The following is a 72089-nucleotide window of genomic DNA, read 5'->3' on the forward strand; positions in this document are numbered from 1 at the left end:
GATATATACATGTCTAGGATTGGATCTAAAGAGAGCTTGGTACTTAAGCAATCAAATTGGCTCACCTCCTCTTTTCTATAATTTTACCTGGTGTTTAGTATCTATTCACTTTTAACAATGAGGACATTGTTCATCTTAAGTAGGGGGACTGAAAAATTGAAATCATTTCCACTCAGAATAAATTTTTCTTTCAGTTATGAGTAGGTTATATTTTGTTCAAAAATTTAAAAATTTGTTATGCTAGGTTCGTGATAAAGGTATGAAACCCAGTTCACAGATCCTGCTTGTTAGAAAACATATAAGATTGAAACTAGTTTCGCGTATACTTACTGAAAAACATACTTAAAAACTTAGCTTGTACTTGTTTCAAAATAGATCTTTAAATAGCATGAAACATGCTCACACACTTGTTTTAAATCAAAATCTGTTGGATAGGCAGATCTCCTTATAATGCCTCAAAATGACATAAAGAGTCCTTAACAAGTCTCATAAGTGCATCGCGAATCAATGCACTCTCCTATACACAATAAAATCTAAATTACATAGGTTTTTTTAGTAGTTTACGACACCTTTTTACTTAAAAATAATATTAATCTTGACTATTTGATAGTTAAAAGGGTGAATTTTGTTCATATTAACATACAGGCATGATTTAATGAAGAATGTAATTTTATGCTATTTTACATTAAATTTTTGCATAATTTAATTATTTTATGTGACATATATTAACTTTGATTTAAGTTTTGCAGTTAGACCAAGGAATTATGAATGGTTTGTTTGTTAATACCACATGAACATCAACCTATTTTCACTCCACATGGATGTCAACATCAAGCAAATTTGGGCCACGAAGAAATTAATTCGATCCAATTTATTTTGGTGTAATTAAAGAACAAGTCTGGCAAGCAATTAGGTCAAAAAACCACCCAAGAAAAGGGGAGTAAAGCCCAATTCGACAATGGCATCTGAGCAGTCTAATATTGACTTTTAGGATATTTATTCAGAGGCCCTCACACTTCCAAAACATTCAAAAATCAGCCCTTAGCAATTACCCTTGAAGCCGTCCACCACCTTGCTTGATTCAAGCATGATTTCATGCATGAATCAAGCAACCAAAAACCACTCCCTTCCACAATATATGGCCGGCCTAGCATGAAAGCATATAATGGGATTGAAAATGCTATTTTTAGCAAACCTACTAGCCATCCCTCTAGCATAAATAGACCCTCTCATTCTACTATTCAATCATTCCTAAATCATTATTCATTTCATCCTTTAACACAAATTCATCCATCCTCTCATTTTTCTCTAACTTTCATTCTTTTCCACCCATCCTATTTCCATATTTAGCTAAGTAGTTCCTAGAGAGATAACTTTCTCTTGGCCAGCCACCTGAAGGAGTAGTTGTAAGAATTGGAGGAAGCCTCCACGGCTAGTGATCATACTATCAAAGAGTTTTCTCTTCCTTTTTGCTCTTCCTTAATTATTCATTATGTTTGCAAATTGCTTCGTTGTTTTTTTATCGACAATGGTAGCTTAATTCTATTTAGCTATGATGGTTGCATTAATTTAATAAAGTTCATTTAAACTGTGTTTATGATACTCTGTGCCTCAATCGTTCATATTTTCAGTTAAACTCAAGTATACATTTCATTAATATATGATTGAATGCATTAGAATTAGTCGAGTGATCCTAACCAGACGATTAATAATGGATGCAATAATTGAAAAGTGCATGCTTAATTTATATTCAAACCAGAATAAATTAAGGTCCATAATAACTTGACTGAGCTATATTACCTTGCATAGATTTTGTGTTTATGTGATTAAATTGTTTCAAACCGACCTAGTCCCTGTTACTACACATGAATTCTAAGAAACCCTAAAGATTCCAAAAGGACTTAATATTGGTTTTAAGCTTATGAAAGATCTAGTTGCCATGAAATATTTTTCTGGAGCAATATTAACATGATGAGAATGAACTAAGTTAATTGATGTGATTATTCTAGCCTATTCATGTTATTATTGTTGAAATCTTATGAATTCTATTGCTAAATCTATCACATCCATTTTTAGCTATTCATTTCATTTGAATTTAGGTTAACTTACATTAGGGATCACTTTGCATCTAGACATTTATTTTTTCCAACACTCAAAATTATTGTGTTTTTCTTACCAAATTGTTAATATTAATCTTGAAAAATGTTTATTAACATATACAGTCCCTGTGCGGACGATAACTATTATACTTACTTATTACTTGATAACAACTATGTAGGCTTGCACAAACCACGTGCTACAAGTTTTTGGCGCTATTACCGGGGACTGTTGCCTTAATCATTTTTGTGAAATTATTCATTCCAATTTGGTTTTTTATTTTATTTTTTTTATTTTTCTAACTTTACTAATTAATTTTTTTATTTTTGGATCCATTTTATTTTCAGGTGTTCATGAGCATAGATCGAATAATCGATTTACTCTTTGTAGAACTTGAAATCGAGTGGGCATTTAAACAGAGAAGACGAGAAAGATTAGCCTAGAGACAAGTCGCAGAAATGGACTGGTACGGAATGAACAGAGGAAGCAAAAGAAGGATCGAATTCAAGTTGTTTGACTCGAAAATGAAAGATTTGGATCTAATCTGAAAAAAAGAAATAAACAAATTTAGTAATAAAGAAGTCGAAAACAATAAAAGAAGAAATTTGAGAACAAATAAAAAATAAAAATACAAAATTTAAAGTGGAAGATGGATTGAATAAATCGATGGTTATGATGGATATAATGATAAATGTCCAATTGAACCCTTTGAGATATAAACCCTAACAAGCTCAATTAATGGCTCTAATCAACCTTACAAGAAATAATCCTTGGAAAATTGAAGGGTGAAGAATAAATTCCCACGACTCTTTGAAGAAAATCGAGAAGAAAACTACTTCTAAACACCACAAGAAATCTTGAACAAGAAACAAACTCCAAGAGTTGAAAACTTTATTAATGAAAACAATTGTCTCTTTAATAAAGAATGAATAAGTCTTTATATAGGCTAACTAAGTACATCCAAATAAAACTCTAAAGTATACTAAAACTCTAATTAATCGAAATAAGATGTAGTTTTAAACAAAACTTTCTTGTTAACATAAAACTCCTAAATAACTTAAAATACTTAATAATTATAAAAAAATTGTAATAATAAAATAATAAGAGATGATAAATATAATATTGGGCTCATATATAATAAAAATTAAGCCTAAAACCCAAATCCGATATGATTTAAACTCGAATTAAAAGCCCGAAACTCGTAATTCTCGTCATAATCCCATCCAAAAATTTTGCTTTTGTAGTCTTCACTAAAACGATCATAACTTGAGCTCTCAATCTTAAAATCGAGTGATTGAAAGTACGTTTTGAAGCTTAGAGATAGAAATTTGAACGCCATGAAGACATCTTAACCAAGAAATGTCTGGATCTCAACCAAAAAGTCATCACTAGTATGATGATTTCCCAAACTTGAAAATTTGTAGCTTTGGTGAATTAAATTTAATAAATTTCACTCCATCCATGTATGTATCATTCCCCCTTTTCTCAAAAAGATTCGTTCTCAAATCTTGTATTTGGTTGAATAAGAAAGAATCTTTATCATAGGTGGAATAATTTAATAGAGCTCCTAGCAATGGATCAACAAATTCTTGAAAGAATGAAACAAGTCCACTAGACAAATTCAAGTTAAGGTTAGTGAAAACATAATCATTCCTAGCTTTTGCCTGGATATTTTCTTGCTTTTAATTTTCTTTTCCAATTTTAGAACTCTCCAATTTTACCTCATATTTCTTTTCACTCGCCAAAAGTGGACCATCAAGTAGATTTTTATCACTCAATGTCTCTTTTCTCTCTGTCTTTTCAATTTTTTCTTTCCCCTTAACCATCTCACAGAATTTCATCATTTTCAATCAGTCCTTATACACATCTTTGGGCTCCAAAGGGGCTAAAGTGTATCTTTTTTCTTTAAACAAAAGGGAGTAACGGTTCAATTTTCCATGGTGTACCACATCAAGATCATATTGCCATGATATTCTAAGAAGTAAATGAGCAGCATGCATGGGAACTACATCACACCAAACTTTATCAGAATAATTCCCAATTTTGAAAAAAATTAAAGACTATTTAACTACTTTAACCTTTGAACTTTCGTCAAGCCATTGTAAGTGATATGGCTTAGGATGATTTTGACAAGGTAAAGATAAATTATCCACTAAAAAACTACTCACAATATTGGCATAACTACCACGGTCAACAATAAAAGAACACAACTTTCCTTGAATCAAACACCTCGAGTGGAAGATGTTAATCCTTTGCACTTCATCAGAACCATCCCTTACTTGAATGCTAGAGGACTGTCGCACTACAAGACAATGGGATTCAAGTAAATCATCCCCATCAGTAGGAGATTCCAAAACCTCATCATCCCCATCAGTAGGAGATTCCAAAACCCCTTCCACACTATGTTTGTGTATCATTATTAGAGGTTGAAATAAAAATACTCAAAAAAAAGTTGATCAGAGAAAATTAAAAATCACCGTTATACACTCGCAAAAAAAAACTCTAAGAGAAAAAGAAAAGAAATTAAGATTTTCTCGCTTGTAAATTTTAAAGAGTAATCAAACTCAATAATATTCAAAAAAAATATGGGATCACTCTCTAACAAAGTCGACCTAAGGCTCTAAGAAGCTAAAAAAACTCGACTCCAAAGGAAGTAAGTTACACGGAGAAAGGAGAGACAACTCTTTCGTACCTATTAACATAAGAAACAAATGTGTTAGAATGCGTAATAGAATAAGAAAAGCTAAACAAAAGAAAACCTAATGCTAGAATAAAAAAATTTAAACTACCTAACCAAAAACTCAAAACAATGGAAAACAAATTGAATTTTTTTCGTTCAAAGTGTTCCCGGTTTCTAGAAATCATGAAATTTAACCTGGAGTCTCCTCAAATAATGTAGATCTGGTCTGGAAATTTTTGGCACCAAATTCAACCCATAGAATATTTTCTTATTTTCTTATTCTTTTTTGTATTTTTTGATCACTTTTTTGTGGAAAATATTTTTTATACTCTAAAATAGTGCCAAGAAATAGTATGTAAAATTTCAAATCGTTTGAAAAGCATTTACCCACTGAAAAATATTTTTTTCTAAAAAATTTTTTGGTAAAAAGAAAAATTTTTATTTTGAGGTTGTTTACTAGAAATCAATTTATAAGAATACAAAGAACACCTAAAATACCCGAATTTGATACCAAATGATATGGAATGAACAGAGGAAGTGAAAGAATGATCGAATTCAAGTTGGTTGACTTGAAAAGTAAAGATTTGGATCTGATATAAAAAAAAGAAATAAACAAATTTAGTAATAAAGAAGTCAAAAATAGTAAAAGAAGAAATTCGAGAACAAAAAAATAAATATAAAAATATAAAAATAAATAAATATAGAAAATTAAAGTGGAAGATGGATTGAATAAACCGATGGTTATGATGGATAGAAGGATAAATGTTTAATTGAACCCCAACAAACTCAATTAATGGCTCTAGTCAACCCTCCAAGAAATAATCCTTTGCAAATTGAAGGGTGAAGAATAAATTCCCACGACTCCTTGAAGAAAATCGAGAAGAAAACTAATAAACAATGAATAAGCCTTTATATAGGCTAACTAAGTACATCCAAATAAAACTCTAATTAATCTAAACAAGAAGTAGTTTTAAGCAAAACTTTCTTGTTAACATAAAACTCCTAAATAACTTAAAATACTTATTAATTATAAGATATTTGTAATAATAAAATAATAAGAGCTGATAAATATAATATTGGGCTCATATATAATAAAAATTAAGCCTAAAATCCAAACCCAATATGATTCAAACCCAAATTAAAAATCTGAAACTCGTAATTCTCGTCATAATCCCATCCAGAAATTCTGCTCGCGTAGTCTTCACTAAAATGGTCATAACTTGAGCTCTCAAACTTAAAATCGAGTGATTGAAAGTTCATTTCAAAGCTAAGAGATAGATATTCAAATTCCATAAAGACATCTTAACCAAAAATGTATGGATCCCATCCAAATAGTCGTCACGAATTTAATGATTTCTGAAACTTAAAAATTGGGAGCGTTGGTGAATTCAATTTAATAAATTTCACCCATCTGTGCATGTATGATGGACCTTGAGAATGAAAATGATGTTCAAGGGAGTGGAACCGCTAATGTTCATATTCTAATCCTTATTGATGATGATAGTGATCGTGCTATAAAGCAGTATGCTATGACACTTTTTAATGAATTAAATCTGGGAATTAAAAGGCTGAGGATCGAGGTATCGCAGTTTGAATTGAAGCTTGTGATGCTTCATATGCTTCAAACAATAGGCCAATTCAGTGGAATGCCCACAAAAAATCCACATATTCACCTTCGATTGTTTAAGAAGGTGAGCGATTCCTTTAAGATTGTCGGCGTAACTGATTAAAGTTGTTTTCGTACTCATTGCAAGATCGAGCACGAGCATGGCTTAATTCGTTGCCACCCAATTCAATTTGAACTTGGCAAAAATTAGCTGAACACTTTCTAGTAAAGCATTTCTCACCTATCAAAAATGCTAAGTTGAAGAATGAGATCACCATCTTTCAGCAGAGAGATGATGAGTCCCTATACGAGGCATGGGAAAGATTCAAAGAGCTACTACGTAAATGCCCTTACCACAGGATTCCGCATTGCATCTAGTTAGAAACATTTTATAATGGTCTCAACGTACACAAAAGGTTGGTGGTAGATGCTTCTACAAATGGTGCTCTCTTATCGAAGACTTATAATAAGGCTTTCGAGATCATCGAGAGAATAATCAGTAACAATTGCCAGTGGCCGATAAATTGAACAACTAATGGGTTAAATCATGTTGTAGCTCAGCCATTAAGTCACTTTGATGTTATTTCCTACATATTATGGGCGCGGTCATTCTTTCAAGAATTGTCCATCAAATCCCGAGTCAGATGATTATGTAGGGAATCAACACTAAAATAGAAATGGACAAGGACCACAGTCCAATTTCTATAATCTTTCATGGCGAAACCATCCAAACTTCTCTTGAAGTAACCAAGGAGCTGGACCGAACAATAATTATATGCAACATAGATCAAATCAACCTCTTGGTTTCAATCAACAAGTTCAGAAACCACCACAAGTTGAACCTTCCAATAATTTGGAGACTTTGTTGAAGGCATACATTGCTAAAATGATGCCTTGATTCAAGGCTAAGCAACAACATTGAAGAATCTAAAAAATCAAGTGGGACAGTTAGCTAATAAGTTTAGAAGCAAACCCCAAGGTGTTGTACCAAGCAACATAGAAAATCCTCTACCAATCTAGTCTTCTAATAATCTTAAGAACTCATTAAAAGCATACATGGCAAAGAATGGTGCAACTTTGAGAAATTTGGAGAACTAGATGGGGTAGTTAGCCAATGAAATTTGCAGTAGACCACAAGGAGCTTTGCCCAGTGACATAGAGAACCTAAGAAAATCGGGCAAGGAGAATTGCAAAGCAATCACTTTACAAAGCGGAAGGACTTTGAAACCTAAGGAAGTTTAGGATGAAGATGAACCTCCCAAGAAAAAGGAAAATCAACCAATAGTTGGATTTCCTGTACTAGAGAAGCCAGTTTCTGCAAAGTCTGAAGAGGTAAAATTTAAACTAGTGAATTCTAATAAGCTAACCCCTTCATTAGATGCAGATGATATATTACCTTGGAAGAGCTGTCCAGTCCAAGCCAAAGTTCCACAACCTCCATATCCTCAAAGACTCTAACAAGAATAGGATACTCAATTTAAGAGAATGTTGGATGTGTTGAAACAACTACATATCAACATTCTGTTGGTGAAAGCTTTGGAGCAAATGTCGAACTATACGAAAGCTATGAAGGAATTTCTATCTAAGAAGAAAAGTTTTGGAGAATTTGAAACTATAACCTTGAATACAGAATGTAGCCTATTCTTTCAGAACAAGTTGCCTCCTAAGTTGAAGGATCCAAGAAGTTTCACCATACCTTGCAATATTGGAGAATCCTATTGTGGTAAGGCTTTGTGCGATCTGTGATCGATTATCAACTTGATGCTTATGTCTGTGTTTAGACTATTAGGCATTGGTAAGGCCAGACCAACTATAGTTGCACTCTAATTGGCGGATCGATCTTTGGCATACCTAGAAGCAAATATCGAAGATATCTTGGTATGTGTTGAAAAATTCATATTTCCTGCGCACTTTATTATATTAGATTTTGAAGTAGATAAAAAAGTACCAATCATCCTAGGAAGGCATTTCTTGGCAACTGGTAAGACGATAATTGATGTACAAAAAGGTGAACTCACCATACGAGTTCAAGATGAAAAAGTGACCTTTAATATACTCAAGGCTATAAGATCTCTTGACGAGGTTAAAGATTGTTTGTAACACCCCTAACCCGTATCTGTCACCGGAATAGGGTTATAGAGGATTACTGTAAAATCATAACATAAAAGCATTCATTTCCAAACATTACAATAAACATAGCATATTCTATTCACACACATGCATATCTTCCTTTAATCGAGCCCTCGAGGCCTTAGAAACATTTTAGAAACGATTCAGGACTAAATCAGTAACATTTGAAACATTGAAAAAAAGTTAGAAAATTTAAAACTGCAGTGACTCACACGGCTGAGACACACGCCCGTATCCCAGCCCTTGTAACTCTCTAACTTAGGTCACACGGTCAAGCCACACGCCCTTGTGCTAGGCCGTGTAACACTCGAAATGGCCTTACACGCCCGTGTGCCAGGCCATGTGCTAGGCTGTTAACTACCTAAATTGAATGCCCTTGAAACTTACAGGGGACACACGGCAATGTCGCATGGCCGTGTGTGACACACAGTAGAGACACATACCCGTGTCTTAGGTCGTGTGGACAACAAATTGGCCGCAATCAAGCCATTTCTTTCACCAATTCAAAACATGCACCTACAAGCCATTTGCATCTTTGACCAAGGCATCAAAACATACTAAAACATGCATAACAAAACCAATTCAATAAACCATTATTCCATCCAACCAATATGCCATATAGGCACCTCAATCCCAATCAAGCAAATATACCTAAACTTGTGCATAATTGACCATAACTAATTCATACACATCTAGCTCAATTCCCTATCAAAACAGACCATAATTGACCAAATTGCAAACATACCATCACTTACCATTTTGGTCAAAAAATCATGCATCAACTTGACCATATTCACACCGAACCACATAGTACCAAAATTACTAAAATACCACAAATTTAAAGCAACATTTACATTCCATAAACATCAACTAGCCATTAAACATAAGTCCACCTATACAATCAATTATAACCTTGACCGAAACATCAAGATCTACCGATATAATCGCTAGATAGTGTGATAGATCTCCGACGAGCTTTCAAACTGGTCGAGCTTCCGAATATCTATAAAAAATTGGAAAGAAAACTATGTAAGCACATAATGCTTAGAAAGTTCGTAGAACATGAACATAACTTACCATTTTAATACATAACATTAAGTTTAAGCAATAATCCAACCACAAGCTTGGCACAAGCCTAAGCACCAACAACAACACATGTTAGCATATTCAAACATAATCCACATGAATTTAACATAGGTAAGCCATTACACATGAACATAATTCATTTAAATTCATCATTTACCTTAACATATCATACTTTCAATGAAACTTACCATTTCAGCCCTTTTCATAAACACATGAATAGTTCCTTTTGAACACTTACCATTCCTTTCCTTTTCATTCCCGTTGAATCATTTAGAATATCATCGGATACGCAAGATAGCTCACACGAAGTGTGCTAAACATATAACCGTAACCTTTCCTTTCCTTTACATCATTGCTCACATGAGTTTTGGGTCAGAATGTAAGCTACACGATGCTGCTCACACGAGCTGTGGAGTATCCGCAACAAATGCATGACCTCAACCATCAGTAGGACATTCAAGACCAGCACCCGAAACATGAAAACCCTAATGACATGTCATTTCTATCCTATGAATTCCTAAGATTAAAATAGGGTTCGATAATCATCGTGAAATTGTTGGATTTACAACATACAGTTACATAGAAATCATCATATTAACTTATAGATCAATACATAGCATTAAAACAATATATAATCATATGAACTTACCTCGACAACACATATGTATAAACGATATCAACAATCCGAGGCTTTCGCATTTCCTTGATCTAACTCCGTACGAGGTCTATCTTGATCTAAATATACAAATTCAATCTGTTTAATAACTCTATTATTCAATTCGGTACACAATTCATATTATTACAAAATTACAATTTTGCCCCTAGCATTTTAACCTTTTATAATTTAGTCTTTAAGTTCAAAAATTGAAATTTAAATATTTTCATCCCTAAACCATGCTAGCCAAATTTATTATGAACCCATATCAACTTATACAAATCATCATTTCACAATTTTACCAAGTACTTTTACTTTTTTTACAAATAAGTTCTTAAATGATAATTTCATCAAAAATCACTTTACAAAACTTGTCTATTTAAAAAAAAGACTAATAATATTTCATTAAAATTAAAAAATAATGTAGATATGTTCATGGAAAAACCTTAATCTTTTAACAGTTTTACAAATTAGTCCCTGGGCTAGCTATATTAAGCTACAATGATCCCTAAAACATAAAAAATCATTAAAAAGGGGATAAAATTGCATACCATGCAAGTAGAATCAAGCTTAGCCAAGCCTAGCATGCTCCCATGGTGTTTTCTCTTTTAAATTTCGATGGAAGATAGAAATTAGGAAGATGACACTTTTGTTTTTATTATTTATACTTTAACTTATTAATTGAATTACTAATTTAACCTTTATTTAACACCAAAATTTCATTAATACATAGCCATATACATCCACTAAATTCATTAATGGTCTAGCAACCATCTAAGTCCTTCCACATTAAAGTTTCATAGCTATTTGACACCTTTAACTAATAGAACTCTACTTTTGCACCTTTTACGATTTAGTTCTTTTTTACTTAATTAAACATGCAAACATCAAAATTTCTTGACGAAATTTTTATACAACACTACTAACACACCATAGACATTGAAATAATAATAAAATAAATATTTTCACTTTGGATTTGTGGTCTCAGAACCACTGTTCTAATTTCACTAAAAAGGGCAATTACATTGTTCTACTATCTCTAAGGAAGATTTGTCGGTTCCTACAAAATTAGAATACAATGATCCATAGGAAAGTATTTCATCTAACCCTCCACACCAAGATGAGGATGAAACATGCTTGGAAGCTAACTCAGAAGGATTTACTTCAAAAGCTCAATTCGAATCATTAGAGCTATGATCACATGAGTACAAGAAACCCAACCCATCAAGAAAAGAGTCACTCGAGTTAGACTTAACTTTTTGAAAAGACCATTAGTTACTGGAAAGAGTTATATTGAGGAACAGAAGAGATTGATTCAATCTCAAGTATTTGGTCCTAGGAAACTCAAGCCTAAATGGTTAAAAGCAAGGATCATGGGTCCCATTTATGGCATTCAGTGGGTGGGACTTGTACGAAAGAAAGAATGTATAATGGAAAATGAGATGATTTCATTAAGGATCATTACGAGTAGGAAATTTTGTATGAATGACAGAAAGTCAAGCAAAGTAAAATAGAAAGACCATTTCCTGCTACTATTCTTTGATCAAATATTGAATTTAGTTGTTGGGCAACATTGTCTCTTCTTCCTAGATGGATACAATTGGTATGATAAATGACCGTTTGACATCACCTTTGTCAGTGACAATAACATTGAGGGAGTTCTCCTCACTCTCTCCGTCATTAATTTACTTTTCAATTCTTTTCTCTCTCATTTGAATAAATGACATGCTTAGAAATTATTTTTCTTGAATTAGTACTTTGAATTAATTCTGTCTAAGGAGATTGGAACTTAAGCAGGATCATTTTCGACCCCTCTAACCTTTCTTGGGAATTTAATTTGATGTAATTTTTCGAGAAGAAATTTTCTAAGTAGCCTAAAATGAATTTTAATCTTTTTTTTAATTTTGAATTTATTTTCAATTTTATTTTTATGTTCAATAAGAAGGTCAAGTTGGCCCAAGGTTTAATCAATTTATTTCTGTCAAGTTTTATTTTAGTGTAGGTAATAAAATTTTTACAGTTTTGGGCTCGAGGCACAGAATAGTGATGAGGAGAAAAATATCCAACACTCGCTACCCCTTCCCTTTGCCGCAGCATCACTTCCATATGTTGTAGCAATCTCAAAAAAAAAGAGGATGACACAAATTAATAAAAGGGCAGGAATTTTTTTTTCTTAGTCTTACTTTTAAGATATTTTTATTTACTTAGGATTATTTTGTTTTATGTATAAAATGAATTGAATAATTTCCAAACATGAATAAATTAAGCTCAATGCCTCTTCTATAATAAAAAGCAAAGTAGTGTTGTAATGTGAATTAACATGTCTAGGATTGGATTGTTAAGAAAGACTTAGTACTTAAGCAGTCTTCATGACTCACCTCGCTTTTTTTGCTATCTTACCTAGTGCTCAGTTCTCATTCATTACTTTGTTTACACAATGAGAACATTGCTTCTTTTTAAAGGGGGTAAGGAAAAATTTTCATGAATTTTAAATTTTTTCTTAAGTATGATTGAATGTTTACACATAAATATGCTAAAACAAAATGATGTTCAGAAAAAAAAAACTTGTTCATAAGTTAGCTCAAATGCAAACATGATTTCTAATTTTATCTGAGTTTTTTTTATGTTATCTTAGGTTATAGAATGCTTATATGTTCTTTGGTCTTATGTAGTCTTTTGCCATGAAAATTTAATTTTCTTAGAAATAAATATGCATGAAGGTTTAAGTCCTTAGGATTGACTTAATAACTTTCTTAAGGCGAAATCCTATGAGGCATATGAATCTAAACATGATATAGGCACATTTTCTTTGGATCGTTTGAGCCTTTCAAGCCTACCATATGAATTTAACCCTTGAAACCTTAGTTTGAGCCTTCAAGCTTATTTTATTGTTATTCACCTACATCATAAGCCATATTACCATCATTTTAAGTTTTATCATATTTTTGCACCTATCTTAACTATACTTGTCTTGGTGAGCAAAGATCAAGGAAAAATTCAAAAAGATGTATATGTTCTATGTACGTTCAAAGAAAAAAAAAGAGAAACATCTCTGTTCAAATGTCAAGCAAAAAGAGTAAAATAAATACTCAAGTATTGAGGAGTATTGTTGGACATAAAGCTTCAAATTAAGTTTGAGGGTGGTAAAACTCGTTAGTAGGAAGGATGCACCTTGAAAGGATCCAAGGCAAAGTTAGGGTTAAGATTATTGAACTTAAAAATTCACTTCTCTTTATCCCTACCTTGAGCCTAACCCCATTCGAACCCTATAAAAGACCTAATGATTTTTTATAAAAATGGCAACTATATTAGTGGAGAGGAATTGCTAAGTTCAACATATGAGGACCATTAATTAAATCTTGTGATTGTTCTTTTTAATTGATAAGGAAGCTTTGATTGAATGGTGAATGTTATGTATGACCTTGAAAAGCATGCACTCTATGAATTATGTTAGCATTTCTCTCACTTGGTATAAAATTATGAAATTAAGTTTGCATGTGAGCGACTTATCAATAAAAAGAGTTTTTGAGCATGATTTGTTGATGTATGTTTATGTGCAAAAGTTGATTCTACTTAGGAATTCTATTTAAACTTCTTGCAAGATTGCTTTACCTAAATTTTTTCTTTGCATTACTTGGGACGAAAAATGGATTAAGCTCAGGGTGTCAAAACTCTAAAGTATATAGTTTTTTTAGTAGTTTATGGCATCTTTATACTTAAAAATAATATTAATCCTGAGTTTTTGATAGTTAAAAGGGTGAATTTTGTTCATATTAAGGAAAGGGGCACGATTTAATAAAGAATGTAATTCTATGCTATTTTTCATTAAATATGTGCATTATTTAATTACTTTATCTGACATGTTAACTTTGATTTAATTTTTATAGTTGGACCAAGGAATTATGAATGGTTTGTTTGTTAAAACCACATGAACATCAACCTATTTTCACTCCACATGGACAACAACATCAAGGGAATTTGGGTCATAAAGAAATTAATTTGATCCCAATATATTTTGTTGTAATTAAAGAACAAGTTTGGCAAGCAGTTGGGTCAGCAAACTGTCTAAGAAAAGGGAGTAAATGTAACACCCCTAACCCGTATATGTAGCCGGATTAAGGTTACGGAGCATTATCGTACCAACAGAACATTTAAACATAAATTTTATTCACTATCAAGAACATATCATAAGCTAATCATGCATACACATTCCGTCCCTAAATCGATCCCTTGAGGCCCTAGAAATGCCTTAGAAACAATTTGAGACTAAATTGAAACATCTAAAAACTCTAAGCAAAGTTCATAAAATTTTGGAAGTAGGGGTCACACGGCCGTGGGGCCAGGCCGTGTGCCTCACACAACTGAGACACACGTTTGTGTCTCAGGCCGTGTAACATTTGAACTAGGGACACACGACCATGTCCCTGCTCGTGTCCTTACCCGTGTAACTCTAGAAGTAGGGTCACATGCCCACGTGCTAAGCCATGTGTTAGGCCATGTAACTTACTAACTACCATAAAAAGGAACCCTTAAATGACACAACCGTGTCACCAAGCCGTGTGCCACACACGGCTGAGTCACACGCCCGTGTCTCAGGCCGTGTAACATTTGAACTAGGGACACACGACCATGTCCCTGCTCGTGTCCTCACCCGTGTAACTCTAAAAGTAGGGTCACATGCCCGCGTGCTAAGCCATGTGTTAGGCCATGTAACTTACTAACTACCATAAAAAGGAACCCTTAAATGACACAACCGTGTCACCAAGTCGTGTGCCACACACGACTGAGTCACACGTCCGTGTCTCAGGCCGTGTGGACCTAAATTTGCCTAAAAACAAGCCATTTTCCATGCAAATTCATGCATAAACATTTGGACCATTTGTGCACCACTTTAAGGCATCAAACCCTACCTAAACATACATATGTATATGTAGTTCCAATACCCTAAATCAATTACCCATATGCCATTCAAAGGAACCTCAAATGCATTCAATATCCCTTACCTAAACATGTAAATTTTACCACATTTCAATCATTAAAGTCTAGTTCAAAACTTTCCAAACATGCCACACCTTGACAATTATCATACCATTTCAAATATACCACAGAAGCCATTCCAAACATGCATCGCAAGTTAACCAAAATGACACAATCTAGCAAGGTATCAAATGGTACCAAGCCAAGATAACATCCATAACTTATACAAGCCAATTCACCAACTAACTATTTAACAAAATGACACCATTTAGCAAGGTATCAAATGGTACTAAACCAAGATAACATCTATAACTTATACAAGCCAATTCACCAACTAACCATTTAACAAAATGACATTACAATTCAACCTATACATGCCATTATAACCTTGGCCAAAATATTCAAAAACTACTGATATTTATGTTGGATAGTGTGACATATCTCCGACAAGCTTCCAAACCAATCGAGCTTCCGGTAATCTATAACTCATAGGAAAGAAAGTACGTAAGCAATTAATGCTTAGTAAGCTCGTATAACATAAACACGACTTACCATTTCATTTGCATAATGTAAATAGCAGAAGTGTAATACCAACTAAACCATAAGCTTGGCATCATGTCTTTACAACATCATCAAATGAACAAGTTAGTGCATTTATACATGGCTCAAATGAATTCATCTGTAACAAGTAATTTACACATTTATTCACATCATTTAGATCACCATTTCCTTCTCATAAGTTCATGATACATCCCACTTGAGAACTTACTGTTTCATTTTCTTTTCATACCCCGTTGAACCGTCTAGAATTACATCAGATACTCGGGAAAGCTCACACAAAGTGTGCCTTTACATAACCATAACATTTCCTTTACATCATTGCTCACACAAGCTATGGAATGGGCCTACTCACATTTGCTATGGGTCAGAATATAAGGTACATGATGCTACTCACACGAGCTGTGCAGTATTTGCAACAAATGCAAGATCTCAGCCATCGGTAGGACATTCAAGACCAGCACCTGAAACATGAAATCCTTAATGACATGTCATTCGTATCCTACGAATTCCTAAAGTTCAACCGGGACTCAATATCCGTCAATTCATCATAGCATTGATATGTTGATATATTGATCCATTTATATAAAAAAAACATAATAAAAATTCAATTTAGACAACATTTAAGTGATTGCAGTTCATATGAACTTACCTCGACTATTAGGGACGTGATGGTAAACCGAGTTAATCCGAAGCTTTTACTTTGCCTCGATATAGGTCCGTACGTGGGTTCTCTTGATCTAAATAGATAATTTCAATCCATTTAATACTTATAGTATTCAATTTAGTCCACATTTCATATTTATGCAAAATTACTATATGCCCTTAACATTTTAATTTTTCACAATTTAGTCCTCAAGCTCATAAATTGAATTCTAATAATATTAATCCCTCTTATAGGCTAACCGAATTATTTAGGGACTTAAACCAACCCAAATAAATCATTATTTCATAAATTTAACTTGAATTTTTTCCATTTTTACAAATCAATCTTTAAATGCAAATTTCATCAAAAATCACTTTACAAAACTTGTTTATTTATCAACAAAGATTTATAATCTAGCATTTAACATCAATAACAATTCAAAATATACATGGAATAACCCTCAACCTTTAACATGTTTACAAATTGACCCACGGGCTAGTTAGATTAATCTAAAACGATCATAAAAACATAAAAATCACTAAAAACTAACCTAAAAAATGACCGCATGCAAGAACAATGCTAGTCGAATCTTCAAAGCACAAAAAATGGTGTTTCTCTTCAATATTTCAGTGGAGAAAGACTATTTAGAAAGATGATACCATCTTTTCTTTGTTTTAGTTTACTTTTATTTATTAAATTACTAATTTAACCCTTTTTATTAACATAAGAATTCACTTAAATTATGTTCATATTTGTCCACTAACCTTAAGAATGGTACAATTACAATCTAAGTCCATTTAATTTCAAGTTTCATATCCATTTGAACCTTTTACCTAATAGAACTCCACTTTTACACTTTTTACGATTTAGTCCTTTTCACTTAATTAACCATGCAAACATCAAAATTTCTTAACGAATTTTTAATATAACCTTAATAATATCCCATAGATGTTAAAATAATAATAAAATAAAAATTAACCATTCAAATTTGTGGTCCAAAAAATACTATTTTGATTTCACTAGAAACGGGATATTACAACTCTCCCCCTGAAGGAATTTTCGTCCCCGAAAACCTTACCAGAAAATAGGTTTGAGTATTGCACTTTCATAACTTGTTTCGGTACCCAGGTAGCCTTTTCTATTCCGTGTCGTTTCTAAAGAAATTTAACTAAAGTTATACTTTTATTTCTCAATTCATTAACTTTCCGAACTAGAATTTTGATTGACTCTTCACTGTACGTCATATTTGACTGAATCTCAACATCTACCAAGGATATCACGTGTGAAGGGTCTGATAGATACCGTCGTAACTCCGATACATGGAATACATTATGAATGCTTTCTACCTCTAACGGCAAAGCCAATTGGTAAGCTACTAGCCCAATCCTTTCAATGATCTTGTACGGCCCAATGAATCGTGAACTAGCTTTCCTTTGCAGCCAAAACAGAGGACTTTCCTTCAAGGTGATACTTTCAGAAATACTTTGTCGCGAACTTGAAACTCTATATCTTTTCTTTTTCAAATCTGCGTAAGATTTCTAACGATTAGAAGCCGCTTTCAAACTGTCACGTATCACTTTGACATTTTCTTCGATTTCTCGAATCAAATCAACACTGAAAAACCTTTTCTTGCTCAGCTCAGTCCAGTATAACGGAGTTCGATATTTTTGACCATATAACGCCTGATAATTGTTATTTTTTGAAAATTCAACCAACAACAAAAATTTCTCTTAGTTACCTTTGAACACTAAAACCCAACATCAAAGCATATCTTCAAGTATCTGAATTACTCACTCAGACTAACCATCTGTCTGTGGATGAAATGCTGTGCTAAAATACAGTCGAGTACCTAGAGCTTCATGCAACTTACTCCAAAATCGAGACATAAACCATGGATCCCTATCAGATATTATTGAAACTAGCACCCCATGAAATCTAACAATCTCCAAAATATACAATTCGACCAATTTCTCAAGTGAAAAATCTTTATGCATAGGAATGAAATGCGCAAATTTCATCAAAAAATCTACAATAACCCACACAACATCTTTCTTTCTCAAAGATAGAGGCAATCCCGATACAAAATCCATCGTGACACGTTCTCATTTCCACTTTGGAATCATCAAAGGTTGTAATAAGCATTTTGATACAAACTCTGAAATCTCTCGTTTCATACCTGGCCACCAATACATCTGTTTCAAATTATCATACATTTTATTTCTTCCTGGATGAATCGATAAGCTACTATAGTGATCTTGTAAAATTTTCTAAATGAGATCAGTGTAATAGCTCGTTTTCAGTGAAATCAGAACAGTGATTTTGGAACCACAAATCTGAAGTCAAAAAATTTATTTTATCATTATTTTATAGTCTACACTATGATAGTACTACCGTATAAAAATTGCGTTAAGAAATTTTACCGTTTACATGATTAATTTGATATGAAGGACTAAATCGCGTAAAGTGCAAAAGTTGAGCACTAATAGCTAAAGGTATTAAATAGCTATATAACTTTAAAATGGATGTCCTTATATGGTAATTAGACCATAATAAGTGATAGTGAATGTACATGGCTTGGCAATTGTGTAATTTGTAAAGTTTTTAAGGTTAATGAAGTAAAAAAGTAATTATATGATAAAAATAATCAAATAAAACAAAACCATTTCCTTTTATTCATCTTTTACAACCAAAATTAAGAAATAATGGAAGCTATGGAAACCCTATTTTCTTCAATTAGGTATGCATTTTGTCCTATTTTTGATTATTTTTATATTTTCGAGATCGTTGTAGCTCAATCTAGCTAGCTCGAGGACTAATTTGCAAAATTGTTAAACTATTAGGGTTTTACCATTGATGAATATATGTGATTTTTGAAGTTTGATGATAGAAAATTAATGGTTGTTGTTAGATAAACAACTTTTCTAAAGGAATTTTTAGTGAAATTATCAAATAGGGACTAAATTGAATAATAGGAAATATTACATGGTGAAATTGTGAAATAATTGAAGTATAGTGCATGCTAAGGACCTATTTGATATTCAGCCATTGTTAGTTACACGGGTGAGGACAGGGGCTAGGACACGGCCGTGTGTCCTTCGTTCGAATGTTACACGGCATAGGGTGTTTTCACACGGCCGCGTGACCCCTGTTTCCAATTTTTACAACTTTTTCTTAAAATTTCTGTTTTTTTTAAATTAATCCCAGGTGTTACTACTCAATTACATATGTAGCTCACTCAATTATGCAAATTCACATTCAATTGGTATACATTTAATTACATAAGTGTAAATAAATTCATTATGTATACCAATTGAGTTCTTATATTATTCACACTTATGTATTTATCAGAGAAAATTTATTTACAACTATGATTGAATTGATGTCCTAGTCTGTTATAATTATTCGGTGTAAAAGACTTCTACAAAACAACTCAGACTCGAATATGCAAAAAAACTTGTTTTGTATGCATAATAGCTCGATACGCAACTCATTTGGCGTAGCCCTGGCATCATCTCTCCTAGTGTAAACCCAAATCAATCTACATGTAATATAACACACAAAAGTAAGTTCATGAGAACTTAGTGAGATAAACACCAGTTATAAATTTTTTTTACTCGTCGTATCTAGAAATTCAATTAACCATCTCATTGTTCTTTGTTCTTCAACTCGTCTCTAATGAATACCTTCCTATAATTTCATTCTTCATACCATAGATGTCACAACTTATTCTAGAATCATGCATTACCCTCCAAATCTTTGATACATAACTCACTTTCTTCACTCCTCACTTTCGTGATTCCTTAACCATCCCCATTCCAAAGGCCCATACAAACAAAATATTGTTATTCTTACATTCTAAGCCATCGTTTCTTTAAAATCCATGAATTATTTTGTACATAGGTAGAAGATACATTCTTTAATTATATTGTTTAATCCTTACTAGATGACACTCATTTTTCCTCTAATAATTACAGACAGATAACCTTCTTCAATGTACCAGGCATAGCATTTACTCAGATTTGTTCTTCAAGTCTAACTTGCCCATACTTTGAATTTACCAATTGCTTTGGCGCATTCCAGATTCTCGGTTCTTATATTAAGACCATGCAAGATAGGCCCCAATAACTCATATAGAGCTCATCACAAGGAAAAATCATTACATTATCTTATCGAAAGTGTAAAATGATACGCCACAAGGACTTTTCATTCAGATTTCACTATAACTTTCACTATAACTTATGTTCCTTTAGATTTTGTTGAGAATATCATTCTTTCTTTCAAGGTCTGCCATAGAAGTGTTTTCTTCAGATGGTTGCCACAATGGTCATTCTTTTGTGTGCGCCACGAAGGTGTTCCTTTCACCATTTGCCACATGGACTTTCCTTTCCTTAGATCACCATAAAGCCTTCTATTTCATAGATTGTCACAAAGGCATACATTTTTTGGCGTGTTCACGATAGGGATTCACCTAAACTCACATTTCATGAGGTTTTCCCCTCATCGTCCTATGTCATGCAAAAAACCCGTTAGGTAATAACCTTCATTTATTTCTTTCCATATGATGTCGTAACCCACCAGCTAAGGTCTTACACGGTATGGTGTAATGGCCATGGGCTTTCCTTACAGAGATCGTGTTTAAAGTCCTGACGAACCCCTTTAGAATCCACCATGGTGTACAGGCACAAACACTTAATAGATCTTTCATACATTAGCACCAAACTTAACATACATCTCGTCTTACACATTCCAGACATGTTCTTACAATCATATCTTTTACTCCAGCTTTCTTATCACATACTCTACACTTGTCAGATTCTTACAATCTATACATGCAAATCTTATCCAACATTCCTATATCAGCATACTCATCATATCATCCTTTTCTAATCTTAGTTCATGGTTCATACGATTCTTCATAAGAGTATCTAGAAAAAACAGCATACAACTTACAAGAGTCGGCCTAGGGACTCACTTGACAACTTCAAATAGCAACTTGGGCTTTAGGTCCAGCACTCAATCAGGGACTGTAGCAACCACTTCCTTATAAAATAAAGATCACCCTTAAAATCCATACAAATAACCTTTACAATCATTTAACCCCCATACAAGGCCTTACTTCTCTATTCACTCATACAAATCTACTTAGAGCCATAAAACTTAACTTGGCATAGAAATATTACTGATAAAATCTAGGATTTCCGATCCAGCTTAAAGGGATACTTCAGAATCCTCTAACCTTAGATTTCATTATTTTGGAAAAAGAAGAAAACAACTCCCTTTAAACTTGAAGGCCTATTAAAGTAGTCCAAGTCTTTATTGAAACTTGACAAATGTCACATCACTATTGAATTATCTTATCAAAGTCCATAACTTCCGAGAAACCTAATTGAGTATTTCCCCTTATCTTTAACTATCTTAGCTCACATTCGATTAACTCCTAACCAACTTACCTTGTAACTTAACTTGCACAGTTCCACTAAAAAAGGGCACATCAAACCTTTGACATGCACTCAACCCTCAATATCTATTCACTTTATCACTTCTTTATTCCAACAAACCATAGCAATATGGCATGGATCCCTCATAATCTTAAACATATAAATATATCTGCCCACTCTATACGCCAGAAATGGGCACTCAGGCGAATACCACTACGCCAATCATACTGCTAAAAGACTATGCTAGACCTTGTGCCTGCCAAAGTCAGAGCGTTACATCCATTATCCCCTATATATAAGCCCAATCCCAATGCTTGAGAGATCATTGAACACACACACTAAGAACACTTAGAACCTTCTTCCCAACCAAATAAACCTTCCAAGCCATCACCATTCCCACTAAAGACAATGGCTCTTTGCCTCAATCCAAGGTGACCCATTTTCATCACTGTCATACTCCCCTTTGTTGATTCTACTTGTCAACAAAACAACTAAAGTAGTTTTGCACCCTTCCTTATCTTTTTGCACAATTAATATTTTAATAATTTTACCGTTATATTTCATATTCCATTCATATAGATCATGCATGTCAACGGTTTGATCGTTAAAATATTAAAGTAGTTTAACACACTTTCGAATATTTTTGTACAATTAATATTTTAATTCAATTTTCATTTATAAAAATAAATTAGTACAATTATTTTTAATTCATATATAATTTTGATACTCTAGAAACTTTATATATACAATATGGTTACATTTTACATATTTTTGAAAAGGGATGATATATTTTTTTGCCCTTGAACTTAACAATTAGATCCACTTTGATAATTGTACTTTCTTTTTTGTTTACTTTGGCACTTGAACTTGGCAATTAGATCAATTTTGTTCCCTAAACATGGGTTCTATTAAAATTTGATGAATTGACCAGTGTTACTGAAATAGGACCGAATCAAATAGGCTGAGAACTGATCGATATAACGGTTCAAACAAAGAGGCTCAATCGATTGACTCAGAAACTACTAGAAATTGATAAAAATAAAAAATTGAGACAAAAATTGACAGTGAACATGTTGAACCGGTTTAATAATTTTATCTTTATTTTATAAAAAATTTTACGATTATTTATTTATTTATTTTTGGTCTAGCGATTGAACTAGCCGATTTTTGAATTGAGTACCAATGGTCTGGTTCAACAACCCGTTCAGGTATTAAAACACTGAATGTGATGATGTGGCACAACCTTAGAGTGTCACATCATCAAACTTTTATATCCTTGAGCAAACTACACCACAGGTCACCCAACTATGGGCCTATTTCCTTTTTGGACACTAACTATAAAGTTTTTTTTTAATTTGGTCCCTCAACTAATGAAGATTTTTCTTTTTCCATTTTCATCAAGTTTTTTTAAGTGTCTAACGAGAGGGTAATGTGGTAATCAAAAAATGATATAATAACAAATTTAACTCTCAACTTTTACATATTATATCGATTTAGTTATAATTTTAAAAAAGTTAACCCTCAAATTTTACAAATAATCTCAATTTTATCCTAACTCTAAAAAATTTAATATATATATATATAATACATAAATATTTTCAAAAAAACATAAAAAAAAACCAAACAAAATTCATAACCCAGATCTGCAAAGGTTTCAAGTATCTTTAGAGGTGACAGTTTAGTAGTAGATCCATAAGTAGATGAAATGGTGGATGGGAGGGACACTTGGTTCCAGACGCATGTTGTGGTTTCATTTTGGTAGATAGGAGATTTTTAAGAGGCCTACATAGTATTTTTTTTTTTCATTTTGGGGTTCATGATCCTTACTTGCTCTCTTTAGATTCATCTTTGGTGGAGGCAACGATGGTAGTGGGGTGGAAGAAATGGAGGAAGAAGGTAAATATTTAATATTTTTATATATTTTAAATATACGTTTATTTTATATCTTTTTAATTTTTTAAATATTGTTCTTTATTCAAAAACCTTTTCTTAAAATTTTTGTATATTCTTAAAATTTATTATATTTAAAAAAACTATTTATGTACTTTTATATATTTCTCTGACTTTTTTAGAATTAGGATCAAATTGAAACCATTTGTAAATTTTGAGAATTAATTTTATTTAAAATTATGACTAAATTGATATAAAGTAAAAGTTGAGGATTGAATTTGTTATTATACCAATTTTTTAACTGCCATGCCACCCTTTGTCACACTTAACAACACGTAATGAAATGGACAAAAAATTCTCGATTAATTGGATAACCAATTTAAAAAATTCATAGTAAGATGACTAAAAAGAAAACTGACCCATAGTTGAATGACTTGTGATGTAATTTACCCTATATCTTTCAAGTTCAAAATCCAAAATGTACCTAATTACAAAATTTAAGCAGCAAAATGGAAAAAAAATATATAAGTATTAAAGTAAATTAATTACCAAGTTGAGAGACAAATTTATATTATCGTTTATATTTTTTATTTTATTTTTAACATTTGTAATAGCATTTACAAAACCATAACTTTTGGCATAATTTTAATAGTATTTAGAAGTATAGAATTTTTTTACTGACCTTTTACATAATGTTGATGTGCATTTACTTGGAATATCGGAGATATATTTTTCTTATTTCACAAATATTCTTAAAAGATTAAAATATTTTATCTATCAAATAATTTTAAGATTTTAATATCCCAAACCTTATAAGATAACCTTTTGTATAACTTTGCAAACCTCGGATATTTTTCACATAGTTTTATTAAACGTTGATATAACTTTAGTACCATGCCTAAAAGTTCTAATAACATTTAATATATAATTTTATACCAAAATAAAAATCATCTAAATATATAGATAGACCAACAGGTAGGTAAATAATGGCAAAACATGAAATAACAAAAAGGCAATTAATAAATAGATAGGGTTGATTTGAATTATCGGAAGGGTAATTATGGATATAAATGTAATCCACAATTTATAATAATGCCTTAAGCTGATGTCTCTCTGTGTGTATAAAGTGCCAAAGCCAACCATTTTCATTTCTCAAATTAAGTCACACTTTGACAGATTTTATTCTTGGATAATAAGTCAACTCTATCGCCTACATAAATGTACATATTAAAATGTCTATATCAGAGCAATCCCCAAGCCACAACAAAAATTACCCGTGTTTCTCTGATGTTTGAACAAATTCAGAATGTATAGCACTCCCACAATGCAACACTGCAAACCCGCCATTGATGAGTTATGAAAAACTAACAATCCACCTTATTAAAACCTTGTGAAAGAAATTAGCCCAAAGTAAATCAACCGAAAATATCGAACTAAAGGAAATGGAAGAGTTGCTAATGGTAGATCGGATCCACCTAAAAGCTGGCTGACACAGTTATTTCCATATTTTGACGGATTTGTCGTAACTGGCAGAGGCAACCATCCCTGTCACTTGAGACTGTGTCAGGGCTGATATAACACAGTCATGGGCCGGAATTGTCATACACTTGTTCTCAGCTGTGTTCCAAAGCTCCAGTGACTGCAAAAGATAGAAGCTTAGGAGATAGTCACAGAACAACGAAGGTAAAAAATACCGTATCCGAAATAATACAGACAGCTATCCATGAAATGGAAATAGAGCCATCAATCATCAACTGCAAGGAGTCGAAGAGTGGGTGAAACAAATGGCAAATGATAACTTAAGAATACGAAACGACACCTGATAACCACTAACAACCAAGAGAGCAGGAAAGCTAGGATGAAAAACACAAGATTGAAACTTGTTCCCACTAGAATTGAGCTCATGAATGCACTCTCCCTAGGCCAGCGACCACACTCTAACAGAATCCAGACTGACAGATGCTAAAAAGTCTCCATTTGTGTCCCAACAAATAGAGTGAACCTCTGTATTGTGCCCCTGAGAGGAAATAAAATTCTCCAGATGAAACCATACTGTGTCGAAATTGGTTTCACTATAAATGAGGTAATATACTCTTCCTTTAAAAAATTTACATATTTAATAATATTTCTACCTGCAATAACTGTGCTCTTCTGTCAGTCTCAACATCCACAATAGACACAACAGTCTCCGCTGCCGCAGCTAGAAATTGTCCTATTCTTGGTTGAAATCTGACATTACTGCAGCCTCCCTGCTTCAATCATTGGAATAACTTAGATGAAAAACATTGGATCCAAAAGAACCTGCTGCACTATTAAAAAATAACAAAGCTTAAGGATCTAGAAGGCTAGCCTCGGAGATACGAGTGCAAGAATACTGATTGATGTTCCAAAAGCGAATCTCACTGTTACCATCACAAGAGCAGAAAAAATCATTCTTCTTAGGGTGAAAATCAAGGGACATAACTTGTGCCGTATGCCCTGTAAATTTCCACATGCAATAACTTGGCTGCAAAAATAACAGAAAACAAGCATCCCTGATATGAAAACCATAAAATTCACCAGCATTGAACAAATTAGAATTGGTAGTCTTTTCTGTGACTATAACAACTTTGTGTTTTGTCTTCAATCAAACAATGTCAGAACTAATGGTGTAAGCATTAGTTCAGCATAGACAATAGCAGAATGTGTAGTAGTCTAAAATCTAAATGTAAAACCGGAGGGAAGACTACCACAAAAGAAAGGGGCGAAAGGGCCCTATAAGAGAGAATTACACACAAATGCAAAAAGAAAGGAGCTAGAAGATATACTTGTGCAGCATCCCAAACTCGCACTGTTGCATCAAAAGAAGATGTTGCCAGCTGAGTGGAATTTGGTCTGAAGCGAATATCAGTTATAATATGAGTGTTTTCCTCAGGTGTGCATTCAGTTTTCAGAGTTTCCATGTTCCAAAGAACAGCCTACTGACAGGAAATTGACAAGCATGACCATCATTATTCCACACTTCCATTTAAGGTTTTTTTTTCCGATTAATCATAAATATTCCCATAAATATTCTGCAAGGATCCAAGAAGTTTAGCATCACATGGCTACATCATTTATGGAAATAAAACAGTCAATGACAAAATAATTGATAATCCTAACTTATGCTGCATGCTACATATGAAACTTCGTTCCTTATATGCTACAAATCTTTATACCTTCTTGTCATGCCCAGCACTGGCCAATAGCTTTCCATCAGAAGAGAAATGACAACAGGTGACTTTGCCATTGCTTTTACGTATTAAACCAACTTCATTGAAGCCAAAACCTGAAATGTATAAAACAAGTCATTACTGTGGTCAATTTGAAGAATAAAGAGTGCTGAAAGCATGAACTCATATGTTACCCTTTGAAGTCTCAGTAGCATGTTCAGAAGGATTTCGTTTTAGGGTGCCAAACAACGTCCCCCATCTCCATCATCATGTGAGAGAAAAGACTCCATATTGTCGTCCAAGGAGCCAACATCTCCAAAATGTTCCATGTCCTCCTGCAATTGCAAATTACATCATAAGCAGGCTTTTGAAATGACTTGTTCAAGGCTAGGTTTGAAATCTGTACTTACATAACGAAGGATTAGGAAACAAAACCCTAATGAAAACATGCTAAGAACAAAGTTTCATGTAGATATGTTCAATCTTGCCACATTCTTCAAAGAGAGTGTATCAAGATCTCTCAATAGCCTCAAAAGTCAAAACCATTAAGAAATCAAAATATTCACTTAGGAACAAAATATAGCCATCCGTTAAGCCATAACCAGATTCCAACCGAAAGGATAGAGAAACCCTGATATTTTCTATACTACAGCATGAGCAGCTCCAGAATGAACTCTGGCATGAATAACATAAAAATGCTGTACTACAATAACAATATTCATCCTTAGTCATGTAAATAAAAACAAAAAATTAAGAGAACTAAAAAGAAAAAAGTTATGCTAGATTCTGAACAAGTTCCGTATTGCTAAAGGATGATGTGTCTCTGTTGGAACAATGAACAAGGATGAATGAAACAAGCAATTTCTTGAGCTTGAAGGCTCGATACTTGCTGTGCAAACAAAACAGAATTGAGCTTAAAGAACTAAAGAAAACAATGAATTAAGAGAGTATTGGACGAAGAATTCTTCGATGAATTTTTCATTAACTTGAAAAATGGCATAATGCCAATACATATACACATAAGCTGGTCAAAGAGAAACAAAATGACCACCAAAACACTACCTACTACCACTAAGTACATTAAAACTTGTTAAACTTAACTTGTACACTTTGCAAAGCTGATTTATCAGCTCAAACATTACCTAATTACATCAAGCACATTGACAACTTAGTTCAAATCAAACTAAGTAACGAAAAAAACACTTGAAGTAACCAAAATGAATCAGTAGCATGAGCTTCTGTTGCAACTGCATGGCTCGACAGCTTGGTCTACTCCTTGTGCTGCATGGAAGCCAGCTTCAACCTTGGCTTGCATGCTGCAAACTCCCAATCTCATTCTCAAATGCTCGAACCTTGACACACTAAAGGGCTTTGTCAGGATATTAGCTAGTTGATCCCCAGAACTGCAATGAACCAGTTTCACCTCTTGAGCTTGTTCCATTTCCCTAACAAAATGAAACTTGATCTTGAAGTGCTTTGTTCTTCCATGGAACACTGGATTCTTTGCAATTGCAACAGTTGACTGGTTATCACATTTGATCTCTGTTGCTTCCCTTTGGTGTAGATTCAAATCTACCATGATTTTTCTTAGCCAAATGGCTTGGTTCACAGCACTAGTAGCTGCTACATACTCTGCCTCAGTTGTTGATTGAGCAACTACTATTTGCTTCTTTGAACTTCAACAAAAAAGAGCTGAACCAAGGGTAAACTAATACCCTAAGGTACTCTTCATATCATCTATCGATCCAGCCCAATCACTATCAGCATATCCAAGCAGCTTCATGCTATTAACTTTGCTGAACATCATTCCAAAGCTCAGTGTACCTTTGATGTACCTGAGAACTCTTTTGGCAGCTTGAAAATGCTTCCCATTACAGCAATGCATGAATCTAGACAACAGACTAACTGCAAATATAATGTCTGGTCTAGTGGCTGTCAAATAGAGCAAACATCCAACTAAACTTCTGTAGGTTGTGTCATCTACCTTCTCGAAATCACCTTGGCTTGACATCTTCTCTCCAACAGCAATTGGAGTGCTTGTTGCTTTACAATTTAACATGGAGAACTTGTTCAGAATCTTCAAGGAAAATGCCTTCTGACTTAGAAAGATCCCTTGCTGAGTTTGAGACACTTCCATGCCAAGGAAATAGGACATTTGTCCCAAATCAGACATTTTAAACTTTTTCTCCATTTTGGCTTTGAAATTAGGCAGCATTTCATGACTTTCTCTTGTCACCAGCAGGTCATCAACATACAGGGACACTATGAGTTGTGTTTTATTGTCTTTCTTTTTCACATACTGGGTTGGTTCACTGATGCTTCTCTCAAACCCCATGCTAGCTAGGTAGCTATCGATTCTCTCATACCAGGCTCTTGGTGCCTGTTTTAAGCCATATAAGGCTTTCTGCAGCTTGTAGACACTATCTTCCTTGCTTGCTAATTTGAAACCTTCAGGCTGTTCAACATAGATTTCCTCATCAAGAAAACCATTGAGAAAGGCTGACTTTACATCGAGTTGATGTATCTTCCATTGCTTCTGTGCAGCCAAATTGTATCAAGCCTGGCCACTGGTGCAAATGTCTCAAAGTAGTCAATGCTATACTTTTGACTGAATTCCTTCACTACCAGCCTTACTTTTAACTTGTTCAGAGTTCCATCAGCATTATGTTTGGCTAGAAACACCCATTTCACTCCTATAACCTTCCTGTTTACTGGTCTTGCAACTAGCTCTCAAGTCTATTTCCAATTTAATACATGTTATACATACAACCAACATACATTACATACCCAAAACACACATGTCATTTCATACCAGTATCAGTCATTCAAATAACCAATCAACTATGCAACTTTGCAAACATGCCATTTAACTAGGGCTTGATACGTGCTTAATTCGACCACCTTAAATCCACTCACTTAGCGATTTAACTAAGTCCGACCAGCAAGTTTAATCATTGTTTATAACATTAAATATATTATTAAAGCATTCAAGTTAACAAGAGAGGACCCACACATTATTTTTGCACTACTGCAACACTATTTGTGAAACCCACAATTTCTCCTCAATACCTTAAATTGAACCTAAATTAATTTTTTTTTATCGAATTAGGCTTTTGTAAAAATAGCCTAAAAACACCCCTTTAAGGGTTCAATCAAATTAGCATTACCATAAGAATTTTCATATCCAAATTGGCTAGGCTACTTACATTGATTTGATGTGAAACGTGTGTGTGAACGTCTAACGGCTTCACTGTTGATCTGGGGAAATTAAGTCAGTGCCTAAAACCAAAAATTACTAAATAATCAATAGATAAACAACCGTTAAAAACCTTGATTTCATCATTTGACATGTTCCCTATTAACCCTCAATCAACCGCACTTACACTTCCCGATTGTCAAATCTAAGTTGACGAACAATTAAGATCGAATTTTCCTAAGTCACACATGATCAAAGGTTGATTAGGAAGGATTTAAAGAGATTCAAATCTTGTTGTAAATAAGAGACAAAAATAATGAAAATAACAACCCCCTATTGAAGGGTCTATGATCGGCGCACCACCACCATTGGCGGCCAAAATTAGGGCTTAATTCTGTGAATTCTTCACTGAATATTTTGTCATCAAAGTCTTTGTTCTAAGTTCAGTTCATAGCTATCAGGGTAAGCCTATGTCTTGTTGGGTTTAAGATTTTACAATATATCCTTAAGTTGTATTTTAAAAAAAAATAATAAATAAATTACCATTTTTGGAGTTAAAAATATCCTTAACAATATATCTCTCTATCCATATATATATATATATATATAACCTTCAATTTTTCATTTTTTCAATTCTTTTTCCAAGATAAATAAAATCAATTTCACGAATATTTTAATGATAAAAAGATAAATATAAAATCAATTCTTAAAAAAAACAAAAATCAATACAAAATCAATCGGGGTATAACTAAAGAAAGGAGCAGCTAAGCCAGTTTTCAGTCTTTATTATCAATATATCAAGGCTTTTCATCGCTTCCATGCTCTTCAAATATAACCTTTTTTATTTATTATTAAAAATAACAAATATGGAACTCTATGAATGAACTGAATGTTTCTTTTCTCTTTCTCTTAGTCCAAAAATAAAGAATTAATAAAATTATAAGCAAACAAATCAATGACAATATTCATTTCTCGACTTTGGGCTGCAACTTAGGTGGTCAGAATGGCTCAAATTTGGATATAACTACACCACTCTCTTACTTGTACAAAGAGATTCAAACCAAAAATCAATTCAAACTATATGTGTATATATATACCAATCACACTCTATATGTACAATAGAGGCCGATGGTCATGGATAGTCCAACAATGCAAACTTTACTTGCAAGCTAATCTTACCACCCTCATTGACTAGCTTGGCTGCAGTTACCAACCAATGTCCCGGAGCATCATGTGGACCACGCACAACCTCAGACATGTCCATATATTTTAGTAGTTTTTTAGAGCGAATTGGTGCAGGTGGACCATCAGGATATACACCTGAATTAAGTGCAGTTGGAGCTTGCTTTTGTTGTCCGTTGACTGTCCGTTGAGTGAAAGTAAAAGTTGTACTAAGATTTGTAAGGAAATTGGCCTTACGAGTAGTTTCAGGTGCAACTGCCCACTCGGTCTTCTGGATAGTGCAGTTGGGTATATGAGTATACAGCAGACGGAGATGCAAAACCGTCTTTGCCCATTTCACTGTGCAAAGAAGCTGTGCACCGGTTACGATAAAAACACCACTTGAGACTTCTTGCAACCAATTAGGATCATGCTTAACTACAGATGTGCAAACATTTGAGTATCTCTTCCACCTGACTGGCTCTAAATATTGATTGCTGGGCCTATAGTCATCTGAACCTCGCCATTGGCACGGCCTGCCGGATGTTGTCATCATATTTGGAAGACTTGAGAGATGTTGCACATGTAATGCCAATCGGTTGCATTTTTTTCCTTCCAAGTACAAACGAAGACCAACTACTGGTTTTAGATCACTTGAAACCTGCAATTGTACAAAATATTTAAATTTATTTTATAGTAAAACTGTCTTTGTCTGCAAAGAATAGCTAAAAACAATGGATGAACTTCGATAGCAATTCGGAGGGGTGAAGCAGTTTAAACCTATATTTATACATGTAGCACATCTTCATGGTTATGCATACATGCCTACACATGTATATCTACATGTATATCTACATGGAGGAGAAAGGTAAACCACATATATATGTGTTTATAAAACCAGGCAAATTTCACCACAGATCCATATTTAAAAATCTTTTTGTTCATATTTTACCTTAAAGAATACTGAAGTGTGTTTGTTGATAGTTGTTACTGCTAAAAATTCAATTCAAACGTTAATTTCCACTTCCAGAACTCAAACTATATTTTCTACTAGATTATCAGACAACTTTACCATGAAAAAAATGACCATTTAAATATTAAAGACGTGTTTATTGTCGCCAACAAAAATTCCAACGTAATTTCTTTCCAAGAGTAGTAACTCAACTCCACTTCCTACTATAGGCTTTTACCAAGAAATTTTGGCATTTTAATTATAATGTGACTACAGTCTACATCAAATCTACTAGAACCCTGCCAACATTGTTAGTACCAAAGATGTGCAAGTCATACTTAACAGTGCCATACATACTGGTTTCAAGCAAAACTGGTGCAGTAATATTAAACTTACTTTTAGGATTCTCTGTGCTAGCAATTTGTTCATGGAATTTTAGTTAAGTCCAGGTTCAGATGCTGTCATATGCTTTTAAATTATATTGTGCATTGCTTATAGAAAGAACATATTAGGTAAGGAATTAGTGAATCTTCCCTTTGATTTCAGGAATTATAAACTTTGGATCTTTCAAGACTTCTGTTCTAGATGAGAAGAGGAAGAATAATAATTCAGGTGACAAGCCAATATGATGATGAAAACAATAAAACTAATAAGCCAATTATTAGAAGACAATGCTTTATGAGCTGTTTGACTACCTGTGCACAGCTGACTTGTATCTTAGGACCCAGGAAAGCAAATTGCAGGGAAGGGCAAGACGATTTTTTCCTCTGATGCTTAAGAGGCAGTTCACAGAACATAGGAGCCCATTGTCGTGGAACTTGAAACTCCAAGAAATAACGTAAGTCCTCTGGAGCAGGCTTGTCTACACAGATTCAGCAAGTTAAAGAACTTTACTTTCTCATAAACTAGAAATATATAAAAGTATGATAAGATTAAATGATTTGTAAAATTATTGTTAAAAATAACAAGAGTAAAAGTCCTCAAACAGCCAGTACTTAAGGCCAAATGTTCATTTTCCTTCAGCTTGATTTTTTTATTTTTTAAAAATATTCAAGTTGCGTACATATTTTATTTTTTCCTACCAAGTATAATGTTAAACGAATACATTCTATTATGCTAAATTTCTTAAACATAGCATTGACATGTCAGATTCAGACAGCGGGATATGCGGCATATTTTATTTCCAGCAGGGACACAACAGAGGGTAGATCTTTCCCTTAGACCTTGAAGCACTTCCTCTCCAACTAAACATGCCTCAAACTTCAGCGTCATACAAAATATAAACAATCGCAAAAGAAAGTAGTCAAACATATTCTTCAATTGAATTTGAAAACAAATTTTTTTGACAACTAATACTTGAGAAAAATTAATAATTTTATATAAAATAAGATTTTTTTATAAGTTTCATGTTTTATTCTTTCCAACCAAAAATCTATAAACTTATCATAGTCTTACCCCAAAACTGTTACTCTAGTCAAGTTATTCAGTTAATATTATTTATTAGAGAAGAATTCCAACCATCACCAAAACCATATTTGAAGCAAAAACACAGAACTGAAGTTATTTCCATTCGTCAAGCACAGCAGTACTTACAACGAAGATACAAGTTGATCGCATGGCTAAGATACCCACTTCCTGGAATCCCAGTCAGAAGAGAAGTGATTGGTACAAACTTGAACAAAATTCCTTCTGGTTTAGTAGGTACAGTGTGGAGCCAGTTGGAGTGATTATGCAAGAACACATTTCCTCCCCTTTTTGAAGAAATGATAGTGAGTCCCTAGTTAAGATGAAAACAAAGGAAAAAGAAATAATTTATGGATTCTAATGATAAATTAAACAAAAAATCAGAGTAACACTCAAGTTCTAGACTCACATCTTTGCTTGATGTTTCCGCAATGCTGGCCAGCTGCAAGGAGTTTGACTTGAATATGTGGTTAAAGACCTTGGGTACCTGCATAAATAAATGGAATTTAGAAACAATACTGTTGTTTACCAAAAACACAAAACATCTCTTAAATTTCAATGAGATGCTAATACTTTTTGTTTGCCATCTCTTGTTTTTCTCTGCAGTAATGAAGGGCTTTTCCCATCTGAAAACATAACATCTCCAAGATCCTCCAAATACCCCCTGAGCTCAGAAGAAGGAATTGCAGAGGAATAGTTTTGTCTGACACATAGCAAATCTTGACCGCCAACAGCCATGCCGACTATTATGTGCGTCCCATATGTCTGTATGAACCTGCCTAATACAATTTGTTAGATATGTACTGCATGAAACCAATAATAATGATACTAATAGATGCCAAGCAACCAAAATAATTCATGTTTTTCCCAGCTAAATTAGACACGGCATTATGTGGCAGAAAATTTGATCAGCACGAAATTTACATGTACACACACAATATATATATTTGCATGTGAATGTAAGGAAACTCCCAACCCCCTTATTTTACCATTGGAAAGTGATATTCTAACCAAAATGTTTGTAATAAACCTCTTAAACATTCTTGTTTTAGTTCAAATTCATATTTGTTATCATAAGAGCAGTACCCTGGCTCAAAAAGAAACAGATGAAAGCAAACCAAAATGTGATACATAAATCATGTAGGACAGCTAGGGATGATTTCATAGTGCATGAATGCATGGTTTCCTAGGTTTCCAAGGACCCTAGTCATGGGTGCAACCTTACAAGAGAAGGGAAACTATGAGCAGAATTGTGAACTGTTAATTAATGTTAAGGTTGCAAGTTAATCACGTAGTATTCAAGCTGAAAAGATTATGGTAGATGATAGAATGCAAGCATGTTAAATAACAAGGTCAATCAAAAGGATTGCACTGCTTTGGGAGGAAACCGGTGAGAACATAACATTTTCTAAACCAGAAGTATTTCATGAGAAGATGAAAATGAGTATTACGGCTCCATCATCATCTCATAATTTAATTACAAATTGATGGCATATTTTCTCAAGCATACAGCCACACAGTCAACCTTAACCAGTTGAGAACCACAAATAATTCTGCATAACCAGCAATGCCTTTCCTTTAATATAGGCAAGAGCGTAAAACAAACAATCGGCAGCATTCATTCTTATGCAAACAGCCTCCACATAATCCATATGATTTCTCATTGATACGTAATGATCAAAATGCCAAGAAACTGCAAAACAATGTATCAGAAACATACCTAGACAATTCTTCTGGATCCCAGTGAGATGGAACAGATTTCTTAACACTATCATGTAAAACAAGTGGAGATGCTGTAAGGTGTAAATGATATAACGAAATAAAGTAACCATCAAAAGCAAGATTTTTGGTGTCTGCAGCATCATGAAGACAGTCTCCAGTCAAATCAAAAATTGTGTTAAGATAGCCTGAAGGAACCTTTCCTTGTATAGAAGATTTCTGATTAAGAAACTCAGACATCTACAAGGGAAGAAAGATTTGGGGTCAGAGAAAAGGTACATCATTGATACAACATTAAATAAACTAATTTCAACCTCTATAATGCTCTTAACACGTACAGCATTTAACATATATAATCTTAGATGGTTTTCATATTAAATCTCTTTTTTTCTTTTTCACTTTCTTCATCACTAAGGTTTGGGTAGAAACCCTTTCAAGATATTTTGACAATAGGATTTTGAAGTAATCAAAGTGTATTAATATCAGCTATTACTAACAACTGGTAGAGTCCCTAGATCATGAAGCAGCTATCAGGAACTCATGAATATAGTTACTTTTTTTACTTCTGGAATGGAGGTTTGCTTTAAGTTTAAATTTTTAATATCTATTTATTTCAAACAAAATTATTAAAGAAGAAACTATTACAAAAAAAATAAACATTACTAGCAGATTGAAAACTCTGATAAATGAGCTTCAAAATATGAAAGTTTTTCCACTGCAGCAGTCCATAAATGTTAAATGATCAAAAGGGAACCACTCTATATTTAAGTGATTCAATCACTGAAATTTTTCTGTTTTACCTACCAAAATCTATTAATTTCAGCATCTCAATGCCAACACTTGTGGACTCCATTCAGAGAAAAATGCTTTCACATGAAACCTTAATAATTAGTAACGGTATCTATGGCGTCAGATTCTTTCCTATCTCATTTCATTTCAGGGAAGTAGGTAGGACCATATTCAAATGCACAATTCTTAATTAATGTCGAAGAGAAAATTATTCTCATTTTTTTAAACAGGATTAACTTTGAGCTCAAACAAAAAATGCTCTTTAAAACATGAATCAGGCAGAAACATCATATCCCAACTCTACTGATATTCCCAAATCAAGATTATGGCTTAAATTATGAATCAGCACATAAAAATATGAATAAAATATAGACGTAAATTGTTTCTTAAATCAATTGACACCATTAGTAGAGAATTAGCTAGAGATTAACTCTTAACAGAGCTCTAGACCTTCAAAAAGTTGAGTCATCCCAAAACATGCTCAAATCACCTAAAGCTCAAAGCTTATTTTAATAACAGAGTGTGGAGAAATAAGCATGGTGTAAAACAATTTTTAAGACATGAAAGACAACCCTAGAAATCCATCCTTCAATATCTCTACTTCTTTCCTTATTGATAACAAACATCCCAGAGGAAGAAGAGGAACTCCAAATGGTGAAAGTTGCATGAGTCAATTAGCCCCTTCCCACCTTCTTCACTTGTATGGTTGTAAAAGAATATTAAAGAAAAATCTAATTATCCATTCAAAACAACCCAATTTATATAGGCACCATTAAAAACAAATCCCATCATGCATGCAACCTAACTTTGTTTTCCAAAAAAGAACTTTGAAGTTTCAAGAAAGATGCACTTAGTCAAAAGAGTTGAATATACAAGTCTATCCACATGTGACAAAAAGGTAACTTTTGATCCCACCATTTTCAAGGCTGATTCACCATAAATTAATGCTTATTTATAAAACACAAAGTTGTGATTCAATTTTCAAAAAACATATATACTTGGGAAAGAAAATGTTCTCAGCAATAGCAACTTTGCAAACCACACTAGTTAAGGATTCAGATCAGGCATTCATTAGCATTTCCCATGGTCAAAATTTGTATACTTGTTCGATCCCGCAAATTTCGGAGACTTTTAGAAAAGTTTTTAGACTTGACATAAGTTGGTCATTTCAACTATTACTATAAAAAATCACAAAACACAAAAAAACCTGATTCACCCATGAATCAGGAAACTGATACAAATCTAAGTTTGAGGAGGGGAAAATATGAACTGGGTATCTGAAATAACATCTTAAACACATAAAAAGAAAAACCCCAAATATTTGATCAAATAAACAAAAGAGAAATAGAAAAAAGAAAAGAAAACAGACCTGACTGAATTCAAGAACATCAGATTTGAATCGAATACGATCGCCTTTATCAAGACGAATATCTTGAGAAACATCTTTGATAGTAAAAACACCTGGCAATACAATGTCTCTTTTATCGGTTTCATCAAGCACCACCAACCTTGCTCCTTTAGCATATTTCAACCTGAAATCTCCGCTAATATCAAAGCCTTTTCCCAAAGCTTCCATAGCTCTTACCTCAATTGGCTTCTCACTTTCCTCCGTAACCATTCCTTTTCTTTTTTTTTTCACCTCTGCTCTGCTAGCTCAAAGACTTAAAACAACAGCAACAACTTCAAAATTGTAACTTTGGATTGTAGTGTTTCTTAAAGAAAGAAATAGTATTTGTACAAAATTTGACCGTCAGCTTTATTATCGTAGGCCACTTTAGACTATCATAAATGGATATATATATATACACACACATACATACACATGATCCACCAGGCAGGAAGACAAAATCAAATTGAGTTTACTTGTGCGTTGAGGGAGAAGAAAAGGTTATTTCTTTTCAACTTTCTTATGAATTTTGTATAGAATTGAAAGGGGAATATTTGAATATTAATATTAATATATTAGATAAAACTACGAACGAGGAGATTTCCGGGAAAGGGAAAAGTTTGTGGAGCGCCGTAAAATTTTTGTTTTTATTGGTATTTATTTATTGTCAATTCTTTTATTATAATATCAGTTTTTTTTTTTGGTGATGCATTGATTGTATATATTAATATAAATAAATAAATTTAATTATTTAATATATTTGTATTTAAATATAATTACAGTAAGATTGATATGGTAACGAAAATTAAATTTTATTTGAATTTTTTTTCTTCAATTAAACAACTAAAATAATTGTTTGATAAATAAAACTAATTATTAATAATTTTATAAAATATAGAAATAAGATTCGGAGAAAATTTGTAACTCAACTAAATTAGAAAATTAAAAAACTATTTTAAAATTATTTTAATTAATATAATTTTTTTAATAGAATAATTTGTACCGTTTTGAATTTCATTAAAAAAATAGTTTTATAAACCATATTAAGAAGAATTATTTTAAACCATATTAAGAGGAACTATTTTAAATTGTAAAAAAGAAATTGTTTTACACATTTTTTAAATAAATATTAAACGTGATTTTAATTTTAATTAAAATTAAATTAGTAAAAGTGTATTTAATCAAAAAATAATTTTAATAATATACACGGAATTAATTTAGAGTATCAAATGTCGTCATTTTAAACTATCTCGATCAACATTCGCCCTTGTACTATATATAAAACTAGATTTCTTAAAACTAAAATATTAAATAAGAATATATTAGTGAAATATAAATATGTGACTCGTCTAAAAAATAAAATAAAATAATATAAATTATAAACAATAATGAAATTTATGTTAGTAATTTATATAAGTAACTTAACATGTGTTTAACAAAGTATTTTTAAAGATATGTTTTATAAAATTTAATTTTTATCTTTTGTGAAATATTGTTTTCATATTTATTGCAACAGTTATCATTAAATCTAAATATAATTTAAATAGATTAAAGAAAATGTATAATTCATTTTAGCACGTATCATTTTTTTTTAAATATGAACACAAATGTTTCTTACTTTTTTTTTGAAGTGAACCTTGAAATATATATATACATATATATATGATTTCTATATTTCCATATTTACAAACCCGATTAACAATTTATTGTATTTAATATCTCAAATATATTTAATAAATTCATATTTTTTATATAAAATAGATTTATACATGATTTTGAAATGAAAAATAATAATTGATAACTAAAATTTTAAAGAAATAAAAAAATTGTAAAAATTTTAACCGTATTTAAATTTATTTGAATGTTTATGTTAAACAAATTTAATTTAATAGGAAATATATTTATTTCTATTATATTTTAAAAACTTTGTAAATTTTTACATACATTTTAATTGAAATATTTTTTAAAAAAATTAATTTTAAATTTGGGAAAAAATTTGTAATTTTACTTTTAATTTTGATAGCAAAGGGTGTAATTCTGTTAATAGTTACTATTATAAAAAAATTAAATATGATTTTAATATGTAACATTTTCATTCTGGCCTAGACTAAGATTCGAGAGATTACATTGGCCACTTAAATGGCTTAGTAGCGCTCAAGATTTATAAAACAGTTAATTTTAAACATTTATTTTAGGAGAAAATTTAGTCCATTTAAAAAAAACCGGCAAGTTATAAAAAATCGTTTTAGTTTAATTTTCCTGAGTAACAGTGACTTCTTTTAGAAAAACTTAGTTAATTTTTTCATTTATTTATTACTTACAATTTTTAATTTAAAACTAGCAGCAGAAATTTATTTTTACTTGGTTTTAATATAACTATCTTTCATGCCTTAATTAAATAAAAATCATATTTTAAAATTAAGCTAAATGTTATGCATGCTAAATAAACCCTATATATGAGTCTCCTACTACAAAATAAATAAGACAATACAATTCTGAAATAACATAAATTATAAAAATAAGCCTAATAAAACTTTCAAAAAAATAAAACCGTATGTCGTGTTTGCATCCTAACCTTGTGGGTTATCTGTAAAGATGGATATAAAAGGGGAGTAAGCTATGAAGCTCGATTTGAGTTCAATCACAAGAAAACCAGTGCAAATAGTAGACAAAAACATACATAATATCCATTCATAGAATAAATCACAACTAATTAACAATACAAAATATCGATAAATCAGATCAATTCGTCAACATAATATCTCAATGTTCAAAGCCATGTATATGTCTTATGAATGCAATGCAATTTCAATTAATCAGAATAGGTCCTACCTAACTCCGCTACACACCACAGTAGGAGTTCCTCAAAACTCATCTACTTTTACACCACGGTGTAGATGAACCACTAATGTTGCAGATGAACTACGTACTAGTGTCACGGGGCTAGACCTTTCGTCTGGCAAATCGTGCGGCCTTAGGCGATCCGTTTGCTTCAAACTCGCCCAAGTCAGCCTTTACGCCTCAAAAGTAAGGATTCCTTAGAATTCTTCCAAGGCACCAATTTGTATAGCGGAAGCGATTGTGCCAAAAGAAGCTACAAAAAAACAACAGAAAGAGCGCTCACAAAGTGTTTGAGTAAATGCTCTCAATTTTTATTCACAAAGAATAATGAAACAATTCAGGAGTGAGTACAAATGAGGGGGAGGCTCTCTATTTATAGTTGAGCTCCCCCAAAACCGACAGTCAAGATACAATTACATCAACGGATGAGATTTAACCATATCCCTTAATTTTAGGGATTTACAAGATAAGCCTTATCAAATCTAATCTAATCTTTACAAGATATGATTCCCTCTATCTTCTAAGATAAGTTACCATATTAGCCTAAGTTGCCATCTCTTCATTATCGGGCCAACCAGGCTTCAATCTGACAGGCTTGTCCAATATCTTTTTGAATCGGGTCAGTTCTTGTAGGCCAAATGATCCCCATCTGAGCAACAGACCTCCATTGGATGTATTTGGTGCGCTGGTCACGGGCTTTGAACTGCGGCCCGTGACATTCTCCCCCACCCATTATCGCAACGTCCTCGTTGCGACTTCCGAATTGCACTAACTTGATTCGCCTTGGTCTCGTCTCGACGCCTTAGCCTTTCCCTTCCTTCGGGACTTTTGCTTCGGCTTAGTCGCTTCTTCACTCGAACCGTCCTACTCGTTTGTACATTTCGATGACAAGAAGCTATGTCGCTCTCTTACCCACATTCTAACTTTGCTCGAACAGAATCCTCTTGATTCGCCACACTTGGCTTCGCTTCGCCCACAGTCTCTCGGCCTCTTTGCTCAAGAACTTCGAAAGGGCCCCTACGTTCTCGCCAAGTCAACAAGTTAGAATGCAAAACACTATCACAGTGTTCGGAATGTACCTTCGCATTTACTCTGGTCAACTGTCCCTCATGCATCACTTCCTTTTCCTTGAAGTCTGATGCACCACCCACCTCTCCCATAGGTGGAAGCCTTGTCGATAACTCGGCCAACTCTGACACTTCACTCAACTTGAGCCTCATTGGTCCCAGCTTCACTGTTTTCATCGTAATTTTTTCCACTAAGTTCGATGACAAACTCACCTCTTCCTTGGGTGGAAGCCCCTCCGACGACTCACCAAGCTCAGACGTTGCCTTTCTTTTGACTCCAGCTTGCTTTGGACAGTTTCGCAACTCATGCGGACCACGACACAAGAAGCACTTTACTCGCTTTTTTTTGCTCCTCTTTGCCCTCTTGGCTTCGGCTTTTCCCTTGCTCGAACCAAGCTTCCTGGGCTCATTGTCTGCTCCATCGTTCCCCTCGATGACAGACTTCCTCGGACACTTTCACAACCTATGCGGACCATGACACAAGAAGCACTCCACTGGCTTCTTCTCGCTTTTGGCCTCCTTGGCTTCAACACCCTTTGCGTTCGAACCAAGTACCAATACCTTACTTACCGGCTTCTCCTTAAGCGCGGATTTCCTCGGACATTTCTTCAACATGTGTGGACCGTCGCAGAGAAAGCATTTTAGCTTGTCCCTTTTCCTCTTGGGTTTTTTCTTCCCAACTCGTGGTTTCCCATTACCACCATTGTCGCCGTTGCCATTGCCATTAACACTATCTTCCTTGTGATCCATTTCACATACGCCATTTTCATCGGACTTGGAAGACCCAAGCTTGTCTTTCCCTAGACCAAGCTTCACCACGGACTCAACTAACGTCATGGCTTCCGACAGCTTTTGGACACCTCTTTGTTCCACCTCCTGTCTGACCCACGGTTTCAATCCCTTTTGAAAAGCAAGCAATGCTTCTTCATCGGTCACATCTGAAACTTGGAGTATGAGTTCCTTGAACTCTCGAACATACTCCCCCACTGTGCCCCGTTGTATTATCCCTTGCAACTTTGCCCGAGCTTCTTCCTCGGTAAACTCTGGGTAAAACTATCCCTTCAATTTGCATTGGAACTCTTGTCATGTTCCAATCTCACCTTGCCTTTTATCTGTGGTCCTACCTCTCCACCATAAAAGCGCAATGTCAATAAGAAACATTGAAGCAGTGTTTACCTTAACCGCATCCTCCATGATGCCTTTGGCACGGAAGTAGTTTTCCATCCTCCACAAGAAATTGTCCACATCACATGCAGGCTTTGTCTCCACAAACTCTTTCGGCTTTGGGACATCCTCGTTATTGAGTGCTGCATTTGCCACTCCTTTCCCCACAACTGTTCGACACAATGTCAGCTCTCCCTCGAGCTCCTCTATTCTTATGCTCAAAGCCCTCGTCGTGGCCATTGTTTCCTCTTTCAAAGCCATCATCATGGCCTCGAGAGTATCATTCCTGTCCGACAGCTTATCCCTGTGTGAATTAAACAACTCGTTTACCTTATCCACGGTGGAACCAAGAGACATCTTTACATAGTCTCTGGACTGCTCCTTCCAGTTTGCTATGCGATCCTCGACCCTATCGAGTGCCTCCTTTACATCCTCCATGGATCCCTCGAGTTTTCCCACACGTTCCTCTACTACCGATAATGTCTCCCTCAAAGACTTCCTCGCCCACCTTTGTTCAAACTCTTCTCTTGACATCCCAACGGTGCCTTCAAACCAACTCGAATATCACTTGGTTCTAAACCTGCTCTGATACCACTTGTCACGGGGCTAGACCTTTCGTCTAGCAAACCGTGCGGCCTTAGGCAATCCGTTTGCTTCAAACTCGCCCAAATCAGCCTTTACGCCTCAAAAGTGAGGATTTCTTAGAATTCCTCCAAGGCACCAATTTGTATAGCGGAAGTGATTGTGCCAAAAGAAGCTACAAAAGAACAACAGAAAGAGCGCTCGCAAAGTGTTTGAGTAAATGCTCTCAATTCTTATTCACAAAGAATAATGAAACAATTCAGAAGTGAGTACAAATGAGGGGAAGGCTCTCTATTTATAGTTGAGCTCCCCCAAAACCGACGGTCAAGATACAATTACATCGACGGATGAGATTTAACCATATCCCTTAATTTTAGGGATTTACAAGATAAGCCTTATCAAATTTAATCTAATCTTTACAAGATATGATTCCCTCTATCTTCTAAGATTAGTTACCATATTAGCCTAAGTTGCCATCTCTTCATTATCGGGCCAACCAGGCTTCAATCTGACAGGCTTGTCCAATATCTCTTTGAATCGGGCCAGTTCTTGTGGGCCAAATGATCCCTATCTGAGCAACAGACCTCTATTAGATGCATTTGGTGCGCTAGTCATGGGCTTTGAACTGCGGCCCGTGACACTAGTACGGTATAGATAAACCACTAATAATAAAAAGGGTGGATAAACCACCGGGGTTTTTTGATAAAAAGTTTTTGTAGACAAGCTGCCAATAGGTTGTGGATGCACAATACATTTGCAAATTAAAGCTTCTAATACGGTGTAGGTAAACCACTAATCGGTGTAGATAAAAATTGCTAATACAGTATGGATAAACCACTAAACGGTGTAGATAAAAGTTGTTAATACTTCCTCCGTACATATAGCCACCCATGCAATGCAATAAGGCAAGCTCAAAAAGATTAATGCGGTAGTATTTAATTATGCTTTTAACAAAACAATATAGTAGCAATCAATATGCTTATAACAGTTCAATACAGTAGCAATTAATATGCTTATAACAGTTCAACTCAATAGCAAAAGTCGTGTTTATTAAGTGTTCGGTTTAATGGTGTCATAAAGCATACTATACGTACAATCGCAAACACCGAAACAAGATTCATACATATTGTTCACAATTCATGCAATTATATAATCATCATATTAATACGACCAGATAATTCATGGATTTTGACATAATTCATAGTATCATGGACTTAATTGAATAATATACTAAAATAGTTAAGGATCATGCAATTATATAATTATCATCTTACCTTGTCCTATTAGTTGCAACCTTTAACTTAATTTTCTCTCTCCTTCAACTTCTCTTTCTTGAACCTAACTTGATATTCTAGCTCCCCATAGTCTCCTTGTTATCTTTCTCTCTTGATGGATATGGAAATTCTTTTGATTTCTAAGTGAAAATGGTGAGTATTTGGTGAAAGGACCAAATTGTAAAGAAAAAAAAGTTGCTTTCTTTCTTTTCTCTTCATACGTTGGAATGCATGGGAGAAGATGATGAATTTTCTTCATCTTTCCTCCCTTTTATATTAATCATTTAATAATAAAATAATACTAAAAATTTTAATAAAATATTAATTAAATAACATTTATCTAATTAATTAATAAAAATATCACCAACATCATCATTACCTTCTAGAGTTCTCTCTCTCTCTAATTGACCATTTTGCCTTTTATAATCTTTTAAAATTCTATCATTGAGTCATCACTTAATTTGGTAAAATTACGATTTTGTCCCTCAAAATTCTTCACCTTTTTCAATTAGGTACTAATTCATCCATTTTCCTTAGTTTATAGATCATTCCACCCTTAAAATATTTACACCTTTGGTCCTTTAACTTTTTCGTATTTACACTTTAACCCCTTAAATTTTGAGTATTTACTCTTAGGCAACAAAATTTTTCTCACTTTTGTGATTTAATCTTTTCTTGAATTAATATGTCATAATATACTTCCCAATGTTGGCATAACTCAAAATTACCCTTTTTATCACTTTATTTCCTTATTTTACTATAGTAGAGATATTATCTTACTTTCCTTACTATAAAAATTTTCAGGGTATTACATAATTGATTGTGAATTAATTGTTGGTAAATTGGTATGAAAGGTGATATTTGGACTAAATTGTAAAGAAATGTTAATTTGTGTAATAAATGCTCGTTTGAACTTAGTAGAGATTAGGATAATATTAAAACACAAATAGGGTTTTGTGTGTGCTTGTACAGGATTGGTTATAGATGTTACCAAGATCCAAGATTTGTTGCAGACTCGAAGATACATATGACACATGTTTAGCCTAGACTGGTAACTTGATGTCGTTTTAAAGGTTTAACCCAAATAGGTAACCTAACATGTATATATATTCAGCCTGGACAAGCAATCAGATGTATCGTTATAAAGGTTTAGTCTGGACTGGTAACCTGATACGAATATACTTAGCTCGGACAAGCAACTGGTGTGGTGTAGTTGCTTGTGTATTCGAGCCTATGAAATTACTAAGTATTCTATATGCTTACCCCGTTAGTTTTCCCTTTTCTTTATAGATCGTCACCTTACGGAACACGTCAAGTTGGACCGACTTGAAGCTCACACTATTCTGTCACCGAATTAGTAGCTATTTGGTCATTTTAAGTCTTAGGTTGTGGCATGTATATATAAGGTGTCTTGAAGTTGTCGTGATATATATAAGGATTTTGATATGCTATCCTAATGTATATAAGTTATGGTAAATTGAAAAGTTTGATATGTCATGTTGCTCATGGTGAAACCTAGTTGAAATAATATATTTTGATTAATATGCTTAAGATATGAATGGTATAAAATGGTTAAGTGAAGTATGCAGTGAATTGGAATGTTCGAATGGTATGCTTTGAGTTATGAATTAGTGAATAGTTGAATATGGTAAGTTTAGTTGTCATGTTTGAGTTTTATAAGGATAAATGGTTGATTTGGTGGTTTGAATCATATATAGAGATGAACATGTGTGCATTTTATGTTTAATAATGTGTTGATCTACGACAAAGTATGAGGCAAATGGAATGGCATTGAATGAGATAGAATTTGTAACTTGTTTAGTAGATGAATGCGATGGTTAGGCTTTTGAAATTGATACTTTGATATGTGATAGTATAAGGTGGCTTAATCTGGATGATTGTTGGTAATGCTTGATGCTTATAAGTCATAGATGTTTAAATGTGTACATAAGTGTTTGAAACTAAAATGAATTGGCATGTTTTGTTAGGAATATGTATATAAGTTAATTTGAAATTGGAGGTAAGTGTTTCATTTGGAAAAATGGTAGGAAACTGCAGAAACAGTATGTCATGTCGCAACGTCAAACAATGGTCATTACGACGAGCTTTGATCTTCTGGCCACGGTACGACGAGGAACCACGTTGACATGACGTCGAGATGATATTTTGAAACTTTTTAATTTGGTTTTATTTCGTGCTCAGGTGTATAAGAGCTTTCGTAAGCTCGATTAAGATTCGATCTTGATTGTTTATCCATAAATGAATGTGTTTGGCATTGAATTACATGTGTGTATGAACATTTTACTATAATTTGACTGTAACTGCTCTGACAATGAATGTAGCATCCTATAACTCGGACCTGGTGATCGAGTCGGGTGAGGGTTGTTACAAGGTAGCTTACCAGGTTCGCTTTTAATTGGCTTAGGTTCGACATTTTCATCCTCAGGACGACTCGACTCAACCTGATTTACTGTTCAATAATTAAAAAATATATATAAAATTTTTATATTAAAATTCATATATTTTATAATTAAATTTAAATAAAAATATTTTATTATCTTTTGAATAGTGAGCATTATCTTAGTTAATTGATATATTTTACTATTAATTAATTTTAATTTGCATGTTTATCTATATATGATTTTAAATTAGACATGATCTGAATTCATGCATATTTATTTCAATGAATAATAATATGAATGTACCTCTATTTATTCCGTTATTTATAATTTATTTGATATACAATGAAACAATCCATTATACATAATTTACAATCTTCAACATTGAATTCAAATCATGTTGGTAAAGAATATTATTAGGGAATCTATGCGATAAGAATAATAGAAAGCAAATATTATGTATTGTATGATGAAAATTTAAGAATTAAACTAAATTTCATTTATTTTTCTTGTAAATTTTGATTAATTTTAGTAATAAATCCTAAGATTTTTTTAATTCCGTGTCTCAAAAAATTAACTAAGTAATGAAAGGATTTTTTTAAATAAATTTAACTTCTTTTATATATTAAAAACCAATATAGGAGGAATTTGAAATAATTATAAAACCAATATATTAAAAAAAAGTCATGATTTGTATATCATTTATCAATTATCTAAACAATTTTTTTTAGCAAAGCTTGATTTGACCTCGTCACTACAAGTTTTTATTTGTTCCCTGTATCGCTTTGTTAAGATCCATGTTTGAAATAATTTTTGTGTTTTTACAATTCAAATAAAACCAATTTTTTATTTATTTTATAAATGGTGAACATTAGCATATATAAAATCTCAACTTTACTACTACAACAATTGTTTCACCTCACTGAATTAGTGTCAATTATACATTGAGTCGATTAGAGAAATAACTTATATTCTTACAAGAATCCTTTTGTCTATTTTCATTTTAAATTATAAATGTTGAGATTTGAAACAATGCCATTAACATATATAAAATCTCAATTATTAATATTATTACACAACCAATACGTCATTTTAAATTTTTTGTACATATTAATATTATTAAACAAAAGTTTTCACCTACACATATTACATATTTTATTTTGTTCATGTTGCATATGTTATTTTTAAATAAAAAATTATTTTATTTTTGTATGTGTTTTAAAATGTAAATTTAAGTTTTAAAATCGTAATTTTCACATGTAAAAACTTTAATATACTTTTAACAAAATAGTTGTCGTGACATCACTATTGAACTATTCTAGATGGCAGAAATGAGAGTTTATAAGAGTCGAATGGTGGTAAAAGAATTGAATTATAAGTTTCCGGGTTAGAATTAAAAAGAAAATAAACATGAAATTACAAGTTTAGAATGGCTCTACCACCATCTTACCCCTATTGGATGCACAAGATTATAAACCTAATATAATTATTATAAGAAAATAAAAAGAAATTAAAACGGGTGGAGAGAGTTGAAAAAGTTGACGCGTGTTGTTGACATATCTTTACCTAACCTTTTTCAAAGTCAATATTTATGACCTACTTGCTTACCTACTGCTATTTTTTTCATTCTTTTTCTTTTAGGTGTACGGTATTCTTAAGTAAAACTTACATTGAATTTATGACCACAAATCTGTTTTATTATTTATATTTTAAGAGCACATTTGGTTCGCTGTATTAGATTAGAGGCATAATGGAATAGAGGTGTAATAGCAAATAAATTGTTTGGTTGAATGTAATGGAATAGAGGCGTAATAGTAATCTTGTGTTTGGTTGAATAGAATGGAGGTGTAATAGCATAAGGGAAAAAACTAAAATGACAAGAATACCCTTAGCAGAAATTTGTTTAGATAAATGATTAATGTTATTGTTATTAAATTTTAATAAGATTATTAATATCAATAATAAATAATTTAATCATATTTTAACATAATTATTATTAAATATATTTTAATTAAAATATATTTTAATTAAATATAATTTAATAATAATATATAATTTCATAAAATTCTTGATAATAAATTTTCTTATATGAATTTATATAATTTAAAATAATTAATATTAAATATAATTTAATAATGATATATAATTTCATAAAATTCTTAATAATAAATATTCTTATATAATTTACTAAAATCATAATATAATTTGAGAATTATATTCTGCATAAACATTATTAACTTATATTAAGCCACTTCACTTGTTTGATATCATAGTAAATAATTTACCTTTTTTACACTACTTATAATCATAAGTTTGTATAAATTATTAACAATAAATAAACACCATAATTAACTTGAACCCTATATTAACTTGATGGATAAAGTATTTATCACCTCAAATATGATTTGGGTGACTGCAAATGTGATTTGAGTTCAAATTAGATTCATAGTAAGCTCAAATTTTTATTAATGCCAATGCCAACACTACCACATTTGGGTTCAAATTATACTCATAGTAAGCTCAAACTTTTATTAATGCCAATGCCAACACTACCAAAACCTTTTGGACAATTATTTCGAAGATTTAAACCAACAAAAAGAAAATCAATAAGTAATAAAACCATAGAAAATAAAAAAAAATTGCCTTTGAAGCACATTCAATTGAGCACTTGATTCTCTTTGATATCTACATGATTTCTTCATCTTTATTCATAATATCAAACATAGGCAAACAAAACGATAACTGTAACCCCCTACCCCTACCAACATTTTATTGTAACTATACCTAACATAGGATAACTAGTTGGCCTCTTAAAACAGTCAAAGACCAGACCCCAAACCAAACCAAACTGCTAAACAACAAAGCAGACATCATTAAAAAGACCCCATCCCCAGATTGCATCATTTTCAATTCTTAGAAAGGAGGAGCATAGAGCTGGAGAACCTTCTGCCAGGACGGTCTGCTGCTAATGTCATCCCACCAAGCACTCACATGCTTACTGTTGGTTGTCATGTATTCCTTTCCCATTTGACCCACCAAGTACTGCGTAAATGGTAGGTGGCTCAGGTCAGCAAGGCTGAAGAAATCACCAGCCAAGTACTTGTTCTTTGACAGCCTCAGAAAGTAAGCAAGCAAAATAGCTAAGCCACCATATATCTCAAAATAGCTAAGCCACAATTTAAATCTCTGGTTGCGGTAAATTGGCTGATGCAAGAATCTAACAAGGTCTTGTGCAGCTCTGAGAGGTAATGGTTGCATCGTGAATGTCTTACCACTACCTAAAATCACAAACATATAACCATCAATTATTAGTGCAGAAAATAGCAACAATGCAGGACAACATTAAACTGGAAAGACAAGAAATGTAGAGCAAGAATAAGGACAAGGAAAATGAGAAAATGAACAATCATGTCTTAGGTTTATGTGATCTAGTTCAGAACAGAGTGCTGCTTCTCTTTTTCCAGCACTAGTTGTTCTCCTAGCAGTAATTCATTAATCTAATCAAACCTCGTGATATCTAAATTACAAAGCCTAATCATCTGCATTAATTAAAGCATACAAAGTAGAATGCAAAAATATAGCACATGGCCCATTCAGGAAGAATGCAGAAACTTTGGAGAAAATTTAAAATTTTCAATGAACAGAGCTATTAGGCACATTAAAATTTAAAATTCTTGTAACTTTGGAGAAAATGATAAAAAAAAATTCTAAAAGAAAAGTAAGCTTAGACCAATTAGCACAATTCATGACAATATCAGAAATCAAACACCAAGATCTGCAGTAATATGTATCTCCTAGAAAAGAATATCTAATATGCAACCTGCAAATAGGAGACCAAAACAGAATCAATTTCTGGTGAAACTTCTGCCAAAATGTCCTCCATAGCACGGTCCATTGTTCCACGATTAGCTGTATCTTCCTCCCCAAGTCGACCAAGAGTATATGTTTAGCCAGTACCAGTCTGACCATAAGCCATGATTGTCCCATTGTAACCATCCAAAACACCCTATGAACACAAATACACAATGACCTTGTTAATAAAATGAATAATGCATCAAAAAAGGCACCAAATCCTTTATAAGCTATGACCAAACACAGCAGTTATGTACAGCAGAACAAAACAATTGATAACTTGGGAGAAGACCGACACAAAACACAATGATAGGTTGAAACTATTTTCAGCCACCGCCTCTGCTGTTGCCAAGGAAGAATAACTAATAACAAGTAAAATTCTAACAAATTCTGGTACAATTAGAAAAGCCCTGTACTCAAACCTCAACAACTGGCTTTGCAACAACTTCATACACACGTTTTTACGATGCAAACTTTGTCAGCGCTTCATCAAACTCATAGGTGTCTGTGTCCCAGTTGTTTTTGCGAAGCTTTAACCTTTTAAGCTGAAAGAGAAAAGTTGAAGTATTGGTGAGAACTTTACCAAAATCAAGTAATAAACACTTACAGAAACTGGATGGGAGTTAATTTCAATAAATCTAAAAGCTAGTTAGGTGAGCTACGTGCACAAGTACTGGCATGTCGACTTCACTTTTTCTTAGGTGGTTAGAAACTAAATCCTTCTTGACTAATTGAAATGAAGTGATAATTATTCAAGAATTTGCTACTTTTCTCCATTTTCATTTGAATAAACTCACTTTTAGGCTGATGCATCCCTCAAGATGCCAACCCTGACAAAATATAATCGATATGCCCTTCTCTTAGCTTTTCCTCAATCATTTGTACTTCAAGATCAAACAGATAAAAGAAAGCAGATAAAGACATCTAACAAAATTAAGGTCACTGAGAATTGTATTCCCTGCATATCCAACTGTCAGATAGCAACATAATACCTCTGGTTGAAGTTTTACACAATCAGCAAAATCAGCATCTGCTACTAACTCTTCTACATTATGTGGACGTAATCTCACAGCCACTCAAACTCTTCCAGGAACTGAAGAGAAACATAAAGGCTTCAAATTAACAAATAAAATATACAGAAAAAGCAAAATAATAGAGTTTCTTTTCCCAAAGATACAACTTCTGCAATGTAGAGGAAAGGTTTCTCTGTTTCTTGGCCAATTCTTCATTGAAGTCTAGAAAAGCCGGATCAGTATTTTTAGCCGATGAATCAGTCTTAGAAGTAGATGGATGAGATGATACTAATGATAACGAATGAGTAACTACTTGCAACATCTTCGAAGCTGTTGCAGAAAAGTTACCAAACCCCGCAGCTAGTATTACTATTAGAGCAAATAGATAAAATAACACAACAATCCAGTAAAATAATGATGAAAATCATTACCATGTTTACGGTGATAGGGAAGTGTTCCCACCGCAAGCAACTTTACAATTTCACTCCCTGACTCAAAAGCTTTAACAAACTGAACCTGTATCTCTCTAATCACCTCAAAAACATTCGTTGGAGGGCCTTTTGATCCTCTAACTTCGAACTAGAACATCCCATCACTGACGAAAACTAAAAAAAAAAAAAGACCCAGCAAAGTATAGCAACTGCTTTACATGAAGGAAACGAAAAACATGATAAGAGTGATTGTTTCTGGAGAAAAGTTCAGGGTAGGAGAAATAAAGGCTTACCAATAGTGCTTTCCTTGTGCGTCGGTGTGTATATTGCTGGAGAGTATTATAGGCAGAGGGACAGAGGGAGCAAATAGGCAGAAACCCCAAGCTAGAAGGAAGGAATAGAAGGCGAAAAAGGGATGTGTCGATTGGGAGGGTAAACAGGGTATAAAACTTGAAGCAGCACCTAAACTGAGCTAAAGGAGGGATTAGAAATCGGTGGATTTCACCGATTAGGTCAGTAATGGTTTAGCCCCGTAATAACAATACATTGAACCAAACAACGGATTAGAGGCGTAATAAGTGGGGCCCACTAATTAGGAGTGTATTGGCTATGCCAATACACCCAACCAAACATAGTGTAAGTTGTTAACATCAATGGGATATTAATTTAGTTAAAAATTATTAAATTATTTTTACATATTGGTTTAATTCATAATTTAATATTTAGACTTTAATGTGGTATTTGTAATATTTTATAATCTAATCTAATACTTGTATTTGATAAAAATTATATATTTTGGTATCTAAAGGTAACGATGTTATCTTTTTAGAAGTTGATTCCTAATATTATTAGATTTGAATTTTCATAATCTTGTTAATAGAATAAATATAGTGTTAATTGTGAATTTGTTTAATTTTTTATTTAATTTATCTAATGCAGTGCGATGTATGTGATTTAATTCAGGTTTTGGAGTTGATTTTGATGAAAGTTAATTGCTAATATTATTAGCTAATTATGAATTTTCATTAAATCAACTCTAAAATCTAAATTGAACATTAAAAAGAAAACGTTGTATCTTCAGGTACCACAATGTATATTTTTTTGTCAAATACAGATACTACATTGAACCAAAAAATAACACATGTACCACATTAGAAAAAAGTTTCAAACTCAAAGTACCAAGTTATGTATTAAGCCTTACATATTTGAAATAAGTTATATTCTTACAATAGTACTTTTAACTTTTTCACATTTTCAATAAATTCAATATAAAATTTGCATATATTAAGATTTTAACCCATACTACCAACATCTATAAAATCTTTTCTTTACCACTTTAACTATAGCTTCGTTTTTTAATTTTCTTTTACGCATTTCAATTTTATTACAAAAATTGATTCACCCACATTATTTGCATATCTAATACTATTATTTAAACTCTTAATTGAGTTAGTGCAACGAATCGAATGGACACCAACTCAATTTGAAAGTTGCTAAACTACCTTTCGTATTTAAAATAAATTATATTCTTACAATATACTTTTGTCTTTTCACATTTGATAAAACTAATATAAAATTTACACATGTTGAGATTTGTCTTTTATTCCTCTTTCTAGACCTACTCCAGATTTATTTGATTAAATCAGATTTTACATTTCAATTGAACTTTGTTGCCCCGTTGCTTTTTCACATACGGCTGAACTGTTTCCACTTATGTTACTTTAATAGTTGAAATTTGTGTAAATTGATATTGGTATCTAATTTATATTATATATTTCCAGCTTTTTGGGAGCACCTTGCATTTATTAGATTCTTTGTAGACACTTAGAAAGATAATCGATGAGCAACCGAAGAAGAGCCAAAATAGGCCTGACATCATGACGAGGAGTGTAACGCTCCGTACTCGACCTAGACATTAAGACCAAACCTAAGAAGCTACATCAAATCTTTTCAGAAAATCTCACTTTTAACTATTTAAAGTTTAGTCACAAATCATTTAAGTCGTTGAAACAACGTAGAAATCCAGAATGAACATCTAAAATCCAAGATAAAAAAACACTATAGGATAAGTTTAAATAAAACAGTAAAATACTAAATAAGGATGACTGAGCTCCCCCCACGCCAAGCCACAACAGACAAAATGAGTTGATAGGCTCAATGTGTAACTTAGAGTTTTTATTTAATATAAACTATATAACATATATTCGATTTCTCATTGTTCAACAATTCCCAGAATCAGAAACGGAAGCAGAACAAAATATATCAGTTAAAAATACAGATTACAAGCAGATTTCCTACCCCTATCCGCTACACACCATCTCCGTCTAACCCTACACACCACAAAGGGTATCAAGTACCCATCCATCCCTACACACCAAATGGTGACTATATGTCACGTTCAAAATGTCGCAGACTAGCTGCCGAATTAGAAAACGATAAGTCGTCCGAATTAGATGCATATGTGTAGCTTAGCTACCAGACTTGGTAGATTATTAAACTGCCCACAACTTTCTTTCTATTCAATCTAACCCCAATGCATATGTAGGTTTAGAAATACAAACATAAGCATGCGGTGTTATAGGTTCAGATTATACTCAATTAGTACAGAGCACAATTACTTACTATTCTACAAATTGATGATATATATAATAACAATTTATGCAAAAACAAATTATCAGTTAATGGGTTTTATAGCCCAAATCAGATTCTATGGACACTACGATAAGCTTACGTTTGATTGGAACGACGTTTATGGTCCTAACGAAAAATCTCAGGTTTTAGCCTACACGCCCGTGTGGATTCACACTTATTGGAAAACTGGTCCGTGTGGTCCACACAACCTAACACACGCCCGTGTGGCTCACCCCTTGCCACACACGACCTAGAACATAGCCATGTGGCTCAAAATAGTGAGTTACATGATCTAGCACATAGCTAAGTACACGCTCGTGTGACTCAAAACACACAATATCTCTCACATGGCCTAGACACACACTTGTGTCCCTAGCTCGTGTGACTCTGATTCACAAACAGTGAGTTACACAGCCTGATGCACGACCGTGTGACCCATACGACCTACCACATGGCCTGGCACATGGCCATGTGGTGTCAATAGCCCTATTTTTCAGCGTTTAAAACTTGCAGAAAAATGGGTTTCTGTTACACACCTGTTAGTGTTTCGATGTAAAAATAATAGGAAATGATCCAAAGCCCTAAAAATGACAATCAAAAGTTCAATCAACGGAAAAAATAAAACAGATCACACAAATAACAGTCAACCAACAATGTCGAAACTTCGACGCAAACCCCCAACTCAAAAACAACCATTACCTTTGCATGATACAAAAATTCATGAACCTAAGGCATTTGGGGAATGGTTTTCGTTGAGACCTTCTCCTAATGAAGACTAATTGAACATTTAGATAGAGAATTTGAGTAATTTAATCAGAAAACCAATTTTTGACCAGAAGCGAACAAAAACGAATGTTAGCAGAAATTTAACACTAGAACGCACAGAATTAACTTTTAGTCAAAGAACAATAGAAAACGAAACTTTCTCGACCACAACAGTAAATATTTAACAGGAAGAATTTAAGAATCTATACAACGAAAGATAAAAGAAGGAAAAAAAAAGAGAAAAAACAAAAGAAGGGGAACGAGAGAGGGAATAAGGATAAATATATATATATATATATTTCAAAAGCAAAACTAACTAATTCTGCAAAGTAGTAAAAACATATATTCGCTTTGCTTACAGTGAGACTCAAACCCCCGACTGCCAACACATAACCAGAGCGCAATGCCACAAATATAGAGACTTAATTATGACAAAATTTAACAAACAAATATGTAAATTTTTGGGGCGTTACAAGGAGCGTCGGGACGTCTGGACAGACAACTTCACAACGAGCCGATAAACGACAGCATGACATAGCAATGTGTTCCAACATAAATTGGGTTTTTTCCCCAGTTAAACTTTGCTATGTTATCCCAATTGAACTCTGATTAATTTAGGAATATTTTAGTCATATTAGGACTTCAATATTAGCATATTTAAAGTGTCTTTGTAACTCTATTTTAGAGAGTTAATTGAATATCTCTTATGTGAGATTTCATAAAGAGTTTTACGGAGAGTTTTTAAGAGAGCTTTGTATTCAGGTTATGGATTTTCCTCCTTAAGGTTTATTTTCTCCATTTTGTACTCTTCGTTGGTTACCCGTAGTTTTTTATCCTCTTTATTGGAGGAGTTTTTTCACAAAAATATTTGTGTGCCCAATTTTCTTTTCTCTTTTCATTCTTGCTTGTTGTTTATACAGGTCGATCCCCAACAAATTGGTACTAAAGCTTGGTTTGGATTCGACATTCAACCCGTTCAGAGATGGCAACAATTAGATACGATATCAAAAAGTTAGATAGGATCACAAATTTCAGATTATGGAAAGTTTGAATGACAATAATTCTAGTTCAGAAGGGTTTAAAAAAGGTCGTTATCGAGCAAAAGCCCAAAAAATTAGACCAGTCAAAATAGGAAGAGTTTGATAAGAAGGCTCTACCAAAAATTGGTGTTGAAATAATGCTTATACACGTACCGTATGGACGAATGTGAGAACCTTAGGGGTTACATAAGTCAATTTGTTACTCTCTTTAATGATTTAAAGAATGTCGAGGTTAACATAGATGATGAAGATCATCAAGTTATGCTATTATTATGCTCTTTGCCCCCTTCGTATAAAACTTTCAGGGAAACTCTAATTTATGATATAGATAAACTCTCATTTGAGGATGTGAAGGGTAACTTGTTGAGTAAGGAAAAACTAGATAATGAGCAAGTCTGGTAGTCAAGCCTCAGTTTTGGTTGCTAGAGGCAGGAAGCAGTCTAAAGATTCAGGTCAAAATAAATATAAGTCAAAATCGAAGCCGAGGAATCGTGACAAGACATGTAACTACTGCAAGAAGTTAGGTCACATAAAGAAAGAATGTTATAAGTTGAAAAATAAAAACAGGAGGGTTGCTAAGAGCAATGAGGAACAGAAGGCTAAGGTAGTTGATGCTAGTGTGACTGAAGACAATTGTGATGATTGGTTGTTGGTGTCTACGATAAAAATATCTAAACTTATGCCTAAGAGGATTCTGGATTCAAGGCGCTCCTTCTATATGTGTCTAAACAAGGACTTGTTCTCCACAATAGTTTAGCTGAAAATAGAGTTGTGCTTGCGAGGAATAATTTACCCTATAAGATAATCGATATTGGCATCATTTAGATTAGGATGCATGCCGAAATCAATAAGACATTGTCAAGTGTCAGGCTTGTGCCTGACTTGAAAAAGAATCTCATCTCCTTGGGAAATTTAGACTCGAAGGGTTGTAGGACCACCATCTAGTCAAGTGACATTAAAGTATGTAATACCCCCAAAACTATAGGGTTAGAATTAATAAAACCATTAAGAAAGAAACCTTATTCTCGGTGGTAGAAAGCTTAGTAAACTCCATAGAAAGCCAAGGTTCAAGCCCCACACTTTCCATTTCCTCCTCTCTTTTTTTTTCCAGCAATTAAGGAACAAAACCAAGCTAGTATATATATTAAATGTAGTAGAAAATGACCAAGTATGGACAGCAGCCTAAATGGTAAGGCCTGAGCATAATTCCCGTTTGCATCTAAGTTTAAATCATGTCAATTCCCTTCCATTTGTTTTAAATTTCGGTAGAATGGTTTATTCTCCAAATTAGCCCCAAAAGTGTGAAAACCTAACTACTTAATCTATTTTCCTAATTACATGTGGATTTCTTCTTTTTCAACCCTAATTAGAATTTCTCTTTTCTCTTCTTTAAATACATTTTTTTCTTGTATTTTCTCTTTTCGTTTTCATAAAAATATTCAGTTCTTCTGTTGAAAATTTTATTTTTGAATCTCGAATCTAAAATCAACCCCTCTGTTCTTCGTGTCGATTTAGTGTAACGCTATCAATTTTGTTTCTAGCGTGCCAAGATCGGTAAACATTCTTGTTCCTAATTACGAAGAATCCAACCCAGAAAAGTTGGAGTACCACAAAGATGTGTAGGTTATCCGTGTGGATTATACGACCACACAAACGACCATTCCACCCCTGAAACCCTAGGTTTTTACTTCTCACATGGCCTGAGACCCTCCACACGACCTGCCACACGGCTGTGTCTCCTTTATAGGTTGATTTTTCAAAAACCACGCAGCTTGCCACATAGTCGTGTATCTCTTCCACAAGGCCTAAGGCTTTCCACACGATCCGGTCACACGGCTGTGTGTCCCTTGAAACCAATAATTTATAGTTTTAACCCAAAATTTTATGATTTGTTCAGATTAGTCCCTGATTGATTCTCGAATTGTTATTAGTATTTTATTTTATTTTATTTAATTAAGTCATTGGTAATAACGAGTTTTCCTTAAAATCTTGATAATTTAAATAAATCTTGAAAGTTGCTATTAATTATTGCGATTTGTATATTAAAAGACCCGTTGTAGGTATCCCAGATCAAATTTGGACGTGAGGATCATCGTTCGAGACCCCGGAAGTATGACCACACACACGACTATTCCACCCCTAAAACCCTAGGTTTTTGCTTCTCACACGGCCTGAGACCCTCCACACGACCTGTCACGCAGCTGTGTACCCCTTCCACACGTCCCAAGGCTTCCCACACGGTCCAATCACACGACCGCGTGTCCTCTAGAACCAAGAATTTATAGCTCTGACCTAAAAATTTATGATTTGTTCAGATTAGTCCCTGATTGATTCTCGAACTATTATTAGTATTTAATTTTATTCAATTAAATCTATGATAACATAAATCCTACTATAATCCATGATCTAATTGCCTGAATTAATGTTATATATACATATTTGCATGAATTATGAATGAACATGCCTGTTGTTCCTGTATTTGCGATTGATTGTACAACATGCCTTCTGTTACCATTGAAACCTAACTCTTAATAAGCTTGACTTTTGCTATTGAGATTATCTATGATAAACATTATTTTCTACTATATTGAACTGTTATAAGCATATTGATTACTACCATATCGTTCTGTTAAAAGCAAAATTAAATGCTATCGTATTGAACTATTTTTGATCTTACCATATTGCAATGCATGGGGTGGGACTTTTTGAACGAAAGAAGTAGTCGACAATTTATCAGCTTGACCAATTGTTTATCCATAATGTATCCTAGTCGGTAGTTATCTACTCGACCAGTGGTTTATCCACAACGTATTCTAGTCGATAGTTCATTTACTCGACTAGTGGTTCATCCATAACATGTTAGTAGATTTTATTTGCACAAATGGATGGTTCATCCACTAATGTTCTTATCATTAGTAGTCATTTGCAATGACCAGTAGTTCATCCATAATGTATTAGCAGCTTTTATATGCAACAATAAGTGGTTTATCCACAATGTGATGTAAAAGTAAATGAGTTCTGAGGAACTCCTACCGTGGTGTGTAGTGGTGCGGTGGGAACCTTTATACCTCAGAATTGAAAATTGCATTGCACTCATAAGACATATACATGGCTTTGAACACTATGATATTATGCTGATGAATGGATTTGATTTACTGTTATTATGTATTGCTAATTAATTGTGATTTATCCTATAAGTTAATTTTCTAAATGATTTGTCTACCATTTGCATTGGTTTTCTTGTGATGGAACTCACATTGAGCTTTATATTTCACTTTCATTTTATTTTCATCCTTACAAATAACCTATCAGGTTAGGACACGTGCACAACATTCAAAGGGTCTTGACATTATTGATTTTATTTCCAATTCATTAAAGCTTAATCTTTTGTTTTAAATTTATTCGTGGACTGTAATATTTTATTTTGAATCGTGGAATGAGATTTAGGACTTAGGTTCGCTTATTTTTTCATGACATTTAGTTTTAATTTTTAACTAGGTTATTAAGTTGTTATTACTAATTAATTATGCATGAACCCCGGTTTTAATTAAAAACATAAGTAAATACCATATTTTCCGCTGCTAAATAATAATTAAGACGTAAATGAATAATAAAACGTCATTTAAACTAAGTTTTCTATTAAGTTAATTAAAATTTTTAAAATAATTATTTTCAAAAACTCTGGTAGCCTTTTGAGTCACTTCGGTGGCTAATGTAATCTTCCGAACTCGGGTCTAACGTTTAGGTCGGGTTGGGAGGTTACAAGGTATCTCGTGGAGCTCTCGATCTGATGACAGGTCGAAAGATCGGTAGCCTTTATGTTCTGCAGGTTCAATGGTGACTAGTAAAGCAACAATTTCCTAGTCTGTTAAGGATTCAGAATCAACTCATTTGAGGCATATGCAACTTGGTCATATAAGCGAAAAAGGTATGATCGTTTTGAATAAGAGAGGTTCTCTTCTGGGTGCAAGAGTTGGAAAGACAAAACACTATGTTTATGCAAGTTAGTTTTGATTTGGCAGTATAGAAAACTAAAAGTCTTCTAGTTTCAAAGTTCAAGCATTGCTTGGACTCGGTTTATATCCTACAAAGATCAAGTTAGGCCCATGATAGGTATTGACAAAGAAGGCGTGTTAAATATGAGTCAATATGGAGATTTGTAGGGTGTGCCTCGCATTTATCGGACTCTTTGTAGGCATTTAGAAAACACAATCAACGAGCAACCGAAGAAAGGCCAAAATAGGTCTGACGTCACGATAAGTAGCGTCGGGACGACGCGATGGATGACGTGGTGACGTGTTCCTACATAAATCGGGACTTTTTTCCCAGTTAAACTCTGTTATCTTCTCCTAGTTAAACTCTGATTAATCTAGGAATATTTTAGTCATATTAGGACTTTAATATTAGCTTAGTTAAAGGGTATTTATAACCTTGTTTTAGAGAGTTAGTTGAATATCTCTTATGTGATATTTGATAAAGAGTTCTGGAGAGAGTTTTTGAGAGAGCTTTCTATTCGAGTTTTGAGTTTTGCTCTTTTAGGTTTGTTTTCTCCAAGTTGTACTCTTCGTTGGTTTGCTAATTAGTGAAGTTTTCTTTACTTGTGGTTTTTTATCTTCTTCATTAGAGGAGTTTTTCCACGTAAATATTTATGTGCCCAATTTTTTTTCTCTTTACGTTCTTGTCTGTTGTTTATACGGGTCAATCCCCAACAAATTTAAGCATTAAAAGTTAAGAGTAGGAATAATTTAGATTTTTTAAAATTAATTATTATATTTTAATTATTTGTGCTTTAATGATTTTTTTAATGTGCAAATGCCATTTATGCCTAATTAATTTATTTATATTTAATAATTATATTTTTGTGTTTAAAATTTGTAATATTAATTTTATTTCAATATTTTGTAACTTAAAAAAAACTATAAGTTTATGTTTTAAAATAAAAATGATAAAGTAAAACTAATAAAATATTGTTAAGACTATTCAAACAAATAATATCTATTATTATATTTATATTCATATCATATATAAAAGAACTACAAAGGGAGTCTTATGGGATAAACTGAATCAAAATCGACTCTTTTTTTTTCCTTTATATTTTTATTTTTGTAGGGATTATTTTCGTTAAACAGGAATGAAAAATTCAATTTCTTGATTTATTATTCTTATTAAACACCCATTTTTCACCTTTTTATTCAATTATCCAGTTGCTTTGTAATCTATTGAATTTAGCCCTCATTAAACTTCTTTAATGAATTTGGCTGTTAACATTTGTATATAAGATTATTCTCATTTTCCTATCAATGCATAGTTCCTCCAAATTTTATGTTCTTCTAACTTGTTTTGCTTTTTAGGATCAAAGTGAAAAGAGAAATCCTTTTATAATTTCTTTTAATATGTTAAAAGTTTTTCTAAACAATATTTTGATAGTTTTGATTTGTGTATTAAGTTTCATGTTTTTTGTATGTATAAATTTTTATTTAAGCTAAGCATTACTTTGCAATATTTTTTTCCTATTATTTTTATGAAGTAATTTTTATTATCTATCAGATGTTTTTTTATTGTTACAATTATTTAGAAAAATTAGTTCTTTGTTTTAGAATTTTTGTAATATTTTGGTTTTTTGATTTTTTTTAGTAATCATTTAGTTAGTTTTTCATAATAAATATTATTATAGTTATTATAACTTTTTACAAAATTTAATTATAATTATACTCAAAATAGTTTCAAATCTAGTTACACCATATAATAATTTGTAAATATTAAATTACTTTAAATTCAACTTTTAATATAGACACATCTATAAAATACATTTTTTTTATTTTTACAATTTTTAATATTTTTTCCTTGATTTTTTATTTTCCTTTTCATTTTATTAGCAATCATGCAATTAATTTTTCTAATAAATATTATTAAATTATATCTATTTAGTTTAATTGATTTTGTTTGATTATCATTATAAAGCGAAACCATAAATTTTTTTAGGGGGCCGAAATTAAATTGTAATTTTTATGATAGGAAAAATGCAATTTCACCATTTTTAAGAGACTATATCTTTATATTTTTAAATGATTAAATCAACTTTTTATATTTTTAAGGAGAATCAAAGTGTAATTTATTTTAACTAATTTAAAATTTTAAAAATTTTGCCAGCCTATATAATAATATTTTTGAAGGAGCACTAAATAATAATATTTTATATTATTATAATTAAACTTGACTCTTAATATACTCACTATTAAATTTCATCTTAACTTTTACATTATATTTCATTTCATGTTTAATTAACTTTGTTTCTTCTATGTTAATTTGAGACTATTCTTTTCCTATTGTATTGTACTAATATTAATCACAATTTTTCATTTGATTACAATTTCGAATCTTTTCACTATTTATTTTCATAAAGCAGTTCATTTTGAGGAAAAAACTTTATAACTTCGTTTTTTTTCAAGTTGTTGGATTTTATTAGAAGCTTGAATCAGATTTTGTTTTTTACTCTATGAATATTAGGTTTTAGTTTTAAATTATCTTCATTTAGACTTTATGCATATTAGTTTTTTGATGGAAAAATTGTAGTTTTAATTCGATTTAAATGGTTGAAATATTTGAGTAAAATATCATTTAATTGATCATCGTTGTTATTATTATTATTATTATTATTATTATTATGCTAAAAAAAAATTACACAGGCTCATTGTTTTCCAAATTAAGGTGTAAGACTTTCGAAAAAGTTATTGAAGAAAATTAACGACACAATTTTTGGCTGTAAAAAATCTTCAAAATTAATATATATATATAATCTCAAAACACAAGGATTCAGCCAATATTTGGTATGAAAAATGAAACTTATTCTCAAAACACGCGATTCAGTACAATAATCAAGAAGAACTAGACAAAGAACCTTGAACAAAAGCAACTCCTACAACACAGCCTTCTGTTCCTGGAACACTCTAGGTTTGTAATTTTGCTACTCTGAACTATATCACCTAGTACATCTTTCCAGGAAACCTTGTAACTTGAAAACCACCAACATTGCAAGAAAGTTCTTAAATACTAAATATTCTATCACGAAGTAAAGCCTCTGTTCCAAGCCAGTATAATCTCAATGATAAATATAATCATTCTTACATTCACAAAATATCCTACCTCTAATGTCTTACCCATATAAGTTCCATTCAATCTATTGGCGAATACCTGACTGCTACAAAGGCAGTAACTTTCTCATGCTCTACTTAATATGTCACAAGCATGCAATGAGGGGATAGTCAATTCAAATTGTCATTCAAAACACTTATAATGCCAACTATAAAAGTATATATAACAGAGATATTTCTTCTTCCCTTCTTCAGTCCTGTATGCTTGGATCACGTAGCTTTTTTTTTCCTTTGGAACGTAAAATTAAATGTTAGCAAACATGAAACAGTGAAAAAAGCAACCCTACATTATAGCTTCTACAACTGTTACTATCCTAAAGAAATAAAATAGAAATCAGTAACCTCAAATGAAAAATATTTCAAAAAGTTCAACATCTTCCTATTACCAAGTACTGCTGCAGCACTATAAAGTAAAGTTGACAAATACCAAGTCCAAATTTTACAATTGGAATGCCAGTGCAATTACTTGTGAGCAGCAATGATCAATATATTGGCAACTACAATACCATACTACATCTAAGCAAATTGGGGACTTGAATTTCACGTCAATAAAAACTCTCAATGAGCAAAAACAGTGTCATTGCGTCTAGGAGGTCTATCAGGAATTGTTCCTGGTTTAAACTTAGAAGCTTCATGCTTTGCCAGCTCAGGAGGGACAGGGCTGCCACTTTGAACAAGCATCCGCTTAAGATCAAAGAAGACATCAGTGTCATGGAGAGTCAAAAATGTTGTGGCCACACCAGTTTTGCCTGCACGTTCTGTTCTTCCAATATGATGTGTGTACATTTCAATACTATTCGCCATATCATAGTTAATGACGTTAGCCACATCAGGAATATCAATCCCACGCCCTGCAACATCTGTAGCAACAAGAACATTGAATCTCTTGGCCCTAAAACCGTCAAGGCTAATTTCCCTCTGCTCCTGCGATCTTCCACCTTGCAAAGTTGTTACCTTATAACCAGCCTTATCCAGATTCTTAGAAATAGCATCAGCATTCTTCTTAGTATTGACAAACACGATTGCTGTCTTGTCCCCAAGATCATCAAGCAATTTCTGCAATCTTGGAAACTTATCTGATTCCTTCATTATTATCACATGTTGAGAAATTAAATCAGTAGCCTTTCCAGCAGTACCAATAGTGACCACAGCAGGATTCCTCAAATACTTCCTAGCTAGGCGCTCCACAGCTGGAGGCATTGTAGCACTAAACATATAAGTAGTCCTATATATCCTTTTTTCATCTAGCTCCTCATCTTCATTCTCTGGTTTCAAATTACTAGACGGCACAGCATCCAATACACCCACAACTTGGGGTTCAAAACCCGTATCTATCATCCTATCAGCCTCATCAAGAACCACATAATTACACTGATTCAAGACAGCATACCGCCTCTCTAAACAATCCAGCAAACGACCAGGCATAGCAATAACAACCTCACACCCTTGTCTAATCCTAAACCGTTGTTCCTCTATTGACTGATCACCAACAATAGGAACGACCTTAATACCCAAATAATGCGCAAACTTCATAGTTTCATCTTCAAATTGTTGAGCAAGTTCACGAGTTGGGGCCATAACAACAGTGTATGGCCCCTCAGCTTCATTCTCTTCACTAGGCGGTAATCTAGAAATATAAGAAAGCATTGGCCAAACAAAAGCAGCAGTCTTACCTAATCCTGTCTCAGCGATCCCAATCACATCCCTTTGCTGCAATCCTAGAAGAATCGCAGCAAGCTGTAACGGGGAAGGCTTCTTATACCCAACTCTCTCCACACCTTTCAACAACTCGGAACTCAATTTACTCTCACTCCAACTCCTCATTGGCCGTGGAATCTTCGACCCTTCATGGGAAATGTTGAAATCTTCCCTAAAAAACCTCCAGTCACGTTCAGTCATTTCTTCAAGCTTCTTTTCAGACCAATGCTTATCAACTCTCATATCGAATGTATCGTAAGTATTAGCTGCAGCTTCTTTTAACCTCTGCACCGCGGCTTCCTCTGGCTTCTCTTTAACCCCTTCTTTTTTCCTAATCTCTTCTCTCATCTCCTCATTTTTGGCGGCCAGCTTTTTCTGGTCCCTGCGATCCATTCCAGCCCTAAACCCTCGGTCAAACAAAAGCTGTGCCTCGTGAGGGTTTTTGTACAAAGAATTCATGTCTCTGGAAGTATCTTCGGTGTTCTCCCAATCGAAAGAAAACCTAAATTTCTCGCTAGGTTTAATAACCCTCTTTTTAGGCTTTTTGGATCCGAGGTACTGCTTCTTAACTGCAGCTAGCTTATCCAATTCCTTTTCCCTTTCCCTCTCAGCTAGCTTATCCAACCGCGCCCGCTCTCGAGCCTTGGCTTCCTCCTCCCTCTCACGTTCACGGTTCCTCCGGTCGGATTCGCGATCCCTCTCCCGCTGCCGTTCGCGGTCGCGGAAGTCGTAGGAGTCGGAGGAGGGCTTAACAGAATGGGAATAAGAGGTGTTGTTGGCGGTGTCATTAGAACGGCGGAGGTATTCGAGGCGGCGCTGGAGCGAAAGGTGTTCGCGTTGGGCTTTGGTAAAAAAGACGGGTTTAGGAGGATTCATGATGGTGGATAAAAGGGATTTTCGCTTGGTTAATTGCAGGAGGGGAAGATTGGGTAACTCACAATACTCGAAGGATTTTTGAGGCTCTTTACTTATTCGTCAACTTCCTCTGCAAGTATTTTCTAATCAATTAAGTGAACAGTTTATCAATTTTATTCAATACAATCCAATCTCGCCACGTCCCTTTCGCTGCTGATGTCTCATTCGCCCCTTCCTTGTGTTTTAATTCCTGAAGTAAGGTTTAAACACTCTCAAAGTTAACCCCATTAAAAAACCTTTAAAAAAACACTTGTCATGTGCTGATTGGGTAAAATTTTTAAACTTAATAGTGTTAAACTTAGATACTACTTTATTTTAACTCAGGTAACATTTGGCATATTAACCCTGAATGTAATTATCCTTAATTTCATCTAATTTTTTTTCATATAGTTTTTTCACTATTTTTTTTCCAACTTTTCTATTCTTAGTGGTTTTTTTTTAATTTTTTTGAAAATTTATCTTTTAAAATTTTGTTAAAACTTTTAAATTTTAAAAAGAAATACCTGGTACACTGTCCTAGAAATTTAAAAGTTTCACAAGCAGAGTTAAATGATAACAAGGCCATGTTTGGTTCGCTGTAATGGAATAGAGACGTAATGGAATAGATGCGTAATAGGTAATACTTTTGTTTGGTTCGCTGTAATAGAATAGAAGAGTAATAGTATTCTTGTGTTTGGTTGAATGGAATAGAGGCGTAATAGCATAAGGAAAAAACTAAAATGACTAGAATACCCTTAGCAGAATTTTTTTAAGTAGATGACTTATTGTTATTGTTATTAAATTTTAATAAGATTATTAATATAAATAATAAATAATTTAATAATAATTTAAAATAACTATTGTTAAATATTATTTAATAAAGATATATAATTTAATAAAATTCTTAATATTAAATATTCTTATATGAATTTACTAAAATCATATATAATACTATAAAATATAATTTAAAATAATTATTATTAAATATAATTTAATAAAAATATATAATTTAATAAAATTTTTAGTATTAAATATTCATATATGAATTTACTAAAATCATAATATATGATACTATAAAATATAATTTGAAATAATTATTATTAAATATATTTTAATTAAAATATATAATCTAATAAAATTATTAATAATAAATATTCTTATATGAATTTACTAAGATCATAATATATGATACTATAAAATATAATTTGAAATAATTATTATTAAATATATTTTAATTAAAATATATAATCTAATAAAATTATTAATAATAAATATTCTTATATGAATTTACTAAAATCACAATATATGATACTATAAAATATAATTTGAAATAATTATTATTAAATATATTTTAATTAAAATATATAATCTAATAAAATTATTAATAATAAATATTCTTATATGAAATTACTAAAATCATAATATATGATACTATAAAATATTTTTAATTAATGCGTTGTATATGAATATACACATTTAATTAGTTTTATTTTTAATAAAATATTTCTAATTAATTCCTTCAATTTTAATCACCTTACAATTTATTCATTGTATTATATCTAACAGCTCATCTAAGTAATCACTAGTGTAATAAATCCTATAATTTCGTACAGGTCTTGTAATTGCTCGATTAAAATTTTCGAACTACCTCAACTTAAGAAATTCGATCCCAAATTCAAAATTTTCAATACCAATAAAAATCAACTTATTACATCACCACTTGCAAAATATAACTATAAAAACATTACTATGGAGTAAACCATAAAAAAACAGAACATATAGTTCTAAATGACACCGAAACTTGAGTTCTAAATAACTCGTCAAGGGAGCAACATCTATCACTCTATCGTCTAAGCTAATGCTTATAACAGAGGTATCAAACGTCTTCTTATATCTCTTACATTCACAACAAAGAATTCCAACAAAATTAAAGTAACATGCATACAAACAAGCAAAATAGAAGGAATTCATTCAAACTTGTGCTTTAAAATTAAGTTCAATCAACTGCTAAAATCTGTAGCCCCTGAAATAAGAAGAATATAGAAGGCTTGTATGTGAATACAAACTGTCACAGGTACAAGTTCTCCTATGTTCAGATAAGTTGAGCCTTTTTAAGGTCAGAAACAACACCACTGTCTTCGCTGCTCCTTTCATTGTACAATACCTGCAAATTATAAAAATTGGAAAAAAGAATATAGCACAGAAATGCAAGAAAATTAGTACAGAACAAATAACCACTTCGAGTATGAGAATCTTATCAATGATGCCATATTCAACTGCTTCACTGGGGCTAAAATATTTTGGGCGCCTTATATCTTCTTCAATCTGCTCAGTTGATTTTCCCATATGTTTGGCATAGAGTTTAACCTTTGAGTGTAATACGTACAAGAAACATGCAGTTGTGTTTAGCCCAAATTTGGAAGCAAATCCAACAGCAAAATTTGTAAAGTCAGCTTTAATGAGTAAATTTATAGTCAATATATGCAGCCTATAGTTTAGTCATAAGCCCAAGCAAATGCAAGCCGTTAAGCAGGACCACGGTGTTTTCAAATGTAAGATTGGCATATAATCAGAATCCTTAACCAAGAGATTACTCATCAACTCTGTTTTCACATTCTTTACTTCCTTTCTCGCAAGGTCAACATCTGTTGCTTGACCTTGAAATCTAGCAATTGGCTGCAGATTAGTAGAGGGAAAAGCAATGAATATTAAGCATTAATGTTAAACGTGTGCAACATATTCAAAGAAATTGATAGTTAAGAGCATCAGAGATTCATTGTCCGACAACTAACCTGCCTAATCATTTTTGTCGACGAAGGAAGAGCAGAACGATTTCCTGTTGCACCAGCGGCTAAAAGCAATGCAGCTTTTCCCCAAGCATTTCCAACACAGAGAGTAAAAATAGGAGGCTTAACATACCTGCGGTCAAAGAAAGTATTCAGAAACACAACAAATAAAGTTAGAAAGGACAAAAAATGTACAGTGGTTTGTAGAATATATTCAGAAATGTTTCCCAACTTAAAGCTCACACAAAATACATTTTAATAGAAGACAGATTTAGAACTCATTCTAAATATAAGCTTGCATTCCTTGGCATTCATTTAGCATTCAATGCCAACAAGGCAATAACAACAGAAACTACTGCAGTCTCTAGAACAGGGTCAACTTCCAATAAGAAAATCATACCTTGGTTGTTCCAGTGGAGTTTATGTACAAGTAAATAGGCTTCTGCTCATCTTCATATTGAAGGTAAAGAAATTCAGCCAGTATCAACTCTGTAACAGAAGGAACAAGCGACATTCCCAAGTAAACTATCCGATTCTTGTACAAATACGATGCTAAGGGCTCCTTTGGTTTGCCATTGCATACCAGTGAGGTGGCGGTTGGGGGGGGGGAAATGGCAGCAACCGCACTGGTCAGCCCTTTGGTTCAGCATGCCAGTCCGGTGAGAAGCAGCCTCCACCACACTGGTCAGCCCCAAATCAACTGGAGATTGTTGGTCCGGTAAAAATTTAGCAATTCTAGTTGCTTTTTCTTTTCCTCTTTTACCCATATTATTTCTTTTGTTTCTTTTCCTCTTTTGTTTGTTCTGATGTTTGATTACCCTTCTTCTCCCCTTTCCCTTTCCCCTTCCCCTTCCCTTTCCCCTTCCCCTTGGTTTGCAAATCAGTTTGGTCAAGGTGATGGTGGTGACTGTTTACGGGTTAACATGCATTTCTCCTTTTGCAGATTTCAACTATTGCTGGTGAATTGAGATACACCGATGCCATGAAACTGCTGTATACCTAAGAGGACGCAACCAAAGGGTCTGTTTTTGCTAAAATTTTCATTTTATTTTAATGACCCTTCTGTTATTTGGTTAAATTTCAAAAATAGTCCTACAGATAAATTCAGATCATTGTTTTGCATTCAGTAATCTTTCCAGAAAAGAAGGCTTCTTATGATGAATGTGCTAATGAGGTTTTAGGCAGTTGAAACTAGCAACTGATGCAATTTCTTTCTTTGAGCATCTAATACATTAATAAGTAGTGTCGTGAAATTCTTATGAAAAACTTCTAGTTTTTGTAAAAGACAATGTTAATGAAACCCCTGCCGAGGAAATGAATGGAAATCTTTTCTAAAATGTAAATAATGGGAAAGAAAAGAGGTGAAGCACATAAATCTCTTCAAGTAGCAAATATATTGTGCAGTTGTTTTATTGATGAAGATGTGGACTTACTGTTGTATCAATTGACTGAATTCATAGTTGGTAGCAACTTAATATTATGTTCGGTAATGATTTTCCAGTGTATCCATCGCCTAGTGAGCAGTCAGCAGCTGACGGTGCTCAAAAGCAAAAGCTGGATGATGCCGACAAAAAAATTGCTGTTTTCTTCTTCCATAATTCTATTCCTTTTAGTGCTGCTAAATCCATGTATTTTCATGTTGAATTTTATATAAGCAAATTAAGTGATTAGTTTACTAATGCAGGGAAGAAGCAGATGAGTTGTGCCGAACGCGGGAGGAGAAAGAGGACAGTTCATGTACTGCCTCAGAAATGTTCTTTGAGCTATTGATGTATAAACATTTTCCTTCTTTGAGCTAAATACTATTTGTTGTTTACTTATAAGTGATATTTGAGCTGTTACCAGTAGTAATTTAGATTCTTGGTCTCCAAAATGTTGGTGTATAAACAATCATGAGAAGGAAAATGTTCGTTTTGCAGCCAAAAGAAATTTCATGGTCTTTATGTTTATTGATTGTAGGCTGTCAGAAAAGATAATAAACAACGGTTTAGCCTTCTTGAGGAAAATGGGGAGCTTCTGATACGTGCAAACCAAGGCCATACCGTCATGGTGATGAATCTTTCTTAAAAATTTATTAATTTCTTCATGCTTTATCTGAATTGTCACCTTAGATTATTTTTAGCTGTTGTTTTGAGCATCTTTATTTATGCCTATGCACTTCTAAGAAAGATATTGTATGTCATGTTGGCAGACAGTTGAGTCCAAAAGATTATTAAAACAAATACTTTCAGCTGATGAAGTGCAATGTAAGAACATCATGTCTCTTAGATTTATGGACTTTCTTTATGCCTTTTATTTTGCATAATCCTTTTGATTTTCCTCGAGATGATAGTTTGCGTACATGGAACCTATAAGAGGAATTTGGAATCAATTTTGGAGTCAGGTTTGAAGCGCATGAAAAGATTGCATGTTCACTTCTCAAGTGGCTTGCCGACTGACGGTGAAGTGATAAGTGGTGAGATATCATGAAATTTCTCTTTACTGTTCCTCTGAACTTTGACATACGAACTCCTTCATTTTACTCTCTATTTTTAATATGCCAGCACTGTATACGTGACAAACTGCTTAGGGGTGTTGTTATGCTTGTTATCTGCATTTCACCATAGGATTCATGCTAAAGATTATGAAAGGGGATTACTAAGGTGCCGATATAAAACGTGAATTTTAAGCGATAATGGGAAATGACAAGCACTAATCGGCATAAATTGAGTTTTAGTGAATCTAAATGCTGTAGAGGGCTTATGATGATTTGTATCTTTTACCCTCTTCAGGTATGAGACGAGATGTTAATGTTTTGATCTATCTTGATGTTAGAAAAGCTTTGGAAGGTAAGCATGCTTGCAGTTATTGCTTCGGTTCATAGAATCATGAAAGTAGCA

General features: G+C 33.0%; 3 protein-coding genes, 1 long non-coding RNA gene, 1 other non-coding gene and 1 pseudogene across 7 annotated transcripts; 1 reads left to right on the plus strand and 5 right to left on the minus strand.

The window, feature by feature from the left end:
• Positions 1 to 6638: 6638 nt before the first annotated feature.
• LOC121222856 (small nucleolar RNA R71) lies at positions 6639 to 6745 on the minus strand. Its single transcript, XR_005920226.1, has one exon. It is a non-coding gene; the product is annotated as a small nucleolar RNA R71 (small nucleolar RNA).
• Positions 6746 to 30974: 24229 nt separating this feature from the next.
• On the minus strand, positions 30975 to 38153 carry LOC107914722 (MACPF domain-containing protein At1g14780). Of its 2 annotated transcripts, none has more exons than XM_016843739.2 (7): positions 37605 to 38153; positions 35448 to 35686; positions 34301 to 34502; positions 34137 to 34214; positions 33857 to 34040; positions 32959 to 33125; positions 30975 to 31972 (listed from the first exon to the last, which is right to left on the minus strand). In XM_016843739.2, the coding sequence occupies exons 1-7, from the start codon at positions 37851 to 37853 to the stop codon at positions 31283 to 31285; spliced, it is 1809 nt and encodes a 602-aa protein (XP_016699228.2). In that variant the 5' UTR covers positions 37854 to 38153; the 3' UTR covers positions 30975 to 31282. The 2 variants fall into 2 exon arrangements, with proteins under 2 accessions (XP_016699228.2, XP_016699229.2); XM_016843740.2 differs by lacking the exon at positions 37605 to 38153 and adding an exon at positions 36808 to 37539.
• An 11425-nt stretch (positions 38154 to 49578) lies between these two features.
• Positions 49579 to 52681, minus strand: LOC107914969 (uncharacterized). 2 transcript variants are annotated; one of them, XR_005919285.1, is made up of 5 exons: positions 52539 to 52681; positions 52246 to 52409; positions 51794 to 51894; positions 51259 to 51346; positions 49579 to 50955 (listed from the first exon to the last, which is right to left on the minus strand). It is a non-coding gene; the product is annotated as an uncharacterized lncRNA (long non-coding RNA). The 2 variants fall into 2 exon arrangements; XR_001689121.2 differs by having other exon boundaries at positions 51224 to 51346.
• Positions 52682 to 64187: 11506 nt separating this feature from the next.
• Positions 64188 to 66595, minus strand: LOC107914725 (DEAD-box ATP-dependent RNA helicase 21). The gene has a single exon (XM_016843742.2). It carries the CDS (start codon positions 66404 to 66406, stop codon positions 64391 to 64393), a length of 2016 nt encoding a protein of 671 aa, XP_016699231.1. The 5' UTR covers positions 66407 to 66595; the 3' UTR covers positions 64188 to 64390.
• A 1491-nt stretch (positions 66596 to 68086) lies between these two features.
• LOC107915418 (ATP-dependent Clp protease proteolytic subunit-related protein 4, chloroplastic-like) lies at positions 68087 to 69724 on the minus strand. Its single transcript, XM_016844579.2, has 4 exons — positions 69639 to 69724; positions 69217 to 69343; positions 69023 to 69100; positions 68087 to 68791 (listed from the first exon to the last, which is right to left on the minus strand). Exons 1-4 carry the CDS (start codon positions 69722 to 69724, stop codon positions 68432 to 68434), a joined length of 651 nt encoding a protein of 216 aa, XP_016700068.2. The 3' UTR covers positions 68087 to 68431.
• A 1811-nt stretch (positions 69725 to 71535) lies between these two features.
• Positions 71536 to 72089, plus strand: part of LOC121222061 (tRNA 2'-phosphotransferase 1-like) — a 929-nt pseudogene continuing 375 nt past the window's right edge.

This window comes from Gossypium hirsutum, chromosome D10 (genome assembly GCF_007990345.1).
Source record: "Gossypium hirsutum isolate 1008001.06 chromosome D10, Gossypium_hirsutum_v2.1, whole genome shotgun sequence".
NCBI lineage: Eukaryota > Viridiplantae > Streptophyta > Magnoliopsida > Malvales > Malvaceae > Gossypium > Gossypium hirsutum.

Bases quoted from the DNA above. Each gene is read 5' to 3' on its own strand.
- LOC107914722 (XM_016843739.2), bottom strand. From the start codon at position 37,853: ATGGTTACGGAGGAAAGTGAGAAGCCAATTGAGGTAAGAGCTATGGAA. The intron at 34,041-34,136 runs GTGAGTCTAGAA...CATCTTAACTAG, and splicing joins CGGAAACATCAAGCAAAGAT to GGACTCACTATCATTTCTTC. The intron at 31,973-32,958 runs GTAGTCAAACAG...GTACAATTGCAG, and splicing joins TACAAGTCAGCTGTGCACAG to GTTTCAAGTGATCTAAAACC.
- LOC107915418 (XM_016844579.2), bottom strand. From the start codon at position 69,724: ATGTCGCTTGTTCCTTCTGTTACAGAGTTGATACTGGCTGAATTTCTT. The intron at 69,101-69,216 runs GTTAGTTGTCGG...ACTAATCTGCAG, and splicing joins CGACAAAAATGATTAGGCAG to CCAATTGCTAGATTTCAAGG. The intron at 68,792-69,022 runs ATGAGTAATCTC...TTACACTCAAAG, and splicing joins AGAATGTGAAAACAGAGTTG to GTTAAACTCTATGCCAAACA.
- LOC107914725 (XM_016843742.2), bottom strand. From the start codon at position 66,406: ATGAATCCTCCTAAACCCGTCTTTTTTACCAAAGCCCAACGCGAACAC.